Source organism: Pseudophryne corroboree, chromosome 4 (genome assembly GCF_028390025.1).
Source record: "Pseudophryne corroboree isolate aPseCor3 chromosome 4, aPseCor3.hap2, whole genome shotgun sequence".
NCBI classification, from domain to species: domain Eukaryota; kingdom Metazoa; phylum Chordata; class Amphibia; order Anura; family Myobatrachidae; genus Pseudophryne; species Pseudophryne corroboree.
Genome location: NC_086447.1, coordinates 21,605,788 through 21,677,876, shown reverse-complemented (window position 1 = coordinate 21,677,876; position 72,089 = coordinate 21,605,788). Strand labels below are relative to the sequence as shown.

Here is a 72,089-nt window from a genome sequence, read left to right as displayed (position 1 = left end):
AAAAGACAGTTGACGACATGAGACAGCCGGCTACTCAGCTTGTGCCTGTCCAGGCGTCTCAAAGGCCATCAGGGGCTCTAAAACGCCCGTTACCTCAGATGGCAGACACAGACGCCGACACGGATACTGACTCCAGTGTCGACGATGAAGAGACGAATGTGACTTCCAGTAGGGCCACACGTTACATGATTGAGGCAATGAAAAATGTTTTACATATTTCTGATAATACAAGTACCACTAAAAAGGGTATTATGTTTGGTGAGAAAAAACTGCCTGTAGTTTTTCCTGCATCGGAGGAATTAAATGAAGTGTGTGATGAAGCGTGGGTTTCCCCCCGATAAAACACTGATAATTCCTAAAAGGTTATTGGCATCATACCCTTTCCCGCCAGAGGATAGGGCACGTTGGGAAACACCCCCTAGGGTGGATAAAGCGCTCACACGCTTGTCTAAACAGGTGGCACTACCCTCTCCTGAGACGGCCGCCCTTAAGGAACCTGCTGACAGAAAGCAGGAAAATATCCTAAAATGTATATACACTCACACGGGAGTTATACTGCGACCAGCAATCGCCTCAGCCTGGATGTGCAGTGCTGGGGTGGCTTGGTCGGATTCCCTGACGGACAATATTGATACCCTAGACAGGGACAGTATATTACTGACTATAGAGCATTTAAAAGATGCATTTCTATATATGCGTGATGCACAGAGGGATATCTGCCGACTGGCATCAAGAGTAAGTGCGCTGTCCATTTCTGCCAGAAGAGGGTTATGGACACGACAGTGGTCAGGGGATGCGGATTCCAAAAGGCATATGGAAGTATTGCCTTATAAAGGGGAGGAGTTATTTGGGGTAGGTCTATCAGACCTGGTAGCCACGGCAACTGCTGGGAAATCCACATTTTTACCCCAGGTAGCCTCTCAACATAAGAAGACGCCGTATTATCAGGCGCAGTCCTTTCGGCCCCATAAGGGCAAGCGGGCAAAAGGTTCCTCTTTTCTGCCCCGTGGCAGAGGGAGAGGGAAAAGGCTGCAGCAAACAGCCAGTTCCCTGGAACAGAAGCCCTCTCCCGCCTCTGCCAAGTCCTCAGCATGACGCTGGGGCTTTACAAGCGGACTCAGGCACGGTGGGGGCCCGTCTCAAGAATTTCAGCGCGCAGTGGGCTCACTCGCAAGTGGACCCCTGGATCCTTCAGGTGGTATCTCAGGGGTACAAATTGGAATTCGAGACGTCTCCCCCTCGCCGTTTCCTAAAGTCTGCTTTACCGACGTCTCCCTCCGACAGGGAGGCGGTATTGGAAGCCATTCACAAGCTGTATTCCCAGCAGGTGATAATCAAGGTACCCCTCCTGCAACAGGGAAAGGGGTATTATTCCACGCTGTTTGTGGTACCGAAGCCGGACGGCTCGGTGAGACCGATTTTAAATCTAAAATCCTTGAACACTTACATACAGAGGTTCAAATTCAAAATGGAGTCACTCAGAGCAGTGATTGCGAACCTGGAAGAAGGGGATTATATGGTGTCTCTGGACATCAAGGATGCTTACCTCCATGTCCCAATTTACCCTTCTCACCAAGGGTACCTCAGGTTTGTGGTACAGAACTGTCACTATCAGTTTCAGACGCTGCCGTTTGGATTGTCCACGGCACCCCGGGTCTTTACCAAGGTAATGGCCGAAATGATGATACTCCTTCGAAGGAAGGGAGTTTTAGTTATCCCTTACTTGGACGATCTCCTGATAAGGGCAAGATCCAGGGAACAGTTGGAAGTCGGGGTAGCACTATCTCAGGTAGTGTTGCGGCAGCACGGTTGGATTCTCAATATTCCAAAATCGCAGCTGATCCCGACGACACGTCTTCTATTCCTAGGGATGATCCTGGACACAGTCCAGAAAAAGGTGTTTCTCCCGGAGGAGAAAGCCAGGGAGTTATCCGAACTAGTCAGAAACCTCCTAAAACCAGGCCAAGTGTCAGTGCAACAATGCACAAAGGTCCTGGGAAAAATGGTGGCTTCCTACGAAGCAATCCCATTCGGCAGATTCCACGCAAGAACTTTCCAGTGGGATCTGCTAGACAAATGGTCCGGGTCGCATCTTCAGATGCATCAGCGGATAACCTTGTCACCAAAGACAAGGGTGTCTCTCCTGTGGTGGTTGCAGAGTGCTCATCTTCTAGAGGGCCGCAGATTCGGCATTCAGGACTGGGTCCTGGTGACCACGGATGCCAGCCTGCGAGGCTGGGGAGCAGTCACACAGGGAAGGAATTTCCAGGGCTTGTGGTCAAGCCTGGAGACATCACTTCACATAAATATCCTGGAGCTAAGGGCCATTTACAATGCTCTAAGCCTAGCAAGACCTCTGCTTCAAGGTCAGCCGGTGTTGATCCAGTCGGACAACATCACGGCAGTCGCCCACGTAAACAGACACGGCGGCACAAGAAGCAGGAGGGCAATGGCAGAAGCTGCAAGGATTCTTCGCTGGGCGGAAAATCATGTGATAGCACTGTCAGCAGTGTTCATTCCGGGAGTGGACAACTGGGAAGCAGACTTCCTCAGCAGGCACGACCTCCACCCGGGAGAGTGGGGACTTCATCCAGAAGTCTTCCACATGATTGTAAACCGTTGGGAAAAACCAAAGGTGGACATGATGGCGTCCCGCCTCAACAAAAAACTGGACAGGTATTGCGCCAGGTCAAGGGACCCTCGGGCAATAGCTGTGGACGCTCTGGTAACACCGTGGGTGTACCAGTCAGTGTATGTGTTCCCTCCTCTGCCTCTCATACCCAAGGTTCTGAGAATTATAAGACGGAGGGGAGTAAGAACTATTCTCGTGGCTCCGGATTGGCCAAGAAGGACTTGGTACCCGGAACTTCAAGAGATGCTCACAGAGGACCCGTGGCCTCTGCCTCTAAGAAGGGACCTGCTCCAGCAAGGACCCTGTCTGTTCCAAGACTTACCGCGGCTGCGTTTGACGGCATGGCGGTTGAACGCCGGATCCTGAAGGAAAAAGGCATTCCGGAGGAAGTCATCCCTACCCTGATCAAAGCCAAGAAGGATGTAACCGCAAAGCATTATCACCGCATTTGGCGAAAATATGTTGCGTGGTGCGAGGCCAGGAAGGCCCCAACGGAGGAATTTCAACTGGGTCGATTTCTGCATTTCCTGCAAGCAGGAGTGTCTATGGGCCTCAAATTGGGATCCATTAAGGTTCAGATTTCGGCCCTGTCGATTTTCTTCCAGAAATAACTGGCTTCAGTTCCTGAAGTTCAGACGTTTGTCAAGGGGGTGCTGCATATACAGCCTCCTTTTGTGCCTCCAGTGGCACCTTGGGATCTCAATGTAGTTTTGGGGTTCCTCAAATCACATTGGTTTGAACCACTTAAATCTGTGGATTTAAAATATCTCACATGGAAAGTGGCCATGCTGTTGGCCCTGGCTTCGGCCAGGCGAGTGTCAGAATTGGCGGCTTTATCCTGCAAAAGCCCCTATCTGATTTTCCATTCGGACAGGGCGGAATTGAGGACTCGTCCTCAGTTTCTCCCTAAGGTGGTGTCAGCGTTTCACCTGAACCAACCTATTGTGGTGCCTGCGGCTACTAGGGACTTGGAGGACTCCAAGTTGCTAGATGTTGTCAGGGCCCTGAAAATATATGTTTCCAGGACGGCTGGAGTCAGAAAATCTGACTCGCTGTTTATCTTGTATGCACCCAACAAGCTGGGTGCTCCTGCTTCGAAGCAGACTATTGCTCGTTGGATTTGTAGTACAATTCAGCTTGCACATTCTACAAGGAAGGTGGGCTCATCTTGGGCGGCTGCCCGAGGGGTCTCGGCTTTACAACTTTGCCGAGCAGCTACTTAGTCAGGGGCAAACACATTTGCTAAATTCTACAAATTTGATACCCTGGCTGAGGAGGACCTGGAGTTCTCTCATTCGGTGCTGCAGAGTCATCCGCACTCTCCCGCCCGTTTGGGAGCTTTGGTATAATCCCCATGGTCCTTACGGAGTTCCCAGCATCCACTAGGACGTCAGAAAAAATAAGAATTTACTTACCGATAATTCTATTTCTCGTAGTCCGTAGTGGATGCTGGGCGCCCATCCCAAGTGCGGATTGTCTGCAATACTTGTACATAGTTATTGTTAACTAAATCGGGTTATTGTTGTTGTGAGCCATCTTTCCAGAGGCTCCTCTGTTATCATGCTGTTAACTGGGTTCAGATCACAAGTTGTACGGTGTGATTGGTGTGGCTGGTATGAGTCTTACCCGGGATTCAAAAATCCTTCCTTATTGTGTACGCTCGTCCGGGCACAGTATCCTAACTGAGGCTTGGAGGAGGGTCATAGGGGGAGGAGCCAGTGCACACCAGGTAGTCCTAAAGCTTTACTTTTGTGCCCAGTCTCCTGCGGAGCCGCTATTCCCCATGGTCCTTACGGAGTTCCCAGCATCCACTACGGACTACGAGAAATAGAATTATCGGTAAGTAAATTCTTATTTTTTCCCCCATCAGAAGAATTAAATGAAGTGTGTGAAGAAGCGTGGGCTTTCCCTGATAAAAGATTGGTAATCTCTAAGAAGTTACTAATGGCGTTCCCTTTCCCGCTAGAGGATAGGTCACGTTGGGAGACACCCCCTAGGGTGGATAAAGCGCTCACACGTTTATCTAAAAAGGTGGCACTACCGTCTCCGGATACGGCCGCCCTCAAGGAACCTGCTGATAGAAAGCAGGAGGCGATCCTGAAGTCTGTATATACACACTCAGGCATTATACTTAGACCAGCTATTGCGTCAGCATGGATGTGCAGTGCTGCCGCTGCGTGGTCAGATTCCCTGTCAGAAAATATTGACACCCTAGACAGGGACACTATTCTGCTAACCATAGAGCATATAAAAGACTCAGTCTTATACATGAGAGATGCACAGAGGGAGATCTGCCAGCTGGCATCTAAAATAAGTGCATTGTCCATTTCTGCTAGGAGAGCTTATGGACTCGCCAGTGGACAGGGGATGCAGATTCAAAAAGGCACATGGAAGTTTTGCCTTATAAGGGTGAGGAGTTATTTGGGGATGGTCTCTCGGACCTAGTTTCCACAGCAACTGCTGGGAAGTCAGCATTTTTACCCCATGTTCCCTCACAGCCTAAAAAGGCGCCGTTTTATCAGGTACAGTCCTTTCGGACTCAGAAAAACAGGCGTGGAAAAGGCGGGTCCTTTCTGTCCAGAGGCAGAGGTAGGGGAAAAAGGCTGCAACAAACAGCAGGTTCCCAGGAGCAAAAGTCCTCCCCCGCTTCTTCCAAGTCCGCCGCAGGACGGTGGGGCTCCACTGGCGGAGCCAGGTACGGTGGGGGGCCGCCTCAAAAATTTCAGCGATCAGTGGGCTCGCTCACAGGTGGATCCCTGGATCCTGCAAATAGTATCTCAAGGGTACAAACTGGAATTCGAAGCGTCTCCACCCCACCGGTTCCTAAAATCTGCCTTGCCGATTACTCCTTCAGACAGGGAGGCTGTGCTAGCGGCAATTCACAAGCTGTATTCCCAGCAGGTGATAATCAAGGTGCCCCTACTTCAACAAGGACGGGGTTACTATTCCACACTGTTTGTGGTACCGAAACCGGACGGTTCGGTGAGACCCATTTTAAATTTGAAATCCTTGAACACATACATAAAAAAATTCAAGTTCAAGATGGAATTGCTCAGGGCGGTTATTGCAAGCCTGGACGAGGGGGATTACATGGTATCCCTGGACATCAAGGATGCTTACCTGCATGTCCCCATTTACTATCCTCACCAGGAGTACCTCAGATTTGTGGTACAGGATTGCCATTACCAATTCCAGACGCTGCCGTTTGGACTCTCCACGGCACCGAGGGTGTTTACCAAGGTAATGGCGGAAATGATGATACTCCTTCGAAGAAAGGGAGTTTTAATTATCCCGTATTTGGACGATCTCCTAATAAAGGCGAGGTCCAAGGAGCAGTTGTTGGTGGGAGTAGCACTATCTCAGGAGGTGCTACACCAGCACGGTTGGATTCTGAATATTCCAAAATCACAGCTGGTTCCGACGACACGTCTACTGTTCCTGGGTATGATTCTGGATACAGTCCAGAAAAAAGTGTTTCTCCCGGAGGAGAAAGCCAAGGAGCTGTCATCTCTAGTCAGAGACCTCCTGAAACCAAAACAGGTATCGGTGCATCACTGCACGCGGGTCCTGGGAAAGATGGTGGCTTCTTACGAAGCAATTCCTTTCGGCAGGTTCCATGCCAGAATTTTTCAGTGGGACCTGTTGGACCAATGGTCCGGATCGCATCTTCAGATGCATCGCCTAATAACCCTGTCTCCAAGAACCAGGGTGTCTCTGCTGTGGTGGCTGCAGAGTGCTCATCTTCTAGAGGGCCGCAGATTCGGCATACAGGACTGGGTCCTGGTGACCACGGATGCCAGCCTTCGAGGCTGGGGGGCAGTCACACAGGGAAGAAACTTCCAAGGACTATGGTCGAGTCAGGAGACTTCCCTACACATAAATATTCTGGAACTAAGGGCCATTTACAATGCCCTAAGTCAGGCAAAATCCCTGCTTCTACACCAGCCGGTACTGATCCAGTCAGACAACATCACGGCAGTCGCCCATGTAAATCGACAGGGCGGCACAAGAAGCAGGATGGCAATGGCAGAAGCCACGAGGATTCTCCGATGGGCGGAAAATCACGTACTAGCACTGTCAGCAGTGTTCATTCCAGGAGTGGACAACTGGGAAGCAGACTTTCTCAGCAGGCACGACCTCCACCCGGGAGAGTGGGGACTTCATCCAGAAGTCTTCACGCTGATTGTAAATCGATGGGAACGGCCACAGGTGGACATGATGGCGTCCCGCCTAAACAAAAAACTAGAGAGATATTGCGCCAGGTCAAGGGACCCTCAGGCGATAGCTGTGGACGCTCTAGTGACACCGTGGGTGTACCAGTCAGTTTATGTGTTCCCTCCTCTGCCTCTCATACCAAGGGTACTGAGAATAATAAGAAAACGAGGAGTAAGAACAATACTCGTGGTTCCGGATTGGCCAAGACGAGCGTAGTACCCGGAACTTCAAGAGATGATCTCAGAGGACCCATGGCCTCTGCCGCTCAGACAGGACCTGCTGCAGCAGGGGCCCTGTCTGTTCCAAGACTTACCGCGGCTGCGTTTGACGGCATGGCGGTTGAACGCCGGATCCTGAAGGAAAAGGGCATTCCGGAGGAAGTCATTCCTACGCTGATTAAAGCCAGGAAAGATGTAACTGCAAAGCATTATCACCGCATATGGCGGAAATATGTTGCTTGGTGTGAGGCCAAAAAGGCCCCAACAGAGGAATTTCAACTAGGTCGATTTCTGCATTTCCTACAAGCAGGAGTGACTATGGGCCTGAAATTAGGCTCCATTAAGGTACAGATCTCGGCTCTGTCGATTTTCTTCCAGAGAGAACTAGCTTCACTACCTGAAGTTCAGACGTTTGTGAAAGGAGTGCTGCATATTCAGCCCCCGTTTGTGCACCTTGGGATCTCAACGTGGTGTTGAGTTTCTTAAAATCACATTGGTTTGAGCCACTTAAAACCGTGGATCTAAAATATCTCACGTGGAAAGTGGTCATGTTATTGGCCTTGGCTTCAGCCAGGCGTGTGTCAGAATTGGCAGCTTTGTCATGTAAAAGCCCTTATCTGATTTTCCATATGGATAGGGCGGAATTGAGGACTCGTCCCCAGTTTCTCCCTAAGGTGGTATCAGCTTTTCACTTGAACCAACCTATTGTGGTGCCTGCGGCTACTAGGGACTTGGAGGATTCCAAGTTACTGGACGTAGTCAGGGCCTTGAAAATTTATGTTTCCAGGACGGCTGGAGTCAGAAAATCTGACTCGCTTTTTATCCTGTATGCACCCAACAAAATAGGTGCTCCTGCTTCTAAGCAGACTATTGCTCGCTGAATTTGTAGCACAATTCAGCTGGCGCATTCTGCGGTTGGACTGCCGCATCCTAAATCAGTAAAAGCCCATTCCACAAGGAAGGTGGGCTCATCTTGGGCGGCTGCCCGAGGGGTCTCGGCTTTACAACTTTGCCAAGCTGCTACTTGGTCAGGGGCAAACACGTTTGCAAAATTCTACAAATTTGATACCCTGGCTGAGGAGGACCTTGAGTTCTCTCATTCGGTGCTGCAGAGTCATCCGCACTCTCCCGCCCGTTTGGGAGCTTTGGTATAATCCCCATGGTCCTTTCGGAGTTCCCAGCATCCACTAGGACGTCAGAGAAAATAAGATTTTACTCACCGGTAAATCTATTTCTCGTAGTCCGTAGTGGATGCTGGGCGCCCATCCCAAGTGCGGATTGTCTGCAATACTTGTACATAGTTATTGTTAACTAAAGGGTTATTGTTGAGCCATCTGTTGAGAGGCTCAGTTGTTTTCATACTGTTAAACTGGGTATAGTATCACGAGTTATACGGTGTGATTGGTGTGGCTGGTAGGAGTCTTACCCGGGATTCAAAATCCTTCCTTATTATGTCAGCTCGTCCGGGCACAGTGTCCTAACTGAGGCTTGGAGGAGGGTCATAGTGGGAGGAGCCAGTGCACACCAGGTGACCTAAAAGCTTTCTTTAGTTGTGCCCAGTCTCCTGCGGAGCCGCTATTCCCCATGGTCCTTTCGGAGTTCCCAGCATCCACTACGGACTACGAGAAATAGATTTACCGGTGAGTAAAATCTTATTTTCCAGGACGGCTGGAGTCAGGAAAACTGACTCGCTTTTTATCCTGTAGGCACCCAACAAAATAGGTGCTCCTGCTTCTAAGCAGACTATTGCTCGCTGAATTTGTAGCACAATTCAGCTGGAGCATTCTGCGGCTGGATTGCCGCATCCTAAATCAGTAAAAGCCCATTCCACGAGGAAAGTGGGCTCATCTTGGGCGGCTGCCCGAGGGGTCTCGGCTTTACAATTTTGCCGAGCTGCAACTTGGTCAGGGGCAAACACGTTTGCTAAATTCTACAAAATTGATACCCTGGCTGAGGAGGACCTTGAGTTCTCTCATTCGGTGCTGCAGAGTCATCCGCACTCTCCCGCCCGTTTGGGAGCTTTGGTATAATCCCCATGGTCCTTACGGAGTTCCCAGCATCCACTAGGACGTCAGAGAAAATAAGATTTTACTCACCGGTAAATCTATTTCTCGTAGTCCGTAGTGGATGCTGGGCGCCCATCCCAAGTGCGGATTGTCTGCAATACTTGTATGTAGTTATTGCCTAACTAAGGGTTATTGTTGAGCCATCTGTTGAGAGGCTCAGTTATATTTCATACTGTTAACTGGGTATAGTATCACGAGTTATACGGTGTGATTGGTGTGGCTGGTATGAGTCTTACCCGGGATTCAAAATCCTTCCTTATTGTGTCAGCTCTTCCGGGCACAGTATCCTAACTGAGGTCTGGAGGAGGGTCATAGTGGGAGGAGCCAGTGCACACCAGATAGTACCTAATCTTTCTTTTAGAGTGCCCAGTCTCCTGCGGAGCCCGTCTATTCCCCATGGTCCTTACGGAGTGCCCAGCATCCACTACGGACTACGAGAAATAGATTTACCGGTGAGTAAAATCTTATTTTTCGCTATACTGCGATTAGTCGCTTACTGCGCATGCGCTTAGTTATTTTACTAAAAACTTAGCTGTTTTGCTGTAGCGTCTGCGGTGCTTTTCAGTCGCACTGGTGTTCGGTAAATGATTGACAGGAAGTGGGCGTTTCTGGGCGGTAACTCAGCGTTTTCCCGGCGTTTACTAAAAAACGCAGGCGTGTCAGGGAAAAACGCGGGAGTGTCTGCAGAAACGGGGGAGTGGCTAGGCGAACGCAGGGCGTGTTTGTGACGTCAAACCAGGAACGAAATGGACTGAACTGATCGCAGTGTAGGAGTAAGTCTCGAGCTACTCTGAAACTGCTAAGAATTATTTATTCGCAATTCTGCTAATCTTTCGTTCGCTATTCTGCTAAACTAAGATACACTCCCAGAGGGCGGCGGCCTAGCATGTGCAATGCTGCTAAAAGCAGCTAGCGAGCGAACAACTCGGAATGACCCCCTATATGCACACAGCTACATACAGGTGCATACAGGTATATACACAGAGCTATATACACACAGCTGTATACTGGTGCATACAGGTATATACACACAGAGCTTTATACACACAGCTACATACAGGTATATACACACAGAGCTAGATACACACAGCTACATACAGGTATATACACACAGAGCTATATACACACAGCTACATACAGGTATATACACACAGAGCTATATACATACAGCTACATACAGGTGCATACAGGTATATACACACACAGCTACATACAGGTATATTCACACAGAGCTATATACACAGCTATATACAGGTGCATGCAGGTATATACACAGAGCTATATACACACAGCTATATACAGGTGCATGCAGGTATATACACACAGAGCTATATACACACAGCTACATACAGGTATATACACACAGAGCTATATACACACAGCTACATACAGGTGCATACAGGTATATACACACAGAGCTTTATACACACTGCTACATACAGGTGCATTCAGGTTTTATACACACAGAGCTATATACACACAGCTACAAACAGGTGCATTCAGGTATTTACACACAGAGCTATATACACACAGCTACATACAGGTGCATACAGGTATATACACACAGAGCTATATACACACTGCTACATACAGGTGCATTCAGGTTTTATACACACAGAGCTATATACACACAGCTACAAACAGGTGCATTCAGGTATTTACACACAGAGCTATATACACACAGCTACAAACAGGTGCATTCAGGTATTTACACACAGAGCTATATACACATAGCTACATACAGGTGCATACAGGTATTTACACACAGAGCTATATACACACAGCTACATAGAGGTATATACACACACAGCTATATACACACAGCTACATACATGTATATACACACAGAGCTATATACACACAGCTACATACAGGTATATACACACAGAGCTATATAGACACAGCTACATACAGGTATATACACACAGAACTATATACACACACAGAGCTATATACACACAGCTACATACAGGTGCATACACACAGAGCTATATACACACAGCTACATACAGGTATATACACACAGAGCTATTCAGGTGCACACAGCTACATACAGCTACATACAGGTGCATACAGGTATATACACACAGCTACATACAGGTGCATACAGTTATATACACACAGAGCTATATACACACAGCTACATACAGGTGCATACAGGTATATACACACAGAACTATATACACACAGCTATATACAGGTGCATACAGGTATATACAGGGGCATAAATAGTTATATATACAGTAGGTGCATGCAGGTATATATACACACTCACACAGCTACTGTATATAGAGGTACTTACACACAGCTATATACAGGTACTTACACACAGCTATATACAGGTACTTACAGGGAAATTTTATACAGGTGAAAGCAGGTATATATACAGGTGCATAGTTATATACTGGTACATACATGTGTATATATACAGGTGCATAGTTATATACAGGTGTATGCAGATATATACAGGTGTATAGTTATATACAGGTGCATGCCGGTATATATACAGGTGCATTGTTAGATACAGGTGCATGCAGGTACATATACAGGGCATAGTTGTAAATAGGTTTATATACAGGTGCATGCAGGTACATATACAGGTGGATATTTATATACAGGTGCATGCAGGTACATATACAGGTGGATAGTTATATACAGGTGCATGCAGGTACATATACAGGTGGATATTTATATACAGGTGCATGCAGGTACATATACAGGTGGATATTTATATACAGGTGCATGCAGGTACATATACAGGTGGATATTTATATACAGGTGCATGCAGGTACATATACAGGTGGATAGTTATATACAGGTGCATGCAGGTACATATACAGGTGGATAGTTATATACAGGTGCATGCAGGTACATATACAGGTGGATATTTATATACAGGTGCATGCAGGTACATATACAGGTGGATAGTTATATACAGGTGCATGCAGGTACATATACAGGTGGATAGTTATATACAGGTGCATGCAGGTACATATACAGGTGGATATTTATATACAGGTGCATGCAGGTACATATACAGGTGGATATTTATATACAGGTGCATGCAGGTACATATACAGGTGGATATTTATATACAGGTGCATGCAGGTACATATACAGGTGGATATTTATATACAGGTACATGCAGGTACATATACAGGTGGATAGTTATATACAGGTGCATGCAGGTACATATACAGGTGGATATTTATATACAGGTGCATGCAGGTATATATACAGGTGCAGAGTTATATACAGGTGCATTGAAGTACATACAGCTACATACTGTATTCTGTACAGGTACATAGTTATATACAGGTTCATACAGGTACAAATACAGGTGCATAGTTATATACAGGTGCATGCAGGTACATATACAGGTGGATAGTTATATACAGGTGCATGCAGGTACATATACAGGTGGATATTTATATACAGGTGCATGCAGGTACATATACAGGTGGATATTTATATACAGGTGCATGCAGGTACATATACAGGTGGATATTTATATACAGGTGCATGCAGGTACATATACAGGTGGATATTTATATACAGGTGCATGCAGGTACATATACAGGTGGATATTTATATACAGGTGCATGCAGGTACATATACAGGTGGATAGTTATATACAGGTGCATGCAGGTACATATACAGGTGGATATTTATATACAGGTGCATGCAGGTATATATACAGGTGCAGAGTTATATACAGGTGCATTGAAGTACATACAGCTACATACTGTATTCTGTACAGGTACATAGTTATATACAGGTTCATACAGGTACAAATACAGGTGCATAGTTATATACTGGTACATACATGTATATATACAGGCGCATAATTATATACAGGTGCATGCAGGTTCATATACATGGGCATAGTTATATAAAGGTATATATATACAGGTACATAGTTTTATACAGGTGCATGTGTGTATATATATATATATATATATATATATATATACAGGGGCATAATTATATACATGTGTGTGCAGGTACATATACAGGTACATAGTTATATACAGGTGCATGCAGGAACATATACAGGTGTATAGTTATATACAGGTGCATGCAGGTACATATACAGGGGCAGAGTTATATATAAGTATATATACACAGGTAAATAGCTATATACTGGTGCATGCAGGAACATATACAGGTGCATATTTATATACAGGTGCATGCAGGTATATATACAGGTGCATAGTTATATACAGGTGCATGCAGGTATATATTCAGGTGCATAGTTATATAGAGGTGCATGCAGGTATATATACAGGTGCATAGTTATATATTTGTGTATATACAGGTGCATGCACGTACATATATAGGGGCATCATTATATATAGCTATATATACAGGTACATAGTTATATACAGGTGCATGCAGGAACATATACAGGTGTATAGTTATATACAGGTGCATACAGGTACATATACAGGTGCAGAGTTATATATAAGTATATATACACAGGTAAATAGCTATATACTGGTGCATGCAAGTTCATATACAGGTACATAGTTATATACTGGTACATACATAAATATTTACTGGTGCAGTAGTATATACAGGTGCATAGTTATATACAGGTTCATACAGGTACAAATACAGGTGCATAGTTATATATATATTTCTCTGACGTCCTAGTGGATGCTGGGGACTCCGTAAGGACCATGGGGAATAGCGGCTCCGCAGGAGACTGGGCACAAAAGTAAAGCTTTACAACTACCTGGTGTGCACTGGCTCCTCCCCCTATGACCCTCCTCCAAGCCTCAGTTAGATTTTTGTGCCCGAACGAGAAGGGTGCACACTAAGTGGCTCTCCTGAGCTGCTTAGTGAAAAGTTTAGTTTTAGGTTTTTTATGTTCAGTGAGACCTGCTGGCAACAGGCTCACTGCATCGAGGGACTAAGGGGAGAAGAAGCGAACTCACCTGCGTGCAGAGTGGATTGGGCTTCTTAGGCTACTGGACATTAGCTCCAGAGGGACCGATCACAGGCCCAGCCATGGATAGGTCCCAGAGCCGCGCCGCCGGCCCCCTTACAGAGCTAGAAGACAGAAGAGGTCCAGAAAATCGGCGGCAGAAGACGTCCTGTCTTCAACAAGGTAGCGCACAGCACTGCAGCTGTGCGCCATTGCTCTCAGCACACTTCACACTCCGGTCACTGAGGGTGCAGGGCGCTGGGGGGGGCGCCCTGAGACGCAATAAAAACACCTTGGATGGCAAAAAATGCATCACATATAGCTCCTGGGCTATATGGATGAATTTAACCCCTGCCAGAATACACAGAAAAACGGGAGATAAGGCCGCCGAGAAGGGGGCGGAGCCTATCTCCTCAGCACAATGGCGCCATTTTCCCTCACAGCTCCGTTGGAGGGAAGCTCCCTGACTCTCCCCTGCAGTCACTACACTACAGAAAGGGTTAAAAAAGAGAGGGGGGCACTAATTACGCGCAGTATTAAAAATACAGCAGCTATAAGGGGAAAAACACTTATATAAGGTTATCCCTGTATATATATAGCGCTCTGGTGTGTGCTGGCAAACTCTCCCTCTGTCTCCCCAAAGGGCTAGTGGGGTCCTGTCCTCTATCAGAGCATTCCCTGTGTGTGTGCTGTGTGTCGGTACGTTTGTGTCGACATGTATGAGGAGAAAAATGATGTGGAGACGGAGCAGATTGCCTGTAATAGTGATGTCACCCCCTAGGGGGTCGACACCTGAGTGGATGAACTGTTGGAAGGAATTACGTGACAGTGTCAGCTCTGTATTAAAAGACAGTGGTTGACATGAGACAGCCGGCTACTCAGCTTGTGCCTGTCCAGACGTCTCATAGGCCGTCAGGGGCTCTAAAGCGCCCGTTACCTCAGATGGCAGATATAGACGCCGACACGGATACTGACTCCAGTGTCGACGGTGAAGAGACAAATGTGACTTCCAGTAGGGCCACACGTTACATGATTGAGGCAATGAAAAATGTTTTACACATTTCTGATAATACGAGTACCACCAAAAAGGGGTATTATGTTCAGTGAGGAAAAACTACCTGTAGTTTTCCTGAATCTGAGAAATTAAATGAGGTGTGTGATGATGCTTGGGTTTCCCCCGATAACAACTGATCATTTCTAAAATGTTATTGGCATTATATCCTTTCCCGCCAGAGGTTAGGGTGCGTTGGGAAACACCCCCTAGGGTGGATAAAGCGCTCACACGCTTGTAAGAACAAGGGCTCTACCCTCTCCTGAGATGGCCGCCCTTAAGGATCCTGCTGATAGAAAGCAGGAGGGTATCCTAAAAGGTATTTACACGCATACTGGTGTTATACTGCGACCAGCAATCGCCTCAGCCTGGATGTGCAGTGCTGGGTTGGCGTGGTCGGATTCCCTGACTGAAAATATTGATACCCTAGATAGGGACAGTATATTATTGCCTATAGAGCATTTAAAAGATGCATTTCTATATATGCGTGATGCGCAGCGGAATATTTGCCGACTGGCATCAAGTCTAAGTGCGTTGTCCATTTCTGCCAGTAGAGGGTTATGGACACGACAGTGGTCAGGTGATGCGGATTCCAAACGGCATTTGGAAGTATTGCCTTATTAAGGGGAGGAGTTATTTGGGGTCGGTCTTTCAGACCTGGTGGCCACGGCAACAGCTGGGAAATCCACGTTTGTACCCCAGGTCGCCTCTCAACATAAGAAGACGCCGTATTATCAGGCGCAGTCCTTTCGTGGGCAAGCGGGCAAAAGGTTCCTCATTTCTGCCCCGTGACAGAGGGAGAGGAAAAAGGCTGCAGAAATCAGCCAGTTCCCAGGAACAGAAGCCCTCTCCCGCCTCTGCCAAGCCCTCAGTATGACGCTGGGGCTTTACAAGCAGAATCAGGCACGGTGGGGGCCCGTCTCAATGAATTTCAGCGCGCAGTGGGCTCACTCGCAATTAGACCCCTGGATCCTTCAGGTGATATCTCAGGGGTACAAATTGGAATTCGAGACGTCTCCCCCTCGCCGTTTCCTAAAGTCGGCTTTACCGATGTCTCCCTCTGACAGGGAGGCAGTTTTGGAAGCCATTCACAAGCTGTATTCCCAGCAGGTGATAATCAAGGTACCCCTCCTGCAACAGGGAACGGGGTATTATTCCACACTGTTGTGGTACCGATGCCGGACGGCTCGGTGAGACCGATTCTAAATCTAAAATCTTGAACACTTACATACGGAGGTTCAAATTCAAGATTGAGTCACTCAGAGCAGTGATTGCGAACCTGGAAGAAGGGGACTACATGATGTCTCGGGACATCAAGGATGCTTACCTTCATGTCCCAATTTACCCTTCTCACCAAGGGTACCTCAGGTTTGTGGTACAGAACTGTCACTATCAGTTTCAGACGTTGCCGTATGGATGGTCCACGGCACCCCGGGTCTTTACCAAGGTAATGGCCGAAATGATGATACTCTTTCGAAGGAAGGGAATTTTAGTTATCCCTTACTTGGACGATTCCCTGATAAGGGTAAGATCCAGGGAACAGTTGGAGGTCGGTGTAGCACTATCTCAGGTAGTGTTGCGGCAGCACGATTGGATTCTCAATATTCCAAAATCGCAGCTGATTCCGACGACTCGTCTTCTGTTCCTAGGGATGATCCTGGACACAGTCCAGAAAAAGGTGTTTCTCCCGGAGGAGAAAGTCAGGGAGTTATCCGAGCTAGTCGGGAACCTCCTATAACCGAGCCAAGTCTCAGTACATCAATGAAAGGGTTCTGGGAAAAATGGTGGCTTCCTACGAAGCAATCCCATTCGGCAGATTCCACGCAAGAACTTTCCAGTGGGACCTGCTGGACAAATGGTCCGGGTCGCATCTTCAGATGCATCAGCGGATAACCCTGTCACCAAGCACAAGGGTGTCTCTCCTGTGGTGGTTGCAGAGTGCTCATCTTCTAGAGGGCCGCACATTCAGGACTGGGTCCTGGTGACCACGGATGCCAGCCTGCGAGGCTGGGGAGCAGTCACACAGGGAAGGAATTTCCAGAGCTTGTGGTCAAGCCTGGAGACATCACTTCACATAAATATCCTGAAGCTAAGGGCCATTTACAATGCTCTAAGCTCAGCAAGACCTCTGCTTCAAGGTCACCCGGAGTTGATCCATTCGGACAACATCACGGCAGTCACCCACGTAAACAGACAGGGTGACACAAGAAGCAGGAGGGCAAGGCAGAAGCTGCAAGGATTCTTCGCTGGGCGGAAAATCATGTGATAGCACTGTCAGCAGTATTCATTCCGGGAGTGGACAACTGGGAAGCAGACTTCCTCAGCAGACACGACCCCCACCCGGGAGAGTGGGGACTTCACCCAGAAGTCTTCCACATGTTTATAAAACTCGACAAGTATTGCGCCAGGTCAAGGGACCCTCAGGCAATAGCTGTAGACGCTCTGGTAACACAGTGGGTGTACCAGTCAGTGTATGTGTTCCCTCCTCTGCCTCTCATACCCAAGGTACTGAGAATTATAAGATGGAGAGGAGTAAGCACTATATTCGTGGCTCCGGATTGGCCAAGAAGGACTTGGTAACCGGAACTTCAAGAGATGCTCACGGAGGATCCGTGGCCTCTACCTCTAAGAAGGGACCTGCTCCAGCAAGGACCCTGTCTGTTCCAAGACTTACCGCGGCTGCGTTTGACGGCATGGCGGTTGAACGCCGGATCCTGAAGGAGAAAGGCATTCCGGATGAAGTCATTCCTATCCTGATCAAAGCCAGGAAAGATATAATCGCAAAACATTATCACCGCATTTGGCGAAAATATGTTGCGTGGTGCGAGGCCAGTAAGGCCCCGACGGAGGAATTTTCAACTAGGTCGATTCCTACATTTCCTGCAAACAGGAGTGTCTATGGGCCTGAAATGGGGGTCCATTAAGGTTCAAATTTCGGCCCTGTCAATTTTCTTCCAAAAAGAACTAGCTTCAGTCCCTGAAGTTCAGACGTTTGTGAAAGGGGTACTGTATATACAGCCTCCTTTTGTGCCTCCAGTGGCACCTTGGGATCTAAATGTAGTTTTTGGGTTCCAAAAGTCACATTGGTTTGAACCACTTAAATATGTGGAGTTAAAATATCTCACATGGAAAGTGGTCATGCTGTTGGCCCTGGCCTGGGCCAGGTGCGTGTCAGAATTGGCGGCTTTATCCTGTAAAAGCCCTCATCTGATTTTCCATTCGGACAGGGCGGAATTGAGGACTTGTCCTCAGTTTCTCCCTAAGGTGGTTTTCAGCGTTTCACCTGAATCAACTTATTGTGGTGCCTGCGGCTACTAGGGACTTGGAGGACTCCAAGTTGCTAGACGTTGTCAGGGCCCTGGAAATATAGGTTTCCAGGACGGCTGGAGTCAGAAAATCTGACTCGTTGTTTATTCTGTATGCACCCAACAAGCTGGGTGCTCCTGCTTCTAAGCAGACTATTGCTCGTTGGATTTGTAGTACAATTCAGCTTGCACATTCTGTGGCAGGCCTGCCACAGCCAAAATCTGTAAAAGCCCATTCCACAAGGAAGGTGGGCTCATCTTGGGCGGCTGCCCGAGGGGTCTCGGCTTTACAACTTTGCCGAGCAGCTACTTGGTCAGGAGCAAATACGTTTGTAAAATTCTACAAATTTGATACCCTGGCTGAGGAGGACCTGGAGTACTCTCAATTGGTGCTGCAGAGTCATCCGCACTCTCCCGCCCGTTTGGGAGCTTTGGTATAATCCCCATGGTCCTTACGGAGTCCCCAGCATCCACTAGGACGTCAGAGAAAATAAGAATTTACTTACCGATAATTCTATTTCTCGTAGTCCGTAGTGGATGCTGGGCGCCCATCCCAAGTGCGGATTGTCTGCAATACTGGTACATAGTTATTGTTACCAAAAAATCGGGTTATTGCTGTAGTGAGCCATCTTTTCTAGAGGCTCCTCTGTTATCATGCTGTTAACTGGGTTTAGATCACAAGTTATATGGTGTGATTGGTGTGGCTGGTATGAGTCTTACCCGGGATTCAAAATCCTTCCTTATTGTGTACGCTCGTCCGGGCACAGTATCCTAACTGAGGCTTGGAGGAGGGTCATAGGGGGAGGAGCCAGTGCACACCAGGTAGTTCTAAAGCTTTACTTTTGTGCCCAGTCTCCTGCGGAGCCGCTATTCCCCATGGTCCTTACGGAGTCCCCAGCATCCACTACGGACTACGAGAAATAGAATTATCGGTAAGTAAATTCTTATTTTATATATATATATATATATATATATATACAGGCGCATGCAAGTACATACAGCTACATATACAGGTGCATAGTAATATACAGGTACATACAGCTACATATACAGGTGCATAGTAATATACAGTTACATACAGCTACATATACAGGTGCATAGTAATATACAGGTACATACAGCTAGATATACAGGTGCATAGTAATATACAGGTACATACAGCTAGATATACAGGTGCATAGTAATATACAGGTACATACAGCTACATATACAGGTGCATAGTAATATACAGGTACATACAGCTACATATACAGGTGCATAGTAATATACAGGTACATACAGCTACATATACAGGTGCATAGTAATATACAGGTACATACAGCTACATATACAGGTGCATAGTTATATATAGGTATATATACAGATGCATAGTTATATACTGGTACATACATGTGTATATATACAGGTGCATTGTTATATACAGGAGCAAAGCAGCTACATATACAGGTGTATAGTTATATACAGGTGCATGCAGATACATATACAGGTGGATAGTTATATACAGGTGCATGCAGATATATATACAGGTGCATGCAGGAACATATACAGGTGCATAGTTATATACAGGTGCATGCAGCTACATATACAGGTGTATAGTTATATACAGGTGCATGCAGGTACATATACAGGTGGATATTTATATACAGGTGCATGCAGATACATATACAGGTGCATAGTTATATACAGGTGCATGCAGCTACATATGCAGGTGCATAGTTATATACAGGTGCATGCAGATACATATACAGGAGTAATGCAGTTATGTATGCGGACATACGGATGGTGTAATGGTTAGCATTACTGCCTCACGCCACTGAGGTCGTGGGTTCGATTCCCACCATGGCTCTAACTGTGTGGAGTTTGTATATTCTCCCTGTACTTGCATGGGTTTCTTCCGGGTACTCCGGTTTCCTCCCACACTCCAAAAATATGCTGATAGGGTAATTGCCTCCCAACTAAATTAACCCTAGCATGAATGTGTGTGCGTGTACATGTGAAAGGGAATATTGGTGGTCATTCCGAGTTGTTCGCTCGCTAGCAGTTTTTAGCAGCCGTGCAAACGCTATGCCGCCTCCCACTGGGAGCGTATTTTAGCTTAGCAGGAGTGCGAACGAAAGGATCGCAGAGCGGCTACAAAATATTTTGTGCAGTTTCTGAGCAGCTTCAGACCTACTCAGCGCTTGCGATCACTTCAGACCATTCAGTTCCTGTTTTGACGTCATGAACACGCCCTGCGTTCGCCCAGCCACACCTGCGTTTTTCCTGGCACGCCTGCGTTTTTCCGAACACTCCCTGAAAACGACCAGTTGATACCCAGAAACGCCCTCTTCATGTCAATCACTCTGCGGCAACCAGTGCGACTGAAAAGCTTCGCTAGACCTACATCGTTCATTGCAATTGTACGATGCGTGTGCGCCGCATACGCATGCGCAGAAGTGCTGTTTTTTTGCCTCATCGCTGCGCAGCGAACGAATGCAGCTAGAGATCAACTCGGAATGACCCCCATAGAGTGTAAGCTCCACTAGGAGCAGGGACTGATGTGAATGGCCAAATATTCTCTGTAAAGCGCTGCGGAATATGTGTGCGCTATAGACATAACTGGTAATATACAGATGGATAGTTATATACAGGTGCATGCAGGTACATACTGTATACAGGTGCATAGTTAGGTACAGATCCACACAGGTACGTTTACAGGTGCAATGCAGGTGTATATTTAGGTACAGGTGCATACAGGTGCATAAAGCTTTATACAGTTATATATACAGACACAGGAGCATACAGCTATACAGGTACATTCAGATATAAACAGGTGCATACAGCTATACAGGTACATAAAGCTTTATACAGGTATATACAGGTACATATACAGCTATAAACAGGTGCATACAGTTATATACTGATTGATACATAGGTACATACACAAGTACATACAGGTATATATCCACAATACGACCATACCTTACACAAGACACTGCAAGAATAGGATCAGTGTGAAACACCTACAATCAAAATCCCGACAAGGTCAAAATACCGACATTTACAAAGTAGACAGGTCAAAAAGTCGACAAAGAGTGCCTGGAGTGACAGAGTGTAAGTCGGCGAGCAGGGCCCTCTGACCTCTATGTCTGTCCAGTGTTACCCAGTCTTGATGTATTCTGTTTTATTTCCCCTTGTGTAGCGCAGCGGGATATACAGAGCTATATAAGTACCTGGTAATAAATGAAATAAATACATACTGGTGCTGGCTCCCAGTCTTGGATCAGCTCCCCCTGCTTCTCCCACATTGCTAATGGCGCCCGCGGCACTAAAAGGGTTAACCCCCGTTCTGTGGTGCCATTTTCAAAGGGACATATTAGTGCTAGGCGCCATATTTAAATGTATGATCGGCGCTAGGCGCCCTGTATGAAATGTATTACCAGCGCTAGGTGCCGAGTGTTTCAAAATGTTTGTGTTGTGCCGCGGCACCGGCGGCCCATCGTTACAGGGCAGTGGCTGTACACTGGAGGACACACGAGAGCCAGCTCCCTGCACACCCCACCACTGAGAGAGGACAGCAGGAGCACCCGGTACACCCCACCACTGAGAGAGGACACCAGGAGCACCGTGCACACCCCACCACTGAGAGAGGACAGCAGGAGCACCCTGCACACCCCACCACTGAGAGAGGACAGCAGGAGCACCCTGCACACCCCACCACTGAGAGAGGACAGCAGGAGCACCCTGCACACCCCACCACTGAGAGAGGACAGCAGGAGCACCCTGCACACCCCACCACTGAGAGAGGACAGCAGGAGCACCCTGCACACCCCACCACTGAGAGAGGACAGCAGGAGCACCCTGCACACCCCACCACTGAGAGAGGACAGCAGGAGCACCCTGCACACCCCACCACTGAGAGAGGACAGCAGGAGCACCCTGCACACCCCACCACTGAGAGAGTACAGCAGGAGCACCCGGTACACCCCACCACTGAGAGAGGGCAGCAGGAGCACCCTGCACACCCCACCACTGAGAGAGGACAGCAGGAGCACCCTGCACACCCCACCACTGAGAGAGTACAGCAGGAGCACCCGGTACACCCCACCACTGAGAGAGGACAGCAGGAGCACCCTGCACACCCCACCACTGAGAGAGGACAGAAGGAGCACCCTGCACACCCCACCACTGAGAGAGGACAGAAGGAGCACCCGGTACACCCCACCACTGAGAGAGGACAGCAGGAGCTCTCTGCACACCCCACCACTGAGAGAGGACAGCAGGAGCACCCTGCACACCCCACCACTGAGAGAGGACAGCAGGAGCACCCTGCACACCCCACCACTGAGAGAGGACAGCAGGAGCACCCGGTACACCCCACCACTGAGAGAGGACAGCAGGAGCACCCTGCACACCCCACCACTGAGAGAGGACAGCAGGAGCACCCTGCACACCCCACCACTGAGAGAGGACAGCAGGAGCACCCTGCACACCCCACCACTGAGAGAGGACAGCAGGAGCACCCTGCACACCCCACCACTGAGAGAGGACAGCAGGAGCACCCTGCACACTCCACCACTGAGAGAGGACAGCAGGAGCACCCTGCACACCCCACCACTGAGAGAGGACAGCAGGAGCACCCTGCACACCCCACCACTGAGAGAGGACAGCAGGAGCACCCGGTACACCCCACCACTGAGAGAGGACAGCAGGAGCACCCTGCACACCCCACCACTGAGAGAGGACAGCAGGAGCACCCAGCACACCCCACCACTGAGAGAGGACAGCAGGAGCACCCTGCACACCCCACCACTGAGAGAGGACAGCAGGAGCACCCTGCACACCCCACCACTGAGAGAGGACAGCAGGAGCTCCCTGCACACCCCACCACTGAGAGAGGACAGCAGGAGCACCCGGTACACTCCACCACTGAGAGAGGGCAGCAGGAGCACCCTGCACACCCCACCACTGAGAGAGGACAGCAGGAGCACCCTGCACACCCCACCACTGAGAGAGGACAGCAGGAGCACCCGGTACACCCCACCACTGAGAGAGGACAGCAGGAGCACCCTGCACACCCCACCACTGAGAGAGGACAGCAGGAGCACCCTGCACACCCCACCACTGAGAGAGGGCAGCAGGAGCACCCTGCACACCCCACCACTGAGAGAGGGCAGCAGGAGCACCCTGCACACCCCACCACTGAGAGAGGACAGCAGGAGCACCCTGCACACCCCACCACTGAGAGAGGGCAGCAGGAGCACCCGGTACACCCCACCACTGAGAGAGGGCAGCAGGAGCACCCGGTACACCCCACCACTGAGAGAAGACAGCAGGAGCACCCTGCACACCCCACCACTGAGAGAAGACAGCAGGAGCACCCTGCACACCCCACCACTGAGAGAGGACAGCAGGAGCACCCTGCACACCCCACCACTGAGAGAGGGCAGCAGGAGCACCCGGTACACCCCACCACTGAGAGAGGGCAGCAGGAGCACCCGGTACACCCCACCACTGAGAGAGGACAGCAGGAGCACCCTGCACACCCCACCACTGAGAGAGGACAGCAGGAGCACCCGGTACACCCCACCACTGAGAGAGGACACCAGGAGCACCGTGCACACCCCACCACTGAGAGAGGACAGCAGGAGCACCCTGCACACCCCACCACTGAGAGAGGACAGCAGGAGCACCCTGCACACCCCACCACTGAGAGAGGACAGCAGGAGCACCCTGCACACCCCACCACTGAGAGAGGACAGCAGGAGCACCCGGTACACCCCACCACTGAGAGAGGACAGCAGGAGCACCCTGCACACCCCACCACTGAGAGAGGACAGCAGGAGCACCCGGTACACCCCACCATTGAGAGAGGACAGCAGGAGCACCCTGCACACCCCACCACTGAGAGAGGACAGCAGGAGCACCCTGCACACCCCACCACTGAGAGAGGACAGCAGGAGCTCCCTGCACACCCCACCACTGAGAGGACAGCAGGAGCACCCTGCACACCCCACCACTGAGAGAGGACAGCAGGAGCTCCCTGCACACCCCACCACTGAGAGAGGACAGCAGGAGCTCCCTGCACACCCCACCACTGAGAGAGGACAGCAGGAGCACCCTGCACACCCCACCACTGAGAGAGGGCAGCAGGAGCACCCTGCACACCCCACCACTGAGAGAGGGCAGCAGGAGCACCCTGCACACCCCACCACTGAGAGAGGACAGCAGGAGCACCCGGTACACCCCACCACTGAGAGAGGACAGCAGGAGCACCCTGCACACCCCACCACTGAGAGAGGGCAGCAGGAGCACCCTGCACACCCCACCACTGAGAGAGGAGAGCAGGAGCACCCGATACACCCCACCACTGAGAGAGAACAGCAGGAGCACCCTGCACACCCCACCACTGAGAGAGGACAGCAGGAGCACCCGATACACCCCACCACTGAGAGAGGGCAGCAGGAGCACCCTGCACACCCCACCACTGAGAGAGGACAGCAGGAGCACCCTGCACACCCCACCACTGAGAGAGGACAGCAGGAGCACCCTGCACACCCCACCACTGAGAGAGGACAGCAGGAGCACCCTGCACACCCCACCACTGAGAGAGGACAGCAGGAGCACCCGGTACACCCCACCACTGAGAGAGGACAGCAGGAGCACCCTGCACACCCCACCACTGAGAGAGGACAGCAGGAGCACCCTGCACACCCCACCACTGAGAGAGTACAGCAGGAGCACCCGGTACACCCCACCACTGAGAGAGGACAGCAGGAGCACCCTGCACACCCCACCACTGAGAGAGGACAGAAGGAGCACCCGGTACACCCCACCACTGAGAGAGGACAGCAGGAGCTCTCTGCACACCCCACCACTGAGAGAGGACAGCAGGAGCACCCTGCACACCCCACCACTGAGAGAGGACAGCAGGAGCACCCTGCACACCCCACCACTGAGAGAGGACAGCAGGAGCACCCGGTACACCCCACCACTGAGAGAGGACAGCAGGAGCACCCGGTACACCCCACCACTGAGAGAGGACAGCAGGAGCACCCTGCACACCCCACCACTGAGAGAGGACAGCAGGAGCTCCCTGCACACCCCACCACTGAGAGAGGACAGCAGGAGCACCCTGCACACTCCACCACTGAGAGAGGACAGCAGGAGCACCCTGCACACCCCACCACTGAGAGAGGACAGCAGGAGCACCCTGCACACCCCACCACTGAGAGAGGACAGCAGGAGCACCCGGTACACCCCACCACTGAGAGAGGACAGCAGGAGCACCCTGCACACCCCACCACTGAGAGAGGACAGCAGGAGCACCCAGCACACCCCACCACTGAGAGAGGACAGCAGGAGCACCCGGTACACCCCACCACTGAGAGAGGACAGCAGGAGCACCCTGCACACCCCACCACTGAGAGAGGACAGCAGGAGCTCCCTGCACACCCCACCACTGAGAGAGGACAGCAGGAGCACCCTGCACACCCCACCACTGAGAGAGGACAGCAGGAGCACCCTGCACACCCCACCACTGAGAGAGGACAGCAGGAGCACCCTGCACACCCCACCACTGAGAGAGGACAGCAGGAGCACCCTGCACACCCCACCACTGAGAGAGGACAGCAGGAGCACCCTGCACACCCCACCACTGAGAGAGGACAGCAGGAGCACCCTGCACACCCCACCACTGAGAGAGGGCAGCAGGAGCACCCTGCACACCCCACCACTGAGAGAGGACAGCAGGAGCACCCTGCACACCCCACCACTGAGAGAGGACAGCAGGAGCACCCGGTACACCCCACCACTGAGAGAGGACACCAGGAGCACCGTGCACACCCCACCACTGAGAGAGGACAGCAGGAGCACCCTGCACACCCCACCACTGAGAGAGGACAGCAGGAGCACCCTGCACACCCCACCACTGAGAGAGGACAGCAGGAGCACCCGGTACACCCCACCACTGAGAGAGGACAGCAGGAGCTCCCTGCACACCCCACCACTGAGAGAGGACAGCAGGAGCACCCTGCACACCCCACCACTGAGAGAGGACAGCAGGAGCACCCTGCACACCCCACCACTGAGAGAGGACAGCAGGAGCTCCCTGCACACCCCACCACACCACTGAGAGAGGACAGCTGGAGCACCCGGTACACCCCACCACTGAGAGAGGACAGCAGGAGCACCCTGCACACCCCACCACTGAGAGAGGACAGCAGGAGCACCCTGCACACCCCACCACTGAGAGAGGACACCAGGAGCACCGTGCACACCCCACCACTGAGAGAGGACAGCAGGAGCACCCTGCACACCCCACCACTGAGAGAGGACAGCAGGAGCACCCTGCACACCCCACCACTGAGAGAGGACAGCAGGAGCACCCTGCACACCCCACCACTGAGAGAGGACAGCTGGAGCACCCGGTACACCCCACCACTGAGAGAGGACAGCAGGAGCTCCCTGCACACCCCACCACTGAGAGAGGACAGCAGGAGCACCCTGCACACCCCACCACTGAGAGAGGACAGCAGGAGCACCCTGCACACCCCACCACTGAGAGAGGACAGCAGGAGCTCCCTGCACACCCCACCACACCACTGAGAGAGGACAGCTGGAGCACCCGGTACACCCCACCACTGAGAGAGGACAGCAGGAGCACCCTGCACACCCCACCACTGAGAGAGGACAGCAGGAGCACCCGGTACACCCCACCACTGAGAGAGGACAGCAGGAGCACCCTGCACACCCCACCACTGAGAGAGGACAGCAGGAGCACCCGGTACACCCCACCACTGAGAGAGGACAGCAGGAGCTCCCTGCACACCCCACCACTGAGAGAGGACAGCAGGAGCACCCTGCACACCCCACCACTGAGAGAGGACAGCAGGAGCTCCCTGCACACCCCACCACACCACTGAGAGAGGACAGCTGGAGCACCCGGTACACCCCACCACTGAGAGAAGACAGCAGGAGCTTCCTGCACACCCCACCACTGAGAGAGGACAGCAGGAGCACCCTGCACACCCCACCACTGAGAGAGGACAGCAGGAGCACCCTGCACACCCCACCACTGAGAGAGGACAGCAGGAGCACCCGGTACACCCCACCACTGAGAGAGGACAGCAGGAGCACCCTGCACACCCCACCACTGAGAGAGGACAGCAGGAGCACCCGGTACACCCCACCACTGAGAGAGGACAGCAGGAGCACCCGGTACACCCCACCACTGAGAGAGGACAGCAGGAGCACCCTGCACACCCCACCACTGAGAGAGGACAGCAGGAGCACCCGGTACACCCCACCACTGAGAGAGGACAGCAGGAGCACCCTGCACACCCCACCACTGAGAGAGGACAGCAGGAGCACCCGGTACACCCCACCACTGAGAGAGGACAGCAGGAGCACCCGGTACACCCCACCACTGAGAGAGGACAGCAGGAGCACCCGGTACACCCCACCACTGAGAGAAGACAGCAGGAGCTCCCGGTACACCCCACCACTGAGAGAGGACAGCAGGAGCTCCCTGCACACCCCACCACTGAGAGAGGACAGCAGGAGCACCCTGCACACCCCACCACTGAGAGAGGACAGCAGGAGCACCCTGCACACCCCACCACTGAGATAGGACAGCAGGAGCACCCTGCACACCCCACCACTGAGAGAGGACAGCAGGAGCACCCTGCACACCCCACCACTGAGAGAGGACAGCAGGAGCACCCTGCACACCCCACCACTGAGAGAGGACAGCAGGAGCACCCGGTACACCCCACCACTGAGAGAGGACAGCAGGAGCACCCTGCACACCTAACCACTGAGAGAGGACAGCAGGAGCACCCTGCACACCCCACCACTGAGAGAGGACAGCAGGAACACCCGGTACACCCCACCACTGAGAGAGGACAGCAGGAACACCCGGTACACCCCACCACTGAGAGAGGACAGCAGGAGCTCCCTGCACACCCCACCACTGAGAGAGGACAGCAGGAGCACCCTGCACACCCCACCACTGAGAGAGGACAGCAGGAACACCCTGCACACCCCACCACTGAGAGAGGACAGCAGGAACACCCTGCACACCCCACCACTGAGAGAGGGCAGCAGGAGCACCCTGCACACCCCACCACTGAGAGAGGACAGCAGGAGCACCCGGTACACCCCACCACTGAGAGAGGACAGCAGGAGCACCCGGTACACCCCACCACTGAGAGAGGACAGCAGGAGCACCCTGCACACCCCACCACTGAGAGAGGACAGCAGGAGCACCCGGTACACCCCACCACTGAGAGAGGACAGCAGGAGCACCCTGCACACCCCACCACTGAGAGAGGACAGCAGGAGCACCCGGTACACCCCACCATTGAGAGAGGACAGCAGGAGCACCCTGCACACCCCACCACTGAGAGAGGACAGCAGGAGCACCCTGCACACCCCACCACTGAGAGAGGACAGCAGGAGCTCCCTGCACACCCCACCACTGAGAGGACAGCAGGAGCACCCTGCACACCCCACCACTGAGAGAGGACAGCAGGAGCACCCGGTACACCCCACCACTGAGAGAGGACAGCAGGAGCACCCTGCACACCCCACCACTGAGAGAGGACAGCAGGAGCACCCTGCACACCCCACCACTGAGAGAGGACAGCAGGAGCACCCTGCACACCCCACCACTGAGAGAGGACAGCAGGAGCACCCTGCACACCCCACCACTGAGAGAGGACAGCAGGAGCACCCGGTACACCCCACCACTGAGAGAGGACAGCAGGAGCACCCTGCACACCCCACCACTGAGAGAGGACAGCAGGAGCACCCTGCACACCCCACCACTGAGAGAGTACAGCAGGAGCACCCGGTACACCCCACCACTGAGAGAGGACAGCAGGAGCACCCTGCACACCCCACCACTGAGAGAGGACAGCAGGAGCACCCGCTACACCCCACCACTGAGAGAGGACAGCAGGAGCTCTCTGCACACCCCACCACTGAGAGAGGACAGCAGGAGCACCCTGCACACCCCACCACTGAGAGAGGACAGCAGGAGCACCCTGCACACCCCACCACTGAGAGAGGACAGCAGGAGCACCCGGTACACCCCACCACTGAGAGAGGACAGCAGGAGCACCCGGTACACCCCACCACTGAGAGAGGACAGCAGGAGCACCCTGCACACCCCACCACTGAGAGAGGACAGCAGGAGCACCCTGCACACCCCACCACTGAGAGAGGACAGCAGGAGCTCCCTGCACACCCCACCACTGAGAGAGGACAGCAGGAGCACCCTGCACACCCCACCACTGAGAGAGGACAGCAGGAGCACCCGGTACACCCCACCACTGAGAGAGGACAGCAGGAGCACCCGCTACACCCCACCACTGAGAGAGGACAGCAGGAGCTCTCTGCACACCCCACCACTGAGAGAGGACAGCAGGAGCACCCTGCACACCCCACCACTGAGAGAGGACAGCAGGAGCACCCTGCACACCCCACCACTGAGAGAGGACAGCAGGAGCACCCGGTACACCCCACCACTGAGAGAGGACAGCAGGAGCACCCGGTACACCCCACCACTGAGAGAGGACAGCAGGAGCACCCTGCACACCCCACCACTGAGAGAGGACAGCAGGAGCACCCTGCACACCCCACCACTGAGAGAGGACAGCAGGAGCTCCCTGCACACCCCACCACTGAGAGAGGACAGCAGGAGCACCCTGCACACCCCACCACTGAGAGAGGACAGCAGGAGCACCCGGGACACCCCACCACTGAGAGAGGACAGCAGGAGCACCCTGCACACCCCACCACTGAGAGGACAGCAGGAGCACCCTGCACACCCCACCACTGAGAGAGGACAGCAGGAGCACCCTGCACACCCCACCACTGAGAGAGGACAGCAGGAGCACCCTGCACACCCCACCACTGAGAGAGGACAGCAGGAGCACCCTGCACACCCCACCACTGAGAGAGGACAGCAGGAGCACCCTGCACACCCCACCACTGAGAGAGGGCAGCAGGAGCACCCTGCACACCCCACCACTGAGAGAGGACAGCAGGAGCACCCTGCACACCCCACCACTGAGAGAGGGCAGCAGGAGCACCCTGCACACCCCACCACTGAGAGAGGACAGCAGGAGCACCCTGCACACCCCACCACTGAGAGAGGACAGCAGGAGCACCCTGCACACCCCACCACTGAGAGAGGACAGCAGGAGCACCCTGCACACCCCACCACTGAGAGAGGACAGCAGGAGCACCCTGCACACCCCACCACTGAGAGAGGACAGCAGGAGCACCCTGCACACCCCACCACTGAGAGAGGACAGCAGGAGCACCCTGCACACCCCACCACTGAGAGAGGGCAGCAGGAGCACCCTGCACACCCCACCACTGAGAGAGGACAGCAGGAGCACCCTGCACACCCCACCACTGAGAGAGGGCAGCAGGAGCACCCGGTACACCCCACCACTGAGAGAGGGCAGCAGGAGCACCCGGTACACCCCACCACTGAGAGAAGACAGCAGGAGCACCCTGCACACCCCACCACTGAGAAAGGACAGCAGGAGCACCCTGCACACCCCACCACTGAGAGAGGACAGCAGGAGCACCCTGCACACCCCACCACTGAGAGAGGACAGCAGGAGCACCCTGCACACCCCACCACTGAGAGAGGACAGCAGGAGCACCCTGCACACCCCACCACTGAGAGAGGACAGCAGGAGCACCCTGCACACCCCACCACTGAGAGAGGACAGCAGGAGCACCCTGCACACCCCACCACTGAGAGAGGACAGCAGGAGCACCCTGCACACCCCACCACTGAGAGAGGACAGCAGGAGCACCCTGCACACCCCACCACTGAGAGAGGGCAGCAGGAGCACCCTGCACACCCCACCACTGAGAGAGGACAGCAGGAGCACCCTGCACACCCCACCACTGAGAGAGGGCAGCAGGAGCACCCGGGACACCCCACCACTGAGAGAGGGCAGCAGGAGCACCCGGTACACCCCACCACTGAGAGAAGACAGCAGGAGCACCCTGCACACCCCACCACTGAGAGAGGACAGCAGGAGCACCCTGTACACCCCACCACTGAGAGAGGGCAGCAGGAGCACCCTGCACACCCCACCACTGAGAGAGGACAGCAGGAGCACCCTGCACACCCCACCACTGAGAGAGGACAGCAGGAGCACCCGGTACACTCCACCACTGAGAGAGGGCAGCAGGAGCACCCTGCACACCCCACCACTGAGAGAGGACAGCAGGAGCACCCTGCACACCCCACCACTGAGAGAGGACAGCAGGAGCACCCGGTACACCCCACCACTGAGAGAGGACAGCAGGAGCACCCTGCACACCCCACCACTGAGAGAGGACAGCAGGAGCACCCTGCACACCCCACCACTGAGAGAGGACAGCAGGAGCACCCTGCACACCCCACCACTGAGAGAGGACAGCAGGAGCACCCTGCACACCCCACCGCTGAGAGAGGACAGCAGGAGCACCCTGCACAGCCCACCACTGAGAGAGGACAGCAGGAGCACCCTGCACACCCCACCACTGAGAGAGGACAGCAGGAGCACCCGGTACACCCCACCACTGAGAGAGGACAGCAGGAGCACCCTGCACACCCCACCACTGAGAGAGGGCAGCAGGAGCACCCTGCACACCCCACCACTGAGAGAGGGCAGCAGGAGCACCCTGCACACCCCACCACTGAGAGAGGACAGCAGGAGCACCCGGTACACCCCACCACTGAGAGAGGACAGCAGGAGCACCCTGCACACCCCACCACTGAGAGAGGGCAGCAGGAGCACCCTGCACACCCCACCACTGAGAGAGGAGAGCAGGAGCACCCGATACACCCCACCACTGAGAGAGAACAGCAGGAGCACCCTGCACACCCCACCACTGAGAGAGGACAGCAGGAGCACCCGATACACCCCACCACTGAGAGAGGGCAGCAGGAGCACCCTGCACACCCCACCACTGAGAGAGGACAGCAGGAGCACCCTGCACACCCCACCACTGAGAGATGACAGCAGGAGCACCCGATACACCCCACCACTGAGAGAGGACAGCAGGAGCACCCTGCACACCCCACCACTGAGAGAGGACAGCAGGAGCACCCTGCACACCCCACCACTGAGAGAGGACAGCAGGAGCACCCTGCACACCCCACCACTGAGAGAGGACAGCAGGAGCACCCTGCACACCCCACCACTGAGAGAGGACAGCAGGAGCACCCGGTACACCCCACCACTGAGAGAGGACAGCAGGAGCTCCCTGCACACCCCACCACTGAGAGAGGACAGCAGGAGCACCCTGCACGTGTGTCACCCTCCATGTGTCACGCTCGGCTTGAGTCGAGGATCTGGCGACTGATAATTGACTGAGGGAGCAGCTATCGGCAAAGGAAGGAAACGAGGTGGCTGAATGTAGTTCTTACTCATGGATTGAAGACTTAGGCCCAATGATGAAGAGGGGTAGGCAATGAGGACAATGACACTGAAGAAAGATTCATTCAATTTTACTGAGACCTCAATCATACACAACGACTAGGAGATAATTCCGAGTGAATTCTAAGGGACAAAATGTTTATGACTTGTACACGATGCTGAAGAACACTGAAGGAAGAGATGACTTGTGATTTGTAAACGATGCTGAAGAACACTGAATGAGGTGATAACTTGTGATTTGTAAACAATGCTGAAGAACACTGAATGAAGAGATGGCTGAAGAACACTGAAAGAGGTAATGGCTTGTGATTTGTAAACGATGCTGAAGAACACTGACTGAATAGATGACTTGTGATTTCTAAACGATGCTGAAGAACACTGAATGAGGTGATGGCGTGTGATTTGTAAATGATGCTGAAGAACACTGACTGAAGAGATGACTTGTGATTTGTAAACGATGCTGAAGAACACTGAATAAAAAGATGGCTGAAGAACACTGAAAGAGGTGATGGCTTGTGATTTGTAAACTATGCTGAAGAACACTGAACGAGGTGATAACTTGTGATTTGTAAACGATGCTGGAGAAAGGATCACTGAGGGTACAGTCAGCAAACGGAGATCCTCTACCAGATAGTTAAACTGCAAGAGCAGGTGGACTGAGAGCAAAGGACTGCAATAACAGAACTGACCACCGGTCAGCCACAACAGAACCAGGATACCAGGGGTTAACAGAGCTTGAACACCTTACAGCAGCAAGTAACTTGAAGCACTGGTACCATAACTAAGCATCAACCCCCTTTTCTAAGGGAAGACTGCACCAGATTGGCTGGACACGAACTGGGATACCTATTGGCTTGGATTGGTCTCCTACATGGTGGCTCCCTGCTCAGAGGACACATGTGGAACTAGCACACAGCCACTATCTCTGGCCTCAGCCTCCCAGACGCCGCACTCCAGCAACAGGACACTTGGAAACAGACACCTCCGGCTGCCATGCCCCGCTCCCCAGGACCCGGACCCCGGCCTCCAGACTCCCGGCAGCCGCACTGGAGGACCTCACTGCCGCAGCTCCTATCCACCGCTGCCACACCAGCCACCTAACAGGAAGGCCACAGGGACCATAACCGGAGGTAAGACTCCGGATGCTGACAGTACTCCCCCTTTTTAGGGTGGTCTCCGAATACCCACGCTACTTAGTGGGATTCTTGGCATGAAAGGCACAAATTAGTCTTGGAGCATGAACATCCTCTGCAGCCACCCAAAATCTCTTCTCTGGACCATATTCCCTCCAATCTATGAGATACTGGAGACGACCATACCTCTTGCGGGAGTCAAGAATCTTCTGAACCTCGAAGTCCTCATTTTGAGCGGCTTGAACCTTGGGAGGTTTAGGGAAGGCTGCCCGAAAACTATTTAGAACAAGAGACTTTAGCAGAGAAATGTGAAAGGCATTGGGGATTTTCAAATAGGGAGGCAGTTTCACCTTGTAAGAAACAGGATTTAACACTCTTTCAATAGGATACGAACCGATGAATCTTGGCGCAAACTTCTTGGTAGGAACTTTGAGTCTGAGGTTTCTGGTGGATATCCAAACATGATCTCCCACTTTGAGACTAGGAACAGCCTTCCTTTTTCAATCTGCGTAGGTCTTATATTTCTGGGAAGTCTTAAGTAGTGCCTTATGAATTTGTCCCCAAAACTTAGTGAACTGACGAAGAGCGGATTCAGCAGCAGGAACCTCGAGAGCTGGGAGAGATTAGAAAGAAGGAACTTGTGGATTAAAACTATAGTTAATGAAGAAAGGAGTGGAATTGGTAGAAGAATGATATAGGTTATTGTGTGAAAACTCAGCAAATGGGAGGTAATCCATCCAGTCATCCTGAGCAGAGGACATGAACAACCGTAAGAAAGTCTCCAGATCCTGATTGACTCTTTCAGTCTGTCCATCAGTCTGGGGATGATAGGCTGAAGAGAAATTCAGCTTGATTCCTAGGACAGTGCTGAGGGCTTTCCAGAATTTGGCCAGGAATTGAGGACCCCGATCAGAAACAATTTCCTGTGGGAGACCATGCAAATGGAAAATCTCAGAGAAAAACAATTTGGATAGCTGAGGAGCAGAGGGAAGGCCGGTGAGGGGTATGAAGTGTTCCATCTTTGAAAATTGGTCCACAATGACCCAAATGGTGTTGTGCCCTCTGGAGACTGGCAAATCGGTTATGAAATCCACTGAGATGTGAGTCCAAGGCTTTTGAGGTGTTGGAAGTGGATGAAGAAGACCCGAAGGAGATGTTCGTGGACTTTTATTTTGAGCACACTTGGAACAGGGTGCTACAAATTCAAAGACATCCGTTTTAAGATGAGGCCACCAGTAGAATTGTTGAATGAACTTGAGAGTCTTAAGACCACCAGCATGACCCATGAAAGACGAAGAATGAGCCCACATAAGCAATTTCCTGTGAAGTTTTGGTGCACAGGGAAGGAAGAGGAACAGTATGAGTTGAAGCAAATGAAGCCAGATTCAGAATAAATTGTTTCTCAGAGGAGTCGAGTGAATCACCCATTTGAAAAGAATGAGAAAGTGCATCTGCTCTTCGATTTAAGGTTCCTGGGCGGTAAGAGAGTTTGAAGGAGAACCGAGAGAAGAAGAGAGCCCACCTGACTTGCCGTAGGTTTTTACAATGAGCTGTCTGAAGGTAAAGAAGATTATTGTGATGAGATAGTATGTTTGGCTCTTTCTAACAAATATCGCCTTTCTTCAAAAGCTAATTTTATGGCCAACAGTTCTTGTTCACCAATAGGATAATTTTGCTCTGCTTGGGAGAATCTACAGTATGAGAAAAATATGCACAAAATTGACTTTTCTTATCTTCGAAGAGCTGAGAAAGAACTGCCCGACTCCCACCGAAGAGGCATCTACTTCCACCTGAAAGGGGAGATTGATATCAGGTTGGCGAAGAATTGGAGCGGATATGAAGACTTCTTTTAAGAACATGAAGGCTTTCAGAGCCTCGGGTGGCCAAATTGAAGGATTGGCTCCTTTCCTGGTTAACATGGTAATTGGGGCAATAATAGTGGAGTAGTTCTTGATAAATTTTCTGTAAAAGTTGGCAAAGCCAAGAAATCATTTGATCCCTTTTAGAGTGGTAAGAAGAGTCCAATCACGAATCACCTGAACCTTGGTTTAATCCATCTGTAGCTCCTGTCCGGAGGTGACATAACCGAGAAAGGTGATGGAGGGTACAGATGGGTCCATGGTTATCTTGGCTAGTTTGCTGCGCCTAGGCACAACATGGTTTATCAACATAAACCCTTCATCTATTGTTCTCAGCTGCAATACTATACAGAGAACACTACAGCAGGGGATTAAGTCATTACAGCATGGGATTAAGTCTGACTGCCCAGTCTCAGTTTATCCTATTAAAGGTCAAGATAAACATGGACCCATCTGTACCTTGAATGTGCACTTTCCTAACTTGCAAAAAAGATGATTCTTCCTAAAATGGCTTAAGACCTCTTTGACTTGCTCGCGATGGACATTCAAATCTTTAGAAAAAATGAAAATATTGTCTTAGTATACCACTAGACAACTGTAAGGAAGATCTCTGAATATCTCGTTCACGAAGTTCTGAAAGACCACCAGGTTGCAGTGACTGAAGGGCATCACTAGATACTTGTAATGCCCGTCTCGGGTGTTAAAGGTGGTTTTCCATTCGTCTCCAGAACGAATACGTATCAGGTTATAAGCCCCTCGAAGGTCCAGTTTAGTGAAAACGGTGGCCCCTTTCACTCGATCAAATAACTCAGGAATCAGGGGCAGAGGATAACTGTTCTTCACAGTGATCTCATTCAAACCCCAGTAGTCTATGCATGGCCGCAGACCCCCATCTTTCTTTTTCATGAAAAAAAAAAACCCTGCCCCGGCTGGGGAGGAAGAGGAGCGAATAAAATCTTTACTGAGATTCTACGAAATGTAGTCTGACATGGCCTAGGTCTCTGGAAGGGATAACGGGTATGTTCGACCTCTTGGAGGAGTCTTGCCAGGTATCAAATCAATGCGACAGTCCCAACTATGATAGGGAGGCAAAGTGTCAGCTCCCTGTTTGCTAAAGATATCTTGAAAGTCCTGATAGACTACCGGGAGTTCAGAGGGATTCAAATTACAAAGAGGTTTCACAGACGCCAAGCACTCATAGAAGCAAGATCACCCCAAGCAAGCACATCCATAGTCTGCCAATCGATGCGGGGATTATGTCATTGTAGCCAAGGGAATCCGAGAATTAATTCTTGAGAGGCTTTAGGAATTACTAGGAAAGAGATGTTTTCTGAGTGAAGAACTCCAGTCTTTAATTTGAGAGTAACAGTGCGGTGAGTAATGATCCCTTCGGGTATGTAACGTCCGTCAACTGTAGTGATTGAAATAGGATGATCCAACTTCACCATCTGAATTCCGGTTCATTTGATTACTTCCAAAGTGAAAAAATTCTCAGCTGCTCCAGAGTCGAGTAGTGCAGAAACAAAAAGAGAAGAGGAGAGCTCTAGACAAGTGGTAAGCACAGATTCTTTCCTGAAAGGTAATTCCGAGGAGACTCCGGCATAAGTTAGGAGCAGGAGTTTCCCAGCCAATACTGCAAGACTTGACAAAGTGATCAGCTGCCCCGCAATACATACAGAGGTTACCTCGTTTCCGCCTTTGTCCTTCTTCATCAGTGAGATGGGACCGGTTAACCTGCATGGGTTCCTCTGTGGATGGAGAAGATGGACTAGGAAGAGGAGCAACCCGAGGTCTAGGGCTTTGATCTCTCCTCAGATCCAACTTGTTGCACAGAGAGATTAGTTTGTCCAATTTGCGTGGAATGTCTAGGGTTGCTAGATCGTTCTTAATCTTGTCCAGATCGTTCTTAATCTTGTCCAGGAAGCTACTATGAGATCTTCTTCGTTCCAACCAAGTTCAGAAGAGAGGGTATAAAACTGGATAACATATTGACTGATGGTTCGAGTTCCCTGTGGCAAACGCAGAATCTCCAAGGAAGCTGAAGAAGTCCTGCCCAGTTCGTCAAAAATCCTTTGGAAAGTTGATTCAAATTCAGAGTAATTTGAAAGAATGGGATTCGCTCTCTCCCACAGAGGAGATGTCCATTCCAACGCCTGACCGGTCAGCAGAGAAATAATATAAGCTATCCTGGTCCGGGTGGTTAGCAAATTCACCGACTGCAACTCAAACTGAATCTCATATTGGTTGAGGAAACCACGGCATTGCTTTGGAGTTCCGTCAAACTTACTAGGTGAAGGTAATTGCAACCGTGGAAGTGGAACTGGCACAGGAGCTGTTAGAACTGGAGTGGCAGGAACGGGAGCTGGCCCTGGAGGTACAGATATGACTGCATGGAGAGAGTCGAAACGGGCTGACATACTTTGCATGAACCGCACGATTTGAATCTGCATAGCTTCCTGCTTATTTAGACGTGACAGGATGTCTGAGGCTGCATCACCCCCAGAAGCCTGATCACTCGTCGGATCCATGGGGCCAGTGCTTACTATCACGCTCGGCTTGAGTCGAGGGTCTGACGACTGATAATTGACTGAGGGAGCAGCTTTTGGCAAAGGAAGGAAACGAGGTGGCTGAATGTAGTTCTTACTCATGGATTGAAGACTTAGGCCCAACGATGAAGAGGGGTAAGCAATGAGGACAATGAAACTGAAGAAAGATTAATTCAATTTTACTGAGACCTCATCATACACAACGACTAGGAGATAAGTCCGAGTGAATTCTGAAGGACAAAATGTTCATGACTTGTAAACGATGCTGAAGAATACTGAATGAAGAAGTGACTTGTGGTTTGTACACGATGCTGAAGTACACTAAATGAAGAAGTGACTTGTGATTTGTAAACAATGCTGAAGAACACTGAATGAAGAGATGACTTGTGATTTGTAAACGATGCTGAAGAACACTGAATGAGGTAATGACTTGTGATTTGTAAATGATGCTGACGAACACTGAACGAGGTGATGACTTGTGATTTGTAAATGATGCTGAAGAAAGGATCACTGAGAGTACAGTCAGCAAACGGAGATCCACTACCAGATAGGGGACCCAGCGGTTAAACCGCAAGGGCAGGTGGACTGAGAGCAAAGGACTGCAATAACAGAATTGACCACTGGGCGGCCACAACAGAACCAGGATACCAGGGGTTAACCTGGGAGCACAGAGGTTGAGCACCTTACAGCAGCAAGTAACTTGAAGCACTGGCACCATAACTAAGCATCAACCCCCTTTTAAAAGGGAAGACTGCACCAGATTGGCTGGACACGAACTGGGATACGTATTGGCTTGGATTGGTCTCCAACATGGTGGCTCCCTGCACAGAGGACACATGTGGTACTAGCACACAGCCACAATCTCTGGCCTCAGCCTCCCAGACTCCGCACTCCAGCAACAGGACACTTGGAAACAGACACCTCCGGCTGCCATGCCCCGCTCCCCAGGACCTGGACCCTGGCCTTTAGATGCCCGACAGCCACACCGGAGGACCTCGCTGCCGCAGTTCCTATTCATCGCAGCCACACCAGCCAGCCAACAGAAAGGCTGTAGGGACCAGAACGGGAGGTAAGATTCCGGATGCTTACAACATGCGCGATAGTAGCGTTCGGATGGGGATGAGACCTGTCTCTGCCGGATCTCTAGCATCCAGCATAGGGCTGCTGCATATCCAAAGACTAATGATAATAGCTGCGACTGCAGATGGAAGCCCCGTGGGCGGCATAGGCAAGCACATGGGGGGTTTCCAGTTGTAGGGTCCAGGGCGTGCCCCAAACACATCCTAATTGTGGATGCTGTCTCCGTGTTTGTCAGTAGAGTAACAGTACCAAGGACAGAACAGAACAGTTGTTCATGTACCATATAAAATACATAATCTGGTTCTGTTTGGAATACTATGAATTGGGGGCTCTGCTGTGTGTCATATGTGGTCATAGGTAAGTCAGAGGTGACAGAGTTGGGGGGGAATTGATTATGAATATTATGATGTGTGGGGAGATTGGGTTCGCATTGTCATGCCTGAGGGTTGGGATTGGCTTGGGCAGCTATATGTGGCTGAAGCAGGAACTGTTGAGGTGTGGATGAAGCTGGGAGCCTTCCTCATGGACTGAGAGGAGGTATTGGAGCTGAAGATAGTATGAAAGGTGAAAGTCGTCGGAGTTCTAGTCAGTGGTCGAAATGGAAATTTTGAAGTGGGGTTATGGAAAAGTGAAGAGTGTAATAATGCGCGCGCCTAAGGGAGCATTGCCACTCAAAAGGGGGCGTGGCCTTAAGCATAGTGTTCCACACCATATACCCCTTATGCACATTATGCACCACAATAGTAGGACCCCTTATACTATCTAGTACTGGTGCTCCTTACATATTATGCCACATGGAATGAGCCAAAATTCCCACAGAATGAGTTATAATTCACATTATGCCAATGGCCGCATACACATAATACGCCAGGTACAGCCAAATATACACATCAGACCAGGTACAGCCACTTACACACATTTTGCCATGGTAGAGCCCCTTACGTTACACCACGGCCACAGTAGAGCCCCATACACACATTATGCCATGGTAGAGCCCATTACATTGCTCCACGGCTACAGTAGAGCCCCATACACATATTACGCCATGGTAGAGCCCATTACATTGCTCCACGGCTACAGTAGAGCCCCATACACACATTACGCCATGGTAGAGCCCATTACATTGCTCCACGGCTACAGTAGAGCCCCATACACACATTACGCCATGGTAGAGCCCCTTACATTACGCCACGGCCACAGTAGAGCCCCATGCACACATTATGCCACAGTAGAGCCCCTTACATTATGCCACGTCCACAGTAGAGCCCCATACACAGATTATGCCACAGTAGAGCCCCTTACATTATGCCACGGCCACAGTAGAGCCCCATACACAGATTACGCCATGGTAGAGCCTCTTACATTATGCCACGGCCACAGTAGAGCCCCATACACATATAATGCCATGGTAGAGCACCTTCCATAATACCACGGCCACGGTAGAGCCCCTTACACACATTATGTGTTTTGATGTGTTACTGCTCCTCGATCTGTGCACTCACCACCTCCCCCAGATAGAGGCAGCACTCACCGCAGGGACATGGGGGTTGGAGGAGAAGGCAGCAGGCCTTGTGCTCCAGCAGTGGCGGGTGTGGGAAGCTGGCATACCCCACGTGGGTGCCCAACGCGCTCCAGCTGCTTGGCCTCCAGGTGCGGGAAGCGAGCACACCCCACGTGTGGACTCCAGTGGCGCTGGCAAGAACACTATTGCCGGAAGGCTGGCCACTCCCCCCTCCTCCCGCTGCTCAGCCTCAGTGTGAAGACGCAAGTCTGCACACTGTTATTCATTTTAAAAAAATAAATCAGGGTCAGTGGCGAAGTGCCGGTACCATTGCATACCGGCCCACTTCTACCACTAGTTCTAGTGGTAACTAGCCGGAAGGCGGAGACAGTACAGATAACGTTATTAATACTGGAACTGTAGGAAAGTAGCAATTGAATGATGATCTGGACTGGAACCAGATGATAACTGGACTGGAACCAGATGATAACTGTATTGGAACCAGATGATGACTGGACTGGAACCAGATGATAACTGTATTGGAACCAGATGATGACTTGATTGGAATCAGAAGGTGACCGGACTGGAACCGGCAGGTGACCAGATACAGGGGGTCATTCAGATCTGAACTGCACATGCGTATTCAACTCACTGCAGCGGTGGGTTGCGCAGCTGCAACGGGCATCGTCACCCTGCGACGGGATTGTGCGAAGGATCCAATCACACGGGCGTTCACAAGGAGAATGACAGGAAAAGACCGTTTGTGGGTGGCAACTGACCATTTTCAGGGAGTGTCCGGAAAAACGCAGGCGGAATCAAGGGGGGTGTCTGACGTCAAATCCGGTCCCGAACAGCCTGATTTGATCGCAGTGGCTGAGTAAGTCCTGGGCTGCGCAGAGACTGCACAAAATCTGTTTGTACAGCTCGGCTACACATGCGTTTGCACACTTGCACAGCTAAACTCCCCCCCCCCCCCCCCCCCGTAGGCGGCGACTATCCGAATGCAGGATAGCAAAAACCGCTGCCTTGCGATCAGATCTGAATGACCCCTACAAGCGTCTTTATAGAGCAGACTGCAACACAGTGATACCTGAGACTTCCATTAACCAGACTGGAACAGGACAAAAAGGATAATATATTATCAGAGAGCGCATATAGTTTTATATCCAATTTATTACATAAAAAATAAAAATATATATAATTATAAACACATGTACACATAAAAATAAAAGGTAAAAACTCCCCCTACTGCAGCAGGTAAAACCTTAATAATTGGACACTTCCACCACATCCAGATTAATAATTCGCAGTAAGGAATACTCCTGTAGTAAAATCCAGATCAAGGTGTCAGTCCTGGAATAAAGGAACAACTATTGGATTTAATCGTTTTGGTGCAGCTGTGAGCATTTGCACATGCTCTCTGAGACTACTGATAGAGAATGATGGTTTAGAACAGGACAGTGAGAGAGAACTCAAGAGAGTATTTGATATTCTAGATAACACACATGAAGAGGTTGGAGTTAGTAGAGTCTTTAAAAAGAAGTCAGAGTTTTATTCTATACAACATAGAAGCTCTTATATTGAGACCTTCTATACTTCAACACTGAAGGATTTTCGCTCTTTATGCAAAAGTAAAAAAGGAGTCAAAAAGGGTGATAATTTAAATATTAATGAAAGACGAGCACTTAAAGCACTCAAAGATGATCATACCATCATCATCAAAAGTGCAGACAAGGGGGGAGGGGTTGTACTACAGGATAGAGGTTTGTATTTAGAGGAGGCCTCTCGGCAATTGGGGAATGAGAAATTTTACTCTAGACTCCCCTCCAATCCTACAACGACCTATGTCCAGGTCTTTAAGTCTTTCCTTATGGAAGCCCTGACTGAGGGAGCAATTACCAAAGAGGAGTATCTGTTTCTTTTCAACCCGTATCCAGTTATCCCCACGTATTATCACCTCCCCAAAATCCACAAATCTTTGGTAGCACCCCCGGGGCGTCCCATTATATCTGGTGTTGGGTCCCTCACATCTAATCTGTCAGTATTTGTGGACTCCTACCTACAACCCCACGTCGTCGGGCTCCGGTCGTACATCAGGGATACCACTCACTTTCTCCATCTTGTGAGTGACATTGAGTGGCGCGAGAGCTATGTACTTTTGACTTGTGATGTCGAGTCTCTTTACACCAACATCCCCCATCAAGGAGGGGTGGAAGCCTGTCGCCGTTTTCTCGAACCCGTTGTGGAACTGTTGCCCAGACGACGTGGGTTTGTGTTGGAGTCCATGAATTTAATTTTATCACATAACTATTTTTTATTTAATTCACAGTTCTATCTCCAAGTGCACGGTACCGCCATGGGCACCAAGTTCACGCCGAGTTTTGCCAATCTGTACATGGGGCTCTTTGAAGACCAGTATATCTGGGGGGGGCCCCTTCGGCGCGAATTTGGTGCTCTATGGTCGGTACATTGATGATCTTTTTATTATTTGGGATGGGGTCTCTAGTGTGTCTTCATTTCTTTCTTATCTTAACTCTAACACTTTTGGGCTTAAGTTTAGTCACTCTTGTCACCCTACTCAGATTAACTATCTCGATATTGCTCTCTCGGTTAGGGGTAACAAGTTGGTCACTAAGACCTATAAAAAGGAGGTCGACTGCAGCAGTGTTTTAAACTATGGCAGTTGTCATCACCACAAATGGAAAGATAACATACCCATAGGACAGTATCTTAGAATGAAGCGCAACTGTACGGATGAAGAGGCGTTTCGGGAACAATCTAAGGTTCTTACACATGCATTTCTTGACCAGGGATACCCTAGGCAATTTTTAGAGGATTCCCTTGAATCCTTTTTGTGCTGTTTTGTTGGTGGACAGGTCAGTACTGTCCAGTTGAGAGCTGCTTTTTTGATATAAATGACCAATTCTATTAGTCAGGTGGCCAGGAGGCGCTGGAAATATTTGTTTTTCTTTTTTTCTTCTTTCAGACTGGAACAGGATTTAGGTGGACTGGGTCCGAATAGATACAGAGTAGCCAGGAGCTCAGCACAGAGCTGTAACGTCAACAGAAGCGTCGTTGTACTGGCAATTTGAGCCAGTCAGGAAGTGGAAATTATAGGGCTGAACGTTTTGTGATTGCATGCAGCAGTCAGATGGTCCGGAAACAGTGCTCTGAGTGGTGGAGGAGAGGAGAGTCAGGGAGTGGAGCAGCCTGAGTACTGGCACGCTGTGTACCCACACTGAGAGCAGAGCGCTGCGGAGAATCGCTTCCATGTTCAGACTGAGAGCACTGAGCAGGCATTGTGCATTCAGATGTCATAGCCAGCTGGGAGCGATGTACTGTGCGGGTGGACCTCTGCATCTTCCAGGAGCAATGTGCAGCCCACAGCACAAGAGGACTTCAGCGCCAGCTGGGACAAACACCGCAGAGGTAAGAAAGTGGTTTTAAAGCTCCGGAGCGTGATACATGTGATGATGAGAAGGGGTTTTGATATGAAAATCGGGTAGACACACCCCTCAGGCTGTGTTCTAGTTTCATGTGTCACAACTAGCTGTGACCTAGCACACCTTCCCACCCCACTTCAGAATTTGAAACAAAAATGTGTTCTAGTGTTCACTCTAGAACCCGGGCCGGGCGCCGGTTCTAGAGGGGCACAAGCGCGCGCCGAAAAGGGGGCACGGCCATGCAAAATAGGGGGCGAGTAATAAAAGGGGGCGTGGGCGGCCGGCGGCGTCACTGTTGGGGGCGTCCCCGGCCGGCGGCGTCACTGTTGGGGGCGTGCCCAGCACCTACGGAGGTGCTGGGCTTCCCCCAAGCGCTCTCTTAGCGTGAATGGATGCCGCGCGCATGCGCGGGGCATCTTTACACGCTGTCAGGGCAGGAAGCGGGTGGCAGTTTTAGCAGGGCGCCGCAGAAAGGGCAGGGCGCCCTTGAACATGTTGGTGTGGGCAGAATGTTAACATGTAAAATAGCAACAATCAGCATGGACTTGCAGTGGTGGGGTTTAGCGTTCAGCTGCAGGAGGGAAGGTTATGGTTAGGCACTAGGGGGTGTATTAAGGCTAGGTGCCAGATAATCACCACCCCAAGTGCCCCTGGACCCACCAGAAGTCATAGTCAGCTGACTCAAAAGACATTGCTGGAGCCGCTAGACCGTACCTGGTTAGTCACCACTAAAAGACCAGAGAAGTTTTGTGAACATTCTATTTATGTTGAAATTTCATCATTGTGGACATAAGGAATGTCGAATTTAGAGATGTGCACCAACCCCTGTGTTTTGGTTTTGGTTTTGATGTTGGATCTGTATATCCCTCGTATTTTGGACCTGTGTTTGGTTTTGCCAAAATCGTCCTTGTCTGTTTTGGTTTTGGGTCAGTATTTTTGTAAACAAATCATAAAAACAGCTAAAATCTCATAATTTGGGGGTGTTTTTGTTCCTATAGTATTATTAACCTCAATAACATTCATTTCGACTCATTTCCAGTCAATTTTGACCACCTCCCAGCTCACAATATTATTTTTATCCAGTTTATGCTAGTGATGTGCACCGGACATTTTTCGGGTTTTATGTTTTGGTTTTGGATTCGGTTCCGCGGCCGTGTTTTGGATTCGGACGTGTTTTGGCAAAACCTCACCGAAAAAAATTTGTGTTTTGGATTTGGGTGTTTTTTTTCAAAAAAAACTAAAAAACAGCTTAAATCATAGAATTTGGGGGTCATTTTGATCCCATAGTATTATTAACCTCAATAACCATAATTTCCACTCATTTCCAGTCTCTTCTGAACACCTCACACCTCACAATATTATTTTTAGTCTTAAAATTTGCACCAAGGTCGCTGGATGGCTAAGCTAAGTGACACAAGTGGCCGACACAAACACCTGGCCCATCTAGGAGTGGCACTGCAGTGTCAGGCAGGATGGCACTTCAAAAAAATTGTCCCCAAACAGCACATGATGCAAAGAAAAAAAGAGGAGCACCAAGGTCGCTGTGTGACTAAGCTAAGCGACCCAAGTGGCCGACACAAACACCTGGCCCATCTAGGAGTGGCACTGCAGTGTCAGGCAGGATGGCACTTCAAAAAAATAGTCCCCAAACAGCACATGATGCAAAGAAAAAAAGAGGCGCAATGAGGTCGCTGTGTGACTAAGCTAAGCAACCTAAGTGGCCGACACAAACACCTGGCCCATCTAGGAGTGGCACTGCAGTGTCAGGCAGGATGGCACTTCAAAAAAATTGTCCCCAAACAGCACACGATGCAAAGAAAAAAAGAGGCGCACCAAGGTCGCTGTGTGACTAAGCTAAGCGACCCAAGTGGCCGACACCAACACCTGGCCCATCTAGGAGTGGCACTGCAGTGTCAGGCAGGATGGCACTTCAAAAAAATTGTCCCCAAACAGCACATGATGCAAAGAAAAATGAAAGAAAATAGAGGTGCAAGATGGAATTGTCCTTGGGCCCTCCCACCCACCCTTATGTTGTATAAACAGGACATGCACACTTTAACGACCTGAGTTATCCGCTTTGCAGCAGGATGACTGCTGTGATATTTCATCTTCCTCGCAAAGGACTGTTGGACAGTCAATTGCTTACTGGAAGTAGTACAAGTGGTCTTCCGACTTCCCCTCTGGGATGACGATCGACTCCCAGCAGCTACAACAGCAGCGCCAGCAGCAGTAGGCGTTACACTCAAGGATGCATCGGAGGAATCCCAGGCAGGAGAGGACTCGTCAGACTTGCCAGTGACATGGCCTGCAGGACTATTGGCTTTCCTGTGTAAGGAGGAAATTGACACTGAGGGAGTTGGTGGTGTGGTTTGCAGGAGCTTGGTTACAAGAGGAAGGGATTTAGTTGTCAGTGGAATCCTTCCGCTGTCACCCAAAGTTTTTGAACTTGTCACTGACTTCTGATGAATGCGGTCCAGGTGACGTATAAGGGAGGATGTTCCTAGGTGATTAACGTCCTTACCCCTACTTATTACAGCTTGACAAAGGCAACACACGGCTTGACACCAGTTGTCCACATTTCTGTTGAAATAATTCCACACCGAAGAGGTGATTTTTTTGGTAATTTGACCAGGCATGTCAATGGCCATATTCGTCTCACGGACAACAGGTGTCTCCCCGGGTGCCTGACTTAAACAAACCACCTCACCATCAAAATCCACCTTGTCAATTTCCTCCTCAGCGCCAGCAACACCATTATCCTCATCCTGGTGTACTTCAACAGTGACATCTTCAATTTGACTATCAGGAACTGGACTGCGGGGTGCTCCTTCCAGCACTTGCAGGGGGCGTGCAAATGGTGGAAGGCGCCACCTCTTCCCGTCCAGTGTTGGGAAGGTCAGGCATTGCAACCGACACAATTGAACTCTCCTTGGGGATTTGTGATTTAGAAGAACGCACAGTTCTTTGCTGTGCTTTTGCCAGCTTAAGTCTTTTCATTTTTCTAGCAGGAGGATGACTGCTTCCATCCTCATGTGAAGCTGAACCACTAGCCATGAACATAAGACAGGGCGTCAGCCATTCCTTGCCATTCCGTGTCGTAAATGGCATATTGGCAAGTTTACGCCTCTCCTCGGATGCTTTTAATTTAGATTTTTGGGTCATTTTACTTAACTTTTGTTTTTTGGATTTTACATGCTCTCTACTATGACATTGGGCATCGGCCTTGGCAGACGACGTTGATGGCATTTCATCGTCTCGGCCATGACTAGTGGCAGCAGCTTCAGCACGAGGTGGAAGTAGATCTTGATCTTTCCCTATTTTACCCTCCACATTTTTGTTCTCCATTTTTTAATGTGTTGAATTATATGCCAGTAACAATAGCAATGGCCTACTACTATATATACTGCGCACAACTGAAATGCACCACAGGTATGGATGGATAGTATACTTGACGACACAGAGGTAGGTAGAGCAGTGGCCTTCTGTATCGTACTGCTATATATTATATACTGGTGGTCAGCAAACTGCAAAACTGAAATGCACCACAGGTATGGATGGATAGTATACTTGACGACACAGAGGTAGGTAGAGCAGTAGCCTACTGTACCGTACTGCTATATATTATATACTGGTGGTCAGCAAACTGTGCAAAACTGAAATGCACCACAGGTATGGATGGATAGTATACTTGACGACACAGAGGTAGGTAGAGCAGTGGCCTTCTGTACCGTACTGCTATATATTATATACTGGTGGCCAGCAAACTGTGCAAAACTGAAATGCACCACAGGTATGGATGGATAGTATACTTGACGACACAGAGGTAGGTAGAGCAGTGGCCTTCTGTACCGTACTGCTATATAATATATACTGGTGGTCAGCAAACTGTGCAAAACTGAAATGCACCACAGGTATGGATGGATAGTATACTTGATGACACAGAGGTAGATAGAGCAGTGGCCTTCTGTATCGAACTGCTATATATTATATACTGGTGGTCAGCAAACTGTGTAAAACTGAAATGCACCACAGGTATGGATGGATAGTATACTTGACGACACAGAGGTAGGTAGAGCAGTGGCCTACTGTACCGTACTGCTATATATTATATACTGGTGGTCAACAAAATTATGCACTGTACTCCTACTATATATAGTACAATGCAGCACAGATATGGAGCGTTTTTCAGGCAGAGAACGTATAATACTGGTGGTCACTGGTCACTGGTCAGCAAAACTGCACTGTACTCCTCCTATATAATACTGTTGGTCCCCAGTCCCCACAATAAAGCAGTGTGAGCACAGATATTTGCAGCACACTGAGCACAGATATGGAGCGTTTTTCAGGCAGAGAACGTATAATACTGGTGGTCACTGGTCAGCAAAACTCTGCACTGTACTCCTCCTATATAATATACTGCTGGTCCCCAGTCCCCACAATAAAGTAGTGTGAGCACAGATATATGCAGCACACTGAGCACAGATATGGAGCGTTTTTCAGGCAGAGAACGTAGATATTTTCAGCACACTGAGCACAGATATTTGCAGCACACTGAGCACAGATATTTGCAGCCCCCTGAACATAGAGACTGAGAGGACGCCAGCCATGTCCTCTCACGATCATCTCCAATCCACGAGTGAAAAATGGCGGTGACGCTCGTCTCTTTATATAGAATACGAATCTCGCGAGAATCCGACAGCGGGATGATGACGTTCGGGCACGCTCGGGATAACCGAGCAAGGCGGGAGAATCCGAGTTGCTCGGACCCGTGCAAAAAAAGGTGACGTTCGGGCGGGTTTGTATTCCGACGAACGGAACCCGCTCATCACTACTTATAACACATATTTTGGAGAACATACTGTCTTCTTTTAACAAAAAATCTGTGGCAGTAACCTGGTCGTGGAAGGCGGACACATATTTTGTTGGACAAAATGATGCTAAGAACCTCAATTTTACTCAATTCTAAATTGCAGAGTTTATTATAATTGTTCTGATTAGCTGTGTTCTTAGTACTTAGAGTGTGCACCTGCATTTTCTATGCATTCTCTCCACCAGCATGGTGAGGCTCTGGGTCTCAAACTCTCTGCTCCAGCAGGCAATTACTTCCGAGCCAGCAAGCTACCCCTGATGGAGCGATGCCTTGAACAAATCAATGTCCTGTGAAGAATTAGATAATAATAATCTTTACTTATACTTAACAATTCATGAACAGAAAACAACCAGAGTACAAATACAGGAAAATACAGAGAAAACATTTATAGTTCCGTTGTCTCTGCAGTCCTGAGTCCTCCTATGAGCTGAGCCCACTTCAGTTCTGATATTCATGCTAGATGATGTCATCAAGACTCATTTGTAGATCCAATGGGAAGTAACCTTGACATACAGTAACATGTGATGGTCTACACACGTATCTTTCTTCATTTGGTATATGTCCATGGGCGGGTCCAGAGGTGGGGCTGCAGCTTAGTACAAAATTCAAATAGGGGAGCCGCACCAACTGCCAGTGAGTCAGTTTGAAATGGCAGTTGATGGCAGTTGGTGTTCCTCCCCTATTTGAAATTCGAATTGACCTGCAGCCCCTCCACTGGAGCCGCCCCTGCATATGTCCATGTTTTCCCAAAATATCTTGAAGGAGGCCATTTTATATTTATAACATCATAAGGTTCTAGGAGCCATTTTAAATACCTACTAAAACTTAATGAGATGTCTTGCGTTATTTATATATGCTCTCACTCCTAAAATAAATATTCTTTTAACATAACTACCTTAACATTCACATGATGCTAATATATCTCAATAAAGTATATCTTTTAGCCATACTATCAATTATTGTCTTTATTGATACATACATATGTATTTATATATTAAGTATATATATATATATATATATATATATATACTGTATATATATATACTGTATATATTTAAATATACATGTCATCTTCTTTATGGCACTCTGTCCTTATGCAGATACTGGGGTGCCCTCCATCAATAATGTACACCAAGCTAGGTTCTCTGGGGATTACCCAGGGCCGGCTCCAGGCATGTTCGACTAGAGCGGCCGCGCGGGGCGCCACCCTTAATGGGCGCCGGGCGCTGGCACCGCCATAGTCGTACCTGGAGCCGGCCCTGTGCACTGCAGCTCTCCCCGCCGTCCCCGGCCTTTGACTGTGTGTGCGCTGCGCCGGCGTCTGACGTCAGACGCCGGCGCCGCGCAGCGCGCATGGTGCGCTCAAGCGGTCGGGAAAAGTCCTCCAGTCCTGCGCCCTCAGACAGCAGCACTCCCCCTCCCAGCGCCGCTGCAGGTATTGTGGGGATCATCGGGCACTGTGTGGGGGCATATCTGTCACTGTGGGGTCATATCTGGCACTGTGGGGTCATCTGCACTGTGGGGGCACTGGCACTGTGTGGGGGCATATCTGTCACTGTGGGGGCATTTATGTATCTGGAACTGTGGGGGCATTTATGTATCTGGCACTGTGGGGGCATATCTGCACTGTGGGAGCATTTATGTATCTGGCACTGGGGGGTATTTTTATCTGGCACTGGGTGGGCATTTATTTATCTGGCACTGGGGGCATTTATGTATCTGGCACTGGGGGCATATCTGGCACTGTGGGGGCATTTATTTATCTGGCACTGTGGGGGCATATATTTATCTGGCACTGTTGGGGCAGTTATGTATCTGGCACTGAGGGGGCATATCGGCACTGTGGGGGCATTTATGTATCTGGCACTGTGGGGGCATTTATGTATCTGGCACTGTGGAGGCATATCTGCACTGTGGGGGCATTTATGTATCTGGCATTTAGGGGCATATCTGCACTGTGGGAGCATTTATGTATCTGGCATTTAGGGGCATATCTGCACTGTGGGAGCATTTATGTATCTGGCACTGGGGGGGCATTTTTATCTGGCACTGTGGGGGCATTTATGTATCTGGCACTGTGGGGGCATATTTTGCACTGGGTGGGCATTTATGTATCTGGCACTGGGGGCATATCTGGCACTGTGGGGGCATTTATTTATCTGGCACTGGGGGGGCATTTATTTATCTGGCACTGTGGGGGCATATATTTATCTGGCACTGTGGGGGAAGTTATGTATCTGGCACTGTGGAGACATATCGGCACTGTGGGGGCATTTATTTATCTGGCACTGTGGGGGCATTTATTTATCTGGCACTGTGTGGGGGCATTTATTTATCTGGCACTGTGGGGGCATTTATTTATCTGGCACTGTGGGGGCATATCTGCACTGTGGGGGCATATATTTATCTGGCACTGTGGGGGCATTTATTTATCTGGCACTGTGGGGGGCATATCTGCACTGTGGGGGCATATATTTATCTGGCACTGTGGGGGCAGTTATGTATCTGGCACTGTGGGGGCATATCGGCTGTTATCGGTGTTCAATGCTGCATCTCCGGTCAAGTCCCCGGCTTCTGGTGCCGTGTTTCCGGATGGCGATGCTGGGGTCATCTGGACGTCTCCAGCTGTCTCCGGCTTCTGGCGCTGCGTCCCTGGGTGATGATGCTGGGGTCACCAGGGCAGTGGCTTCGTGCGCTGGGGCTCCTGCTGTAGATGGCATCCAGGGGGAGAGCTCATCATCCCAGAGGGCAGAGAGGAGATATGGATGAGCTGAGGGGAGAGTCGGCAGGTGCACCTCCTGTGGTTGCTGGCAGTACCAGGGGAGAGAGCTTACATCACCACAGCTGGCGGAGGGGAGAACATCGGAGCCGTGGAGTGGCCAGGCACTGGGAGGTGAGGCAGAGCTGGCAGCAACATCTGTAGCTGAGTCGGCATCCCCGCAGGCTGAGGAAGCAGAAAAAGGGGTAAGAGAGCTGGTCTTTTGGAAAGAATGAGGCATCGGCCCTTTAACTCCCCTTTGCCTAGTATATTTTTGGCAAATGTGAGATCTCTCACTAACAAGCTGGATGAGATGAGGCTGGGAATTGCCTGTAACCGGACATTAGCTAACTGCTCCCTGTTGATATTTACTGAGACTTGGCTAGGGGCGAGTGACCCGGATTGTCCCTTTGAGTTGCCCGATAGAACTTTGTTTAGAGTCGACAGGACTTTGGAGTCTGGAAAGAAAACAGTTGGTGGTCTTTGCATATATATCCATGATAGATGGTGCTCTAATGATGATCTAATTGACACCTTTTGTTCTGCTGATCTGGAACTTATGCTTATGCGGTGTAGACCATTTTATTTGCCTCAGGAATTTTCTGTGTTTTTTGTAGCCGCAGTGTATATCCCCCCGCATGCGAATGTCGTCTTGGCTTTAGACATCTTGCTTATTTCTTTCTCTAAACAACTGACTCTACACCCGGACTGTGCATTTATTGTTGCCGGAGATTTTAACCAGGCGAACCTAAGATCTGTGTTTCCCAAATTTGTACAGAATGTTTTGGTACCAACCCGGGGGCTAATACTCTCGACCATGTTTATACTACTGTTAAACATGCATACAAATGTCTTTTGTGTCCTCATGTTGGGCAGTCCGATCACTCATCTCTCTGGTTAATTCCCAAATATCTGTCGGTATTAGGGAGGAACCAACCAGTTACTAGGGAAGTTAAGATTTGGCCAGAGTCATTATTAAGTCTTTATTAAGTCTGCAGGGCTGTTTTGAATGTACCGATTGGGATCAGTTCATTGAGGAGGCTACAGGGGACTTAGGTGTTGATATCGATCTACTGGCCTCAATGGTGTCACTGTATATAAATTGCTGCATAGAAAGTGTCACTAAGAGGAAGGTAGTTCGTGTTGTCTCTAACGATAAACCTTGGATGAATAGCGAGGTTCGCTCTCTATTGAGAGCTAGGGATAGGGCGTTTAGAGCAAAGGATAACTTAGCCTATACGATTGCCCGTTTTAATCTAAAAAAAGGTATTCGTCTCGCTAAGGAAGCCTATTCAAATAGGATTGAATGCCATTTTAAGGAATCAGGAGACGCCAGGGCTATGTGAAGAGGAATTAAATGTATTTCTGATTATAAGGGTTCAACTTCTGCTAGGTCAGGTGGTCTTTCGGCTGATGAGCTAAACCATTTTTATGCACGCTTTGCAGAGGTTGAGCCTTTTATTGGTAATCCCTCTAGCTTCCATTCAGATAGCTCTTTGACTCTGACGGAAGCTGAGGTCAGCAATTGTTTTAGCAGAACGAACGCCAGGAAGGCTCCTGGCCCGGATTGTATTCCGGGCAGAGTCTTACGGGTGTGTGCTGGGCAACTGGCAGGCATTTTTACTAAGATTTTTAATTTTTCATTGAGCCAATGTATTGTCCTGCGGTGTTTTAAAACTTCAATAATTATTCCAATTCCGAAGACTGCGGTGGTCACTGGTCTGAACGATTATAGGCCGATTGCTCTCACTTCGTTGACTAAGAAATGTTTTGAGAGAATTGTTTTGAATCATCTAAAAAGTGTTATACCACTGGGATTCGACCCCAATCAGTTTACCTATCGGTCGAACAGATCAACTGAAGTTTCAGCTCTCATGGTCCTTCATAGGGTACTTTGTCATCTTAAAAATAGAGACTCCTATGTTGTTAGGCTGTTATTTGTGGATTATAGTTCCACCTTCAACACGGTAGAACCAGCGGTGTTAATAAACAAGCTTTTAGAGATCGGATCTGACACGGCCATATGTAAGTGGCTGCTGGATTTCCTGTTGGATCGTCCACAGACAGTCAGATTGGGTTCTGACTCATCTTCGGAATTGGTATTAAATGTAGGAGTTCCTCAGGGTTGTGTTTTAAGCCCTTTTTTATACTCCTTGTATATCTCCGATTGTGTGTCCAACTCGGAAATGATCTCTGTGATAAAGTTTGCGGATGATACCACTTTAGTGGGTTCAGGGGCGGAACTGTGGGAGGCAGTGGAGTCGGCTGCCGCCGGGCTCCTGACCTCAAGGGGGCACTTCTCCTCCACTGTCTCCTCCACTGTCTCCCGCTGACGATCGCTCGCTGCTACTTTTTTATTTTTTTTATTCTTACAGACGGAGGAGCTGTGTCCGTGACACGGAAGCTGCCTCCTGTATATACAGGGAGCTGGCACTGGCTGCAGCTGGGGGAGCTCCAGAGCACAGCTCCTCCCGAGCCCTTCTAATTAAGCAAGCCAGCCGAGGGAAGCTCTCTGCTCCTCCGTCAGACTGATGATAGCCAAAGGTAGGCACTGGCCTCAAGCTGCACTGTGGTGGGGAAGGTGTAGTTGGGGGTGCTGGGAGGGGGCTTTGATAAATGTTGGAAGCACTGTGTTTTGTGTGTGAATGTTTTAAGTGAGGTGTGTGTGTGTGTGTGTATTTTTAAGGAAAGTTGTGTTCAAGTAAAAGAGGAATGTGTGTGTGTATAAGTGAGAGGCATGTGTGAGAGGCATATGTGTGTGTGTGTGTAAGTGAGGGGCCTGTGTGTGAGAGGCATGTGTAAGTGAGAGGCATGTGTGTGAGAGGCATGTGTGTATGTGTGTGTAAGTGAGAGGCGTGTGTGTGTGTGTAAGTGAGGTGTGTGTGTGTGTGTGAGAGGCGTGTATGTGTGTGTAAGTGAGAGGCATGTGTGTGTGTGTGTAAGTGAGAGGCATGTGTGTGAGAGGCATGTGTGTGAGAGGCATGTGTGTATGTGTGTTTAAGTGAGAGGCGTGTGTGTGAGAGGCATGTGTGTATGTGTGTGTAAGTGAGAGGTGTGTGTAAGTGAGATGTGTGTGTGTGTGTGTGTGTGTGTGTGAGAGGCGTGTGTGTATAAGTGAGAGGCATGTGTGTGAGAGGCATGCGTGTGTGTAAGTGAGAGGCATGTGTGTGTAAGTGAGAGGCACGTGTGTGAGAGGCAAGGATTAAAGGAGGCATTTGAGCATTTCTACAGGACTATGGGGGTCATTCTGACCCATTCGTACGCAGCGGTTTCTCGCTGCGGTGCGAACGGGTGCGGAATGCGCATGCGTGGCGGACGACGTTGCGGGTTCTGTCGCGCCTACCGACGGAAGCGGTCGCAGAGGCGACCGCTAAGAAGATTGACAGGAAGGAGGCGTGGCAGGGCGGATCCGGACCATTGGAGACCGTTTTCGGGGAGTGGTGAGTAAAACGCAGGCGAGTCCAGGACAACGGAGGGTGGAGGTGTGACGTCAAAGCCGGGCCCATCATCGCTGAGATTGTCGCACAGGGTAAGTATGTCCAGGGCTGGTCTATTTCTGCTTGAAATTTTTTTAGCTTAGCAGGGCTGCACAAGCGATCGTATCCCTGCTAAGCTAAAATACACTCCCCCATAGGCGTGGACTATTGATTGCAGCAGCAGCTAAAAGTTGCTGGCTGCGATCAACTCGGAATGACCACCTATGTACAGAGCACACACCTGGTCTGGGTACACACTACCTTACAAATATATGGAGGGGTGTCCATTTCTGAATGTGTGTGTGTGTGTGTGTGTGTGAGAGGCATGTGTGTGTTTTTAAGTGAAAGAGGCATGTGTGTGTTAAAGTGAAAGCGGCGTGTGTGTATGTTTAAGTGAAAGAGGCATGTGTGTGCTTTTAAGTATATGAGCTGTTTGTGTGTTTTTTATATATATATCGGCATACCGCTGCGCCAAAGCATCTCCATGGAGACCTGCTGGCGGGTGAGGGAGCACTGTGGGTGTACTAAAAAGGTATGCTGGTATCTGTTGTTATTGTAATGACTGACTTGAAGTGCGTCCACTTTTTATGCGTATCTATATTACTATTGGGAAAGGTACCTGAGCACGCTACTACTGTTCACCCTGAGTGCCGGATAGTTACATATGGTATGTGTGTGTATATGTAGGGGGGCACCAACATTTATCATGCCTTCGGGCGACTGGGGGACGAACTTACGCCACTGAGTGGGTTTGATAACTAGAGGAGGTGAGGATAGTTATAGAGAGGAAGTGAGAAGACTCGCTGAGTGGGGGGTAAAAAACAACCTGTTGTTAAATGGTAAGAAAACCAAAGAGGTTGTGATAGACTTCAGGAAATCTAAGAAAACCAGTATTCGGCCGTTGATATTGAATGGTGAGGAGGTGGATAGGGTTACTGATGTGAAATTTTTGGGGATTAAATTTACCGAGGACTTATCATGGTCTCTGCATATCATGTCAGTGGTTGGGAAGGCTCAGCAGCGTCTTTTCTTTTTGCGGAAGCTCCGAGAAGCAGGTCTGCAGCAATCGACTCTTGTTAATTTTTACTGCGGCGTGATTGAGAGCTGGCTGACCTACGCAATCACGGTGTGGTATGGTAATGCCAAGTGTTCTGATCTTGTTGCCTTGGATAGAGTGATTAAATCTGCAGAGAGGACCATTGGCCAATCTTTGCCTAGGCTGGCGGATGTACTCACTGCAAAGAGTCTGTCGAAGGCAAATAAGATGATTGGAGATAGGTGTCACCCATGTAATGTGTTTTTTTCCCTCTTGCCGCCAGGGAGACGTTATAGGTGTTTGGGATGTCGAACTAGCAGGTTGAGGAATAGCTTCTTCCCTTCTGTGATTGTTAGCTTGAATTCTCAGCTTTGCTAATTTTATTATGGTGTATTTTTTATATGACATGAGAGAACTGTATGTAATTTCGATATACATGTTTCATGTTGTAGTGACAATAAATTATTCTTATCTTATCTTATCTTATTTCTGCTTTATCAATAAGAATTATCTTTTTTCAGATATGGAAATATGTTTGAAGTGTCCAGAACATCAGTGGTCAAATGACAGAAGAGACGCCTGTATAGAGAGAACAGTCGAGTTCCTATCTCATGGAGAGATATTGTGGGCATCTCTTATTTCCATCGCTCTATTATTCTGTTGCCTGACTGCTGTAATCTTAGGGATCTTTATCAAATACAGAGATACAGCTGTGGTGAGAGCCAATAACCAGAACCTCAGCTTCATCCTCCTCCTCTCACTCATTTTAGCCTTCCTGTGTCCTCTGCTATTTATTGGACGCCCCACAGAGATGTCCTGTCTCCTCAGACAAGTGGCTTTTGGGAACATTTTTACTGTTGCTTTCTCTTCACTTTTGGCCAAAACCATCACCGTTGTCCTCGCCTTCAGAGCCACCAAACCCGACCAGAAGCTGATGAGGTGGCTGACCAGACATTCATCAAGACTGCTACTTGCCATCTGCTCCTTTGGGGAGGCTGTGATCTGTGCCCTCTGGCTATGCTTATCTCCACCATTCCTAGATTATGACACCCAGGCAGAGGTTGGGAAGATGATATTACAGTGTAATGAAGGTTCTGTCGCTGCGTTCTACATTGTGATTGGCTACATGGGAGGTCTGGCTGCCTTATGCTTTATTGTGGCCTCTTTAGCCAGGAAGCTGCCAGATACATTCAATGAGGCTCAGTACATCACATTCAGCATGGCGGTCTTCTGCAGTGTCTGGGTCGCCTTCGTCCCAGCCTACCTCAGCGCCAAGGGGAAATACACGGTGGCTTTTGAGGTATTTGCTATTTTGGCTTCCAGTGCTGGACTCCTGGGCTGTATCTTCATCCCTAAATGTTACATTATTCTTATCAGACCAGAGTTGAATGTCAGGGCCAATTTAATCTTGAGTAGAAGTTGAAATGGCAAAGAAAGTTTATTAAAATGTAATATTTTGTGCATGTACACGTATATATTATAATGATATTGTATGGAATGCAACATACTGAGATCAAACCTGACATCTATTATCCAAGGTCCTCACTGTCATTATCCTGTAGTATTGTCAGATGTCTCTGCCTCATTATATTGGCTGTATTTCTTACTACCAGGAGCTTCATCATCATTTAGCTATGATCCATTTTATTTCACACTAGCTGAATACCCGTGCTTCACTACGGGATGAGGATGGTAAATTAGAATTCTAGTTGTTTGTTAATTTATGTTGGTTGGAGATCTGGTATATAGGCATATCTTGCTTACCTGACCCACTTTGTGTAGTGGCCAGACCCCTTTTTGGACCCCCAAGGGACCCTGCTCATCCAACTATACAACGCTCGGTCTGTGGCTTCCTGCTGCCTCCATTCCCCTCCTCACATCATGTCACTGCCCCTGTCACATGCAGCCCAGTCCTCACTGACACATCACCCATCTCCTGATATACTCTGTGCTGCTGGGGACCCTGTTCCTCCCACTATATAACTTTCAGTCTGTGGCTTCCTGCTGCCTCCATTCCCCTCCTCACATCATGTCACTGCGCCTGTCACATGCAGCCCTGTCCACACTGACACATCCCTTATCTCCTGATATACTCTGTGCTGCTGGGGACCCTGCTCCTCCCACTATATAACTCTCAGTCTGTGGCTTCCTGCTGCCTCCATTCCCCTCCTCACATCATGTCACTGCCCCTGTCACATGCAGCCCTGTCCTCACAGACACATCACTCATCTCCTGATATACTCTGTGCTGCTGGGGACCCTGCTGCTCCCACTATATAACTCTCAGTCTGTGGCTTCCTGCTGCTTCCATTCCCCTCCTCACATCATGTCACTGCCCCTGTCACATGCAGCCCTGTCCTCACTGACACATCACTCATCTCCTGATATACTCTGTGCTGCTGGGGACCCTGCTCCTCCCACTATATAACTCTCAGTATGTGGCTTCCTGCTGCCTCCATTCCTCTCCTCACATCATGTCACTGCCCCTGTCACATGCAGCCCTATCCTCACTGACATATCATGCGTGTCCTGAAATACTATGTGCTACTGTCCCACCCCTAGCGGTGCTAGGGGTGTGTTACCTGCACAGTGTTTGATCCCAGATTGTAAATCATATGTGTACTGATAGAGTCTGGTGTCTACCTTTTAACATTAGCTATATACTAATACCGCGTAGCCGTAATGGCCGCTAAACCACGTGCACGTGATACGCACTCCGTACGCTATATGTATATGAAGACCTCGCACGTGGTACGCAAATTAAGTACACACGCTGTGCTGGGTGTACGGAATACCCACAGCGAGCATACACACAGACAGTAACCTTTATAAACTTTAAACACAGAATATGTTCACACTGTATACCTTGGTATTGTAACACTGTAATGGTATAACACTGAACCTTTGGCAATTATGCAAGCTGTTTGAGCAATTGAGATACTCAGAAACCCTTTGTACTAGCTAGAGAGACACAGACACCCTGCTGAGGTTCCGACACCTTTACTAACAATGTCTAGCTGATGTAAAAAGAATACAGTTAACAATTCATACTCTACAAGCTAACATCAAGATCTAACAAAATACCTATACATAAATATACAATAGCGTCACAATCCTAACACTAACAGAGAGAGAGAGAGAGAGAGAGAGAGAGTGGCAAAATACAGACAGAGTTTAAGGTTGGTCACAAAGAGTACTTACACACATGGGAATGAATCGCAGGCGCAATCTGGATATCCAGCTCCTGGTTAATCAGTGATGAAAACCTTGTGGAGAGTAGACTGAGCTGCTTCAGGCTGGCTGATCTTATATACACTGCATACAGTACACTACAAAGGGACCTATAATCTCATTGTTCATTGGACACAGGAATGTCTCCTCGCATCATAACAAAAGGTCATAGGTTAGTTTGAACAGGTGGGCTGTGACTATATCAAACTGCTCAGGTGGGAGGGAAACTCAGGATTTCCAACACATGGACAATAAATAAATGTCCAGAAACTACTAATGGCCATAACTATACGCCTGAGCGATTAATCTTTACCTAACCATCACCGGATTGTTTCTAATAAAATACTCTTCGGTTAGGTACCAAACACAAGTGCTCAAACCCTGTCTGGCCCTTTGTGCCATGAAAAGAGGAATTCCTTTGTCCAGGGACCAACTCACTTTAAACAAACTTACAGTTATCACTAAGGGGAACATTACCAATAAAACCTGCTATATGGATTTATTAAGCAGCGATTGAGTCGCTCGCTAGACGCACACAAACTCTACCGTAAATGCACATACCATGCGCTCGAGCGCACGCCCGTAGAGGCGCCGTCACGCAATTGTGAATATGTGCACGCACGCCAGAGAAAGTGCATGTGCAGCGGGCAAGCGCATGAGGTGAATATATGGCAACGTGTAGCATGATATTTTTCTGACTTTGACAGTCCACCCTTTGGCAGTCATCAATAACTGCCACTTCCTAAAACAGTTCAAAAAGAGAAAAATTTATGTCATATGTAAATACATTTCTATGATTGGGTAAGGGAGAAGAGAAGAAGGTGGGAAAAAGGTATGACCTAGTGAGATAGTAGAAGCATGTGTGTATGAGTCCATGTTTGAGGGGTCATGTATCATCGTGCCGTACGTGTTTTAAATCGAGCTTCGAGGTATTGCGAAGTATACATATGAATTCCTTCTTATCCCGTATTAAGGGTCTGTGGATGGGCTGTTAAAGTTTACCGAGCTCTTTTCGGCTTTTGGTTGCAACAAAATGGGGGAGCACATTTTAGTTGATGATACATGAATGGGGGGATATGTGAGTGCTGATATCTGTGCCTATATTCCCTATCGACTATGTGTGTCATTACCTGAAGGTTGTAGAAATGAAGATAAGAAGCAATTATGGTAAATGCAGTCATAAACTATGTGAGTTTAATATACCTTTGCCGATTGGGGTCTTGTGTCTTGTCTCGATGTACATGTTGCCTGTAGTCTCCCGATGCCTTTGCTTTAAATGATGAGCAAAAAGATTTCTCAATGTCCATAGACTTACAATCTTTAAAGTATTGGGCTATCGTAAAAGTTAAAGTCACTAGGGATATTGGGGGTCTATGGCATTGTCCATCAGTGGTCTGTGTAAAAGGTTGTCAAATTCTTCTTCCAAGCAGATGTCTTTGTACCTTGGAGGAAAACAAAGGAGAAACAGGTGAAAGAAACGGACCGTGGAATCACATTTTCATCACAACATTGTCTCTATCGTTGGGTCATAAATCAAATTAGTCGTTGTAATTACAGTGATTTCGCTCCTTAAACTCATCACTCGGGTACTACCTTTATACCTCGTTAAAATCCGAACGCATCTAAATATCAGGCCAATAAATATGACGACTCCCAATATACACAAAAGAAACTTCCCTACATCCATGATAATACCTTGGGCCCATTCTCCTAAGCCCGAAAACCAATTTCGTGGGTTCAACCATGACACCCAACCGGTCAGTTCATTACCCACAGCGGCGAGAGTGAGATTATGTCTCCTTCGGAACTCCCATTTTAATTGCAAAATGTCATCCATCTTTTGGTCCATGACCTTGACCGGGTCCTCAGTGCTGTTTGTAATATACGTGCAGCACTTTATTCCATACTGAGTTGCTAGGGTAACACAATACCCGCCTGTTACTGCCGTGAGGTAATTGAGAACCATCCTATGCTGAACCAGTTCTGTTTTGTAGGCTTGTAACTCTCTTCCAGTATACCTGAATGTGTCGTCATACATTTCGGTGATATTGTCTAATAAATTTGCAAGCGCAGATATATATCTATAATTCAACACTCCTCTGGCGGTACGAGTGATATCTAACGCGAGTAGGACTTGAATCCCGGTGGATTCATGGATCAGGTCAGAGGCCGGATGCTCTGTTCTTTCTGTCAGGTGCCGTTTAACGATGTGTTCGTAATGAGTGTGAGTATAAGGAGCTTGGGCACTACGGTGAATATCTTTCATTTTGTTATGGGATACAGTCATTACTTCAGGCAGTACTTTTCCAATATAACATAACCCTTCTGAGTTTGGGGCAAGCCACTTATACGCCTTCCTCCCGCATATGAAATATGCATCATCGGGGAGAACATATGGGACGGAGTGTGACATAACCATGTTACAAATTTTCCAAGTGAAATCTCCTAACCCTAATTCTCCCATCTGTTTAGTACACGTATCTGTTTGTACGACATGTGCACAGTATCCTGGTGATACTTCTCCAACTCGCATGGTCCTACTTCCTAAAGTGTACCTATACCGGAAGAATCTTCCATGGTCGGCTATCTGGCGTATAAGTTCTGTGTCTATGGGCAATCTGTCAGCTCTATGTGAGAATGTCATGGTTTGATTACTCCATGACACTTCCCAATTTCCTGGCTTTCGGGGATTGGAAATGTTAAAGCACACTAAGGACCTATCCACATGATATTGGTGGAGCTTCAAACTAGGAGGACTAGAGATATTAAACCTCCTGTCCACCGGCCTCCCACCACTTAGCTCAAGTACCTCTCCTACAGTTAAAGGGAATGGTACTAGCCCTGATTTGCTATGGCCTCGAGGTACTTGAGAGCATACCCAACAATCTGTCTGATTTAGCACTTTACCCACTAAAGAGTGATAGTCACTTAATGGATGCCGGTCCATGTGGATATTAAAACTGGATTGACATTTCTTGATGCACCCATCCTCAACTATACTGTCACAATGCCTACAGATGCAGTTCTCTTTAGCTAACAATCCTTCACAATGTCTACAAATAACATGGCTGCTAGATCGTTTTCTGGTACTCGCCTTTGCTTGGTGATTGTGTTTCTATTGGAATTTTACGCCTCCGTCTCAGTCATCAGAAACCCATTCTGGATCCTTTCTCGACCTCACTGGTACTCTCATCGAAACAGACTGCTCTTGGTCAACATCATGGTCAACAGGAAAACACGGACTGCAGTCTCTTGGGGCGAGTCCATCTTACAGGAGGAGAAAGAGAAATTTGTAATGGGGGTACAAAAAATACTTTGAGGGGAAAGAAAAATGTTACGATGTCTTATGTCCTCTAGTCTTGTTGTTTTTCTTGCTCTGCTGTCATCTCAAAGGTGCTGTCTCTCAGTCTTCCAAACGAACACTCCGGTGATACAATATTCCTTCCAAATCAGCGATCTCTCTGTAAGGAGCAAAAATCATGCATTACCATTTGTCTAACTGATGTGTGACATACCATCTTTAAAGCATGAGAACACGAGAGAGAGAGAGAGAGAGAGAAGAAAAAAAAAACAAATGAGAGAGAGAACAATTCATCACATTTTGCATTAAGCAACAAACAAAAAACATTATCAGATCTTCCGTTCACCATCAGGCTGTCACACCAACACATCCATTGGTATCTTTGCGCAGTCTCTCCCACCAGTATTTCCACACTCCACCTTTTTTGTGCCTGGCCAGGACACACCGATGTCGGTAGGTCACACTGGGGTTAGGTAGACTTCTGCAAAGACCAAGTAGCTATGTGATGTTTGAGTTCTGCCGATGAACGTCAGAGATGGGGAAAAAGAAACATTTACAGATAAATTACAACGTTTTACCCAGCCGTTCCTGTGTCTACAAGGAACTGACCTCCCAATTTCATTAACTGTAACCTCAGGCTTACCATCAGTCCTAATGATCACCTTTCCCGACTACATATTACAGGTGCGGCCCAAACTTCTTCCTATATGATCCCTGATTACAATTTCGTGTGTCATAATTCTGCTCGTGTTCTTGTCTAGGGGGTTGATATACCTTCTGTGGTTCTTTAAACCTACAATCTCGTGCATAATGACCCTCCGTCTGGCAATTATAACACCTTATCACCTTTGACTTACCCACAGGGATCTGAGGCTTCTTATTTCCCTGTGCTTCCCTGTGCTTGCTGATGTTTTGCTCATGCCCAACAGCGGACTTTCTTAATGCAGTCACCGAGATATTCCTCCAGTTTGGGTTGGTGGTCTGTACCCTTGTTTTCAGTACTTCCTTTAAACCATTCATTAATACCTTAACCGCTACTTCTCTATGCTGTGCATTTGTTTTGATGTCAGTGATCCCAGTGTCTCTAGCCATTACTTGCAGTGCTCGATTGAAGTAGTCAGAAGTACTTTCCCCTTCTCCTTGTCTTATGGAGAGGATTTTGTTCCACTTGACAATGGCTGGGAAATATACTCCTAACTGCCGGTTGATCTGCTTAATACATTCCTGATTGTGTTCCTCCGTACGAGGTACCTCTGTGTCTAATTTACAATCAGCAATAAATTTCGCAGGGTCAACGCTGGAGGGCAAACATGCCCTCAGCACTGTCCGCCAATCTTTGTTGGTGGGTTCTGTGGAGTTTCCTAGTTCTTTAATAAATCTCTGACATGCAACTAGATCTTTCCTAGGATCAGGGAATTCAGACATAATTGCTCTCAATTCCATCCGGGACCAGGGACGGCGCATTGCACTGTCCCTGGCGGGAATGATTCCCTGAGCGTCAGTCTTCCCATTGGGGACTGTGATCACCCTGACAGGACTAAATTCAATTACATCATCTTGTGTTGGTTCTGCAATATGAGGTACATTTGTTTGTGCGTGATATATAACACCGTACGTACCTGTGGACACGACCTCACCTGACCCTCCGTTAGGGGGTTTGATTACTGTCTTTACCGATTTGGTCGCGTCCACCTGGATGTCTTGTATGATGGCTGCTGGGAAAGGTGCCGACATCGTGCTGGGCTCACTTTCTTGTTTGTAATCCTGAGGGAAGTTTAACATGGAGTGCAACTTGCACGGGTTAACAGTTGTACATTTAACAGTTTTACTTTTATCATTGTTACATTTGTTACAATTACTCTTATCATCTATAATACAGTTGCTAAGTGGATTTTTATCATACACCAGTGTGCCATTCTCTGTAACCACCTTCTCTCCTGTTGCCATATTTTTCTTACCACAGTGAGAGTCAGCTGTGTAAGCTAATCCTCCTTGTATTTCACTTTCCTGTTGCCATAACTGTAAACAATCATAATGTCTAATTCGTTGCTTCCCGGATTTTATGAGACAGATCCTTCGCCTTAAATTATGCAATACCTCTGAGTCAAAACTACCTATCCCAGGGAATGGTGCTTTATCCCCCACAGTCATTCGTGTCCATTTGTCACAAAAGGTCTCAGTGTGGGGACCATACTTCCCCCACATTACTAACCGAGCAGACCCTCGGGGTCTGCAAGCCTCTTCAGTCTGAACCCTGACTGCTAAACGTCCCTGTGTTGTGCACTTGGCTTCCATTGTGGACCTTTTTAACACAGAAAAACTTCCTAAAATGCACCAAACACAGAAGTCTACGGTGGAAGTTTTCCAAGCTCTTCCACCAGCTTCTTCTGCTCCGAGTACAACGAATCCGCCCCTTTTAGCAGACCCACGTTATCGTTGCAGGCCCTACCAGCGAAAATTCCTTACCTTTATATTTTTACACAAATCACGCTTGCATGTGCTCCCTACAACACGCATGAGGGCAATTTAATATACGACCTCATATCACGTTGCGTTATTGGTCACACATACAACCGTGCGGTCCAATCGTACCACTTATAGACACTTGTTGCCTATAAATGGTAGGATCATTGGAGTTTCCCTACTGTGCTCCAAAACAGCCAGAGCGTAATACCATGAAAACTTTATCACACTTCGTCGCACTAGTTCACCAAGACCGTGCACGCACGTTTTCACCTAGACCGTGCTCATCACGTATTCACCTAGACCGTGATTCACCAAGATTTACTTCACCAAGATTTCACCAAGATTTCACCAAGACTTCACCAAGATTTCACCAAGACTTCACCAAGAGGAGTTCAATACACTCATACCGTTTTCAACCCACTATCATTCTATAGTTTTCTGATCAGAAAAATCATTTCCCGTAATCTGATAGCTCTCCCCAGAGGCATTACAGTAAAGTAAGGTATTTAAACTAAATTTTGGAAACTGAAATCAATTTGTGCTATTATCGCGTGGCTATACTATACCGCCCCCACTAAAACAATGCTATTGTGCGATTTGAGTTTCGGTGGCGTACGCTCCGTTGCGTAATATACGCTCCGTGCGTCGACCCTTGCATCACGTACGCTAGTCCCACCCTTTGTTAGGGACAAGTATACGCAAGCCAGGTATATCCACAGAAATACAACTAACACGTTTATATCAATGTAAATGATCTTTAACTGTAATCATCTACCAAGCACCACACAGATCTTTCCTTGTATCTTTAGGCAAAGTCGTGTGCGTGTTTTACAAATTACTCCTTAACGTATTATTTTTACTATTTAACTACCAATAGCAACAAATCTTTCTCAGCACATTTATCAATTATGAAATGGCAAACAGGAAAGTGAGATGTGAAAATTACACAAATGAACATGCAATTCTAAATTAATCTAATAACATACATTGATGTAAGCACACGCATATAGATATTACATATATGTACTAATCACTATTACTTATGTGAGACCTTATTCAGTGCTTCTAATTTGCATATGAATGTGCTTTTTAACTAACTCTGTAAAGGCGATTTCTTTCACTGCTGGGAGAGAAAAAAAAACCCAAAGGTTAATTTGCACTTCAATGGTTATCCTACACCAAGCAGAGTTAACCAGGCTCTTGAATGGAGACAGTGACAAAAAAAAAACAACTACTTTGTTTTGTGTATTTCTTAAATCAAATATTTAATTTATTATTAACTTTTATTAAACTCTATCTGAACCACTTATGATTGACTATGATATGGACTAAACAAATGCATTAAAAAAACTCATTAAATGATGATTTCTTTTTGACAATGGATGGCTGATTATTTCCTGAGTCAACTGAAAATCAGCCGCTTAGGAAATTTTTTTTTGACCTTCCCAAAATGGCCGCTGCTCCTCCCCCTTTCACCTCCATGAGGGTTACACAAAATGGTGGACAGACCATGCGGTTCTTTTTGTCACAAAGAAAATCATCATGCCAGCCCCTTTTAGTTATTTTTTTTTTAAGCCTGGGTAAAAACTATCACGCTATGCAGAGCGATTAAAAATACTTTTAAACCTATTTAAACAGACAAGCCATCCAATCTGCGTGTGCAGTTGGCACCAAATAGAAATAAAAACCAGATTTACAAAGACATTAGCTTAATGTTCCTACCTTCTTCGGATTCCACCAGCATCCCTACAGACCAAAAGAATCAGACGCAGACTCTCATCTGATCAGCACTACAAGATACTACCTTTTCCTCCCTTTGCTGATCGATAAAGTCTGCGCCTTTTTCGCCTGACTGCGGATATGAGATGGACCGGACTTGCCCCCACTTGATAGAGTCTGGTGTCTACCTTTTAACATTAGCTATATACTAATACCGTGTAGCCGTAATGGCCGCTAAACCACGTGCACGTGATACGCACTCCGTACGCTATTTGCGTATGAAGACCTCGCACGTGGTACGCAAATTAAGTACACACGCTGTGCTGGGTGTACGGAATACCCACAGCGAGCATACACACAGACAGTAACCTTTATAAACTTTAAACACAGAATATGTTCACACTGTATACCTTGGTATTGTAACACTGTAATGGTATAACACTGAACCTTTGGCAATTATGCAAGCTGTTTGAGCAATTGAGATACTCAGAAACCCTTTGTACTAGCTAGAGAGACACAGACACCCTGCTGAGGTTCCAACACCTTTACTAACAATGTCTAGCTGATGTAAAAAGAATACAGTTAACAATTCATACTCTACAAGCTAACATCAATATCTAACAAAATACCTACACATAAATATACAATAGCGTCACAATCCTAACACTAACAGAGAGAGAGAGAGAGAGTGGCAAAATACAGACAGAGTTTAAGGTTGGTCACAAAGAGTACTTACACACATGGGAATGAATCGCAGGCGCAATCTGGATATCCAGCTCCTGGTTAATCAGTGATGAAAACCTTGTGGAGAGTAGACTGAGCTGCTTCAGGCTGGCTGATCTTATATACACTGCATACAGTACACTACAAAGGGACCTATAATCTCATTGTTCATTGGACACAGGAATGTCTCCTCGCATCATAACAAAAGGTCATAGGTTAGTTTGAACAGGTGGGCTGTGACTATATCAAACTGCTCAGGTGGGAGGGAAACTCAGGATTTCCAACACATGGACAATAAATAAATGTCCAGAAACTACTAATGGCCATAACTATACGCCTGAGCGATTAATCTTTACCTAACCATCACCGGATTGTTTCTAATAAAATACTCTTCGGTTAGGTACCAAACACAAGTGCTCAAACCCTGTCTGGCCCTTTGTACCATGAAAAGAGGAATTCCTTCGTCCAGGGACCAACTCACTTTAAACAAACTTACAGTTATCACTAAGGGGAACATTACCAATAAAACATGCTATATGGATTTATTAAGCAGCGATTGAGTCGCTCGCTAGACGCACACAAACTCTACCGTAAATGCACATACCATGCGCTCGAGCGCACGCCCGTAGAGGCGCCGTAACGCAATTGCGAATATGTGCACGCACGCCAGAGAAAGTGCATGTGCAGCGGGCAAGCGCATGAGGTGAATATATGGCAACGTGTAGCATGATATTTTTCTGACTTTGACAGTACCAAGTTTGGAGTAAATTGCACCAGGCATTCCAGAGTTTTGCTGTCTGCTGAAATACTCTGTGCTGCTGCCTCACCCCTAGGGGTGCTAGGGGTGTCTTACCCACGCAGTGCTTGTTCACAGATTGTAAATCATATGTGTAGAAAGTTTGGTGTAAATTGCTGGATGTATTCCAGAGTGGATGGACAGTGACATTTGTAAAATCAGTTCTTAGTAAGCAGCTGGGCCCTAAGGAGAAGCTACCTGCCAAGTTTCAAGATTGTAGGCCTTGTGGTTTAAGAGATTTCATGATGAGTCGATCAGTGAGTCAATCTCCTTTTTTGCCTTTTATATATATAGATTACATAAGTGAAATATTTAGTAAGAGATAATCATCTTACATTATTCTCAATTGTGAACAGTATGTTAAATAGTATCAGGGTTCATGTATCTCAAAGACAGAAGTAGTTTTGTTGCCCACTCACAGCTCTCAGTCCCACCAAGGACACTCAGTTTAAGGTGGAGAAGCAGAAGTGCCCCCGAAGAAAACATCAAATCCAGAGAGGAGAATGCGGAGATAGCTGCACATCCTGACATCCATGTCTGAGGCATGTACACTTCCAATCCCTTGCTATCTCCTCTCCACCTCTGAGATGCAAAGATACAATTTCTTGCTCATCACTTGCTGTCCTACAGATGTTCAGGAAAAAGTCCAGATCAGAAGCCCAGGAGAACATGTTCCAGCCTAATTTCTGCTAAAATAACAAGTCCTTTATAGACATGTGCACTTTTCTTCCCCAAAACATTAGTTGCCACACATTGTAATGCACGCCAAGCTTTTTTCTCACCACCCTGGATTATCTCGTCACAGGGCTTATCTTTAAGAAGCTCCAGTATCTGTGGGACAATGGGGGTCATTCCGAGTTGTTCGCTAGCTGTTTTCGGTCGCAGCGCAGCGTTCAGGCAAAAAAGTGGCACTTCTGCGCATGAGTATGCGGCGCAATGCACACGGGCGACGTAATTTCACAACGGCCGAAGTAGTTTCACACAAGGTCTAGCGAAGCATTTCAGTCGCACTGCTGGCCGCAGAGTGATTGACAGGAAAGGGGCGTTTCTGGGTGTCAACTGACCGTTTTCAGGGAGTGATCGAGAAAACGCAGGCGTGGCTGGCCGAACGCAGGGCGTGTTTGTGACGTCAAAACAGGAACTGAACGGTCTGAAGTGATCGCAAGCGCTGAGTAGGTCTGGAGCTACTCTAAAACTGCACAAAATTATTTTGTAGCCGCTCTGCGATCCTTTCATTCGCACTTCTGCTAAGCTAAAATACACTCCCAGAGGGCGGCGGCTTAACGTTTGCACGGCTGCTAAAAACTGCTAGCGAGCGAACAACTCGGAATGACCACCAATGAAAAGAACGTCCTTTATCTACACCTGACTAAATCAGGGAAATTGGTCTTTGAGGTTGGTGACCGTTACCTCAGCATCAATGGCTTATCCAAATGTTTCATAGATACCATTATAATGTGCAGAGAAAGGAAAATTATATATATATATATATATATATATATATATATACATATATATATACATATACAGTATATATTAACTGTTGGATCTAATGATTGCATTGAAGGCAAACATTTTTTTTGTGTAATTGGAAGAACATGTATTCAATAAAGCTAAAGAAAGCAAAACTTGGTCTAAGTGATATACAAGAGCTAGTAATCATTTTTACCTGTGCTATTTATTTTATTAAAATAAGTCAAAACTGACTGATTTAGTACTTAAAACATTATGGGGTCTATTCATGAAGCAGTGAAAAGAGTGGAGAAAGGGCCAGTGGAGAAGTTGGCAACCAATCAGCTTTAAAGAAAGCCTTCATCAGGAACATTTTCTAAATTGTAAGGGTGATGCTGATATATACATATACAGGTGTACCTTCATACAATTAGCCATAATACTCCATGTAACACAATCAGGGGTTAAAGTGGTCCAGAATATGGCAGAACTGCATTCCGTCAGTTCAATCTGGACACAGAGCGTATTCCACCTCCACCGGCCTCAGTTACTGTTATTGTGTCCACTACCACATTGAGCACCGCCCTCCCCATATCAATATATGCGCTGGGCAGGTGGCATTGCTGTGATGGCCTGACCCTGCCTCCCCCTTCTACAGCATCGGGTAGAATAAGATGTAATGATGTCACTGCAACATCTGTTTCTTTCCCGCCACGGCGCACACTCCGCTCAGAGGGAGAGGATCTGATTCAAAGAGAGTCCATGTAGAAGGCATGTGTGTTTTATGAGTGTGTGACTCACTGTGTGAGTGCAGTCACTGCACAAGTGCTCCAGAGCCAACCATGGGACAGGACAAGACTCCAGGCGGTCACCAAAGTTATTTAAGTAACATAACCTGCTGGAGGGACACATGTGGGGTGAGCTGCTGGAGGGGCACAGGTGAGGCGAGCTGCTGGAGGGACACAGGTGGGGTGAGCTGCTGGAGGGACACAGGTGGGGTGAGCTGCTGGAGAGGCACAGGTGGGGTGAGCTGCTGGAGGGGCACAGGTGGGGTGAGCTGCTGGAGGGGCACAGGTGGGGTGAGCTGCTGGAGAAGCACATGTGGGGTGAGCTGCTTGAGGGACACAGATTGGGTGAGCTGCTGGAGGGGCACAGGTGGGGTGAGCTGCTGGAGGGACACAGGTGGGGTGAGCTGCTGGAGGGGCACAGGTGGGGTGAGCTGCTGGAGGGGCACAGGTGGGGCGAGCTGCAGGAGGGACACAGGTGGGTTGAGCTGCAGGAGACACAGGTGGGGCGAGCTGCTGGAAGGACACAGGTGGGGTGAGCTGCAGGAGGGGCACAGGTGGGGTGAGCTGTTGGAGTGACACAGGTGGGTTGAGCTGCTGGAGGGACACAGGTGGGGTGAGCTGCTGGAGGGACACAGGTGGGGTGAGCTGTTGGAGGGACACAGGTGGGGTGAGCTGCTGGAGGGACACAGGTGGGGTGAGCTGCTGGAGGGGCACAGGTGGGGTGAGCTGCAGGAGGGACACAGGTGGGTTGAGCTGCTGGAGGGACACAGGTGGGGTGAGCTGCTGGAGGGGCACAGGTGGGGTGAGCTGCTGGAGAGGCACAGGTGGGGTGAGCTGCTGGAGGGGCACAGGTTGTGTGAGCTGCTGGAGGGGCACAGGTGGGGTGAGCTGCTGGAGGGGTACAGGTGGGGCGAGCTGGTAAAGGGTCACAGGTGAGGCAAGCTGCTGGAGGGGCACAGGTGGGGTGAGCTGCTGGAGGGGCACAGGTGGGGGGAGCTCCTGGAGGGGCACAGGTGGGGGGAGCTGCTGGAGGGGCACAGGTGGGGGGAGCTGCTGGAGG

At 48.9% G+C, this 72,089-nt stretch overlaps 1 protein-coding gene across 1 annotated transcript; it reads left to right on the top strand.

The window, feature by feature from the left end:
• Positions 1 to 43,960: 43,960 nt before the first annotated feature.
• Positions 43,961 to 58,006, top strand: LOC134911072 (vomeronasal type-2 receptor 26-like). Its single transcript, XM_063919455.1, has 2 exons — positions 43,961 to 44,400; positions 57,076 to 58,006. Exon 2 carries the CDS (start codon positions 57,078 to 57,080, stop codon positions 57,975 to 57,977), a length of 900 nt encoding a protein of 299 aa, XP_063775525.1. The 5' UTR covers positions 43,961 to 44,400; positions 57,076 to 57,077; the 3' UTR covers positions 57,978 to 58,006.
• Positions 58,007 to 72,089: the final 14,083 nt, after the last annotated feature.

Excerpts from the sequence above, each read along its gene's own strand:
- LOC134911072 (XM_063919455.1), top strand. The coding sequence starts at position 57,078 with ATGGAAATATGTTTGAAGTGTCCAGAACATCAGTGGTCAAATGACAGA.